Here is a 72,089-nt window from a genome sequence, read left to right as displayed (position 1 = left end):
ATATTACTGACCTTTTTATTACTATATATTAGGGTACCTTTGACGCGAACTACAAGTTCCAGATGTTATGTGTATATAACACATATTTACTTATCAGACATATTTAGAGCCTTGTCTGGTACGTTCTGTGATGTTTACTGTTGCTTCTTTACAGCACGAACTACAGACTTTAGACAATAATAAAGATCAACTTTCAAAGCACGTGCTTTTTATGAGTTTTAATCCTTTCTCAAGAATGTGAACTTCAAAAAATGTAACTCATCCAAGAAGTGTCTCACTATATTAAGATTTAAACTTTTGTAAAGTTATTATGCATTAAATGAATCATTTGTAACGAGCTTCGTAAGGATCCTAACACGGTGATAAAAATTGAAATAAATCTAACTTTTTCAAAGTACATACACAGTGGACCGTTTCTAAACGTTTCTTTATATCACAATTGCTTTTCGAAGGTGAAAATAGATTTGGAGATATATTTTTTTGAATTACGTGCAGTTTATTTCAATCACAAACATATTGCTGTTGTCAAAAATATACACAAATTACAATTAAATGACATTTCACAGTATAATAACAATATGGAACATCATCAGTTCCTTGTGAAACTATTCTATTTCCTAATGTCATACACTTCAAGAGGGCGCTGATTGATCTTGAGGTAGAGCTATGTATTTCTGAATTGACGAATCAAATTCTAATCAGTGCAATACTACATAATATGGTTAGCATTTTAAGCTGAGGGTGCGTTATAAGAGTAATAGTCCATTCTTAGCTTAGGTAGTTGGTGGTAGGATTTCACTGACTGATTGTCTTCCCTCTTCCCTCTTGTCAATAGGTAAAAATTAGGGACAGCTGCAGATGGCGTTAGTAGCTTTGCTATAAATACATAATACACAGACACGCCAAATTCCGGGCTCTTTATTGATAAAATAAAGCGTAAAATTTAGATTACGAACTTTAATCATTATGCTCAAAATTTAAAATTGTAGCAGTTTAGTTTGCTTGAAGAACGTTGCACTGAACTCTATAGTTCTTCTAATTACTGCTGTGCTCAGTAATAAATAATAAAGTACAGAGAAAGATGTTAATTCTTACTTAGTTATAACTTGGAAATTTAATTACCAAATTAATTTAACTCTATATGCATTTCATTCAACCACGTTAGTGTGAGCTGTAATTCAGAATTAAAATGTCCTAGTTCTGAAAATAGTACAATAGTTATACTACAAAATACCTATATGGTTAGATTCTGTTGTTTTTGAATTATACTAAACAATATCGTGTCTTCTGTAACAAGGATTCAAAATATTTTCCAGCATAAGGATCCCTAGAATATTTCACATTTTGAATGAGCCCACCCCCCAGTGAATCTCTATATACTGAGTATCTTAACAGTTTGGTAACCCCCTCTTCTATATATACTTTGTTCAAGCTTAAATCAACTCTCACGAGACCTCCTCTTTCTGAACTTGTGAGCTGGGTGTAACAAGAGGTAAGGCGTTGTTTTATAGAAACAAATATCTACCCCCCAGTAAAAGAGAGTTGCTTAACTATTTAACTATAACCGTACGACATTTTAGTGTCTGGTCGCTAAATAATTCTCTAACTTAAAAAGTTAAAGAAGATAAAAAGCAGATAAGTAAAATTTATAATCGAAAGTATACTTGTAGAGGTAAAATTAGAAACAACAGCTGGCTCAAAAATCAAACAATACAAATTTTTACTTTAAAAAAGTTTCCTTTAAATTTATTACAGTAGTGGGAATATTTCAGTACCTGTTACATGATCTAGCCTGACGTTTTGATGTTGATTCAATTCAAAGAGAAAGAAAGAATAGTCATTACGGAAAGGTTTGTGTTCTTTCAATTTGACAGATAGATTTTCGAGATCTAGGTTGTTGGACCAGATCTGTAATCTGACCCGATACCATGAGAGCCAACATGAAGAAGTTATTTTGTAAGGTAAAACGATGTAACAATGAAACGTGGTTGAAGCATTCTAGATGTGGTTGTGAATGTGACGGTTTAGGTGTAACGATTAAACTAAACCAAAAATTTAGGTCGGACGAGAGAAGAACTTTTCCGAAGATATTAATTGGACACACCAGTTGAATCTGAAATTAGTCAGTTGATTGCTGTATTGTCAACAAAACATAAAACAAAAACGGGCTCAACAGTATCGCTATTTTCAAAAAGGGGATTGGAACTCATTACCTTCAATATTGTGTCAAACTAACGTCAGTGTGAAGTCAAAGATGCAGTGTTGAAGCATATATATGTTGCATTACAAGACGGTTTCCTTAGCGATTCTCATATTTAAAATGCCATTTCTGCAGTGAAGTGTAAATATAAGAAAGATGGTATAATACTCAGTATGGTATCAACATAATGATTCATATAGGTTTCATCATGCCATATTTTCATTAATAGTTAGTTGTGTTTTCCTTCGTTTTAGAAATTGTGCCGAGTTTCATCCATTGTGATCTATCTAAATAATTCTAAATAACCAGTGTCCGAGATGACTTCCCTCTCCAGTTGACCATCCCAAGTTCAATACTAATAGATGCTACTAGGCTGGCCCATGTGGCAGGTATTAATATACAACATTTATTTTTAACCATTCAGAATGCTCAACAGAATAATTCCATATAATAGAAATGTTAGATGATAATTGTTTATCGTTCTTCTATAAATTTATGTGTAAATCGTTTCTTACTGTTACTCTTATTTTTATTCAATACTAAGAGGTATAGCATAAGCAAACAACAATGAAGGAAACATTTTACTTGGATCACAACTCATACTTTCATATCTACATCACTGTTTCTGCCAAAAGAAAAAAACAAAATAAAATGCCAGAGGCCTAACACCTTCCATGACAAGGTAAACACAACGAATCAGCTAGTAAAGAGTTGGGTTTACGCACAAAACATGTAATGGAATGTTTGCCCGGAGGTTAGACAAGCGTTCTCAGATGATGTAAAACGTAGTAATTTTGAAACCTCACGTGGAACTCTTTTTTTCATCCCTATGATAAGAATAATATTAGTGTCCTGAAAAAGTTTTGTAGCAAATACAGTGCAGGAAACACAGAAATGTACGTTTATACTTTTTATGTTCGGTATGGATATGTGTACATATCTGAAATACTTGTATATATATATACACAATATGTATAACTTGCGTGCATGTTTTAATTATATGTGACCCTTTTTAACTTGTTGCATTTTTCATCATTTACAATTTAATAATGTTTTTGATTTTGTCCAGATGACAAACTTCGTTAATGTGTTTGAATATAATTTCTATCATTCCACTTTAAACACTCATCTGATACTACAGGGCTTGGAACCTCGTGTTTACTTTTATCTAATAGAAACAGATGTAAGGAAATTAATATTGAGTATTTAGACGATTTCTTACTACATTGTATATAAACTCGCTGAGATATAAACATCATTTAAGCTATAAGATTCTCACGTGATGCCGTATTGTCGGTAGTTTGTTTTTTTAACAATTCGAAATTTTAGGATGGTAACATGCACTAATAACAGTGTGCGTTTATTTGAGAAGTAGCCGACGTTGTTATTACGCTACTTCATACTTTTTGAGTGTCAATAAGAAGTAACCAACGTTTTTATTCCGAATGCCTGATACTATTTGAGTGTCATTAGTACGGAGTAATTGGAACTTTATGACATCTCATCGCAGTGACTGAGAGTGTTCGTCTCAGCGTACTAAACATGTAAAGTGCATGATTATTTCACTTTTCGTAAAGTTTTCCCCGACTCTGAGTTTTATAAACCAATACAGAGTTATCTTAAAACTACGTTTTCCAAACTATTAAACGTGGTTGGCGCAAAAAAATATTTTGTACCAGATTAATACAGAATCCAACAAGATAAACCTTTAGCGTGTTCTGTATGCTAAGGAACCACACATCTTAACAACCTCCGCAATAGATTGATCGAAATTAATAATTTGTTTTGTTGTTTTCTTAGAAGTTGTTTATAGAAGGCATTGTTTCTTTACCTTATGCATATTAAAGCTTACCGAACGAATGTTGATGTTATACAATGTAAGTAAATTAAGTGTGTTTTTTATACGAGATCACATTGAAGGTGTAGTAATTTATAAATGGTTAGTTTAAAATACTGCTCTGAGATCTTTGTGGATAACAATTAAAGAAGCAAGGAAAATTGGGAAAGTGAACAAATTTCTTAGTAGAACTTACTTTATAAAGTTGTATAAATATAATAGTACTATTTGTTGTATGTTGTATGTCCATGTATAAATACTTTGCAGGGTGTAAATAGATCTTCACCAAAATAGGTGTGGAGATTAATGGGTCCATGTGGAGATACATATAAAATATCAGCTTTGGTTTTATGTTTTACGGTTTTTATAGTCGTTGCTGCGTATTTTTACCATTACTTCGTCTCCTTTTGATGGGTCTTCACCAAATTTGGCTTGACGGTTTATTGGGTCGATGAGAAGATACATATAAACTTGCGATTTCACATTTTGTGTTTTGCAGTTTTTATTGGTAATTTTGCTTTATTTTTTAAAACAATTACATATAAGGGAAGCAAGTTTTCATGTCCTGAGATAACTTTTCAATAATCACGAATTTACATAACTCCCATCCAGGAGACGAGCACTTTAGCCAGTTAAAGATATAAAACAAATTAATGATCCAGCAACAAATAATAATAACCAGATATTCACGTATATTTATTATCAATCTGACTTACCAGACTCTACTTACCTGTCTATAATATTATATTAATTAAGGACACTTAATTACATAGTTGACACTGCTATGAATAGAATATTTTGACATAGACAGAAAAACTAAGGAAGGCTATTTTGTTAAACATTCAGCATGAAAAACGTAGCGGATTTCCAATATTTGAAGCTGCTAGAAATATAGTCAGGTAGATAGTGAAACCTTTTCACAGGTGTTCTCAACACGTGTCGCTGTAATGATGTCTTGTTTTCATTCTAGCGATATATTTCATAGATGATAATTTTATCAAGAATACAGTGTGTAATGTACCTCTCCTATCGGATTCTGATGGCGAAATGCCTACGTCTTAATTGTAAGTATCAAAATTCTAAATAGAGAAAGAAATATTTAAAAAATAAAAATGAGTGTTAAAGGGAAACATTTGATAAAGGAAACAAAGAAAAGCACTGAGAATAAATAGGAATTAAATTACAAACATACAGTTTTTGTGTCAGAGTTTATCTGAAAAGACGTAGAAGATGTGTAAGTAACATAAAGTCAGAACACTATTTAGAAACCTCAACACAATCGAAATTAATTTACAACAAACCACCTGAACAACCAATGAAGATGAAAAACACAATTCTATGTGAATGTTGCTTCTATTCGTTAGGCAAACAAAAATACGAACAACATTTAGAATACAGAAACATAACATATATACAAAACTAAAATACTCGATTGAGGATTCATCAAGACGATTTGTCCGACTTCAACACAGAAACAATGTTTGTCAGGAAGTTCGCTAATTAGCAACTCAAAGAAAATAATAAAACTGGTTAATAAGGATTATCTTGTGTCACAGTCTTAAACGCTGACGTCACAGGTACAGTTTGAGTAAACCACTTGTAATAAATAGCATTCTTGTGAGTTCAGTTACTCTAGGTCAACAACAAATAAAGGTGTCCATAGTGACACAAGATAACTATCACATACGACCCTAGTGCCATCCGTATTGTAAAGAGTTCGTTCATCACTTCTAAACACGTCTTACTGCTAAATATACACATAAATGTCACAACATTCAGAATATCAGAATTAGAGCCCTTATTTGTCCTATACGTATTATTTATCAATTAAACAATGTAAAGATAGGACCATCTTATATCGCAATAGCTACAGCGGTCTGAATCTACTTATGATTTGGTTTACCAATTGTTGTATAGACTTCTTTCTTCTTGGTGACGAGAAACTCACTTGCATTTCATCTGGAGAAAAACTAACATAAAACTTTATTTATTAAAGGAAAATAACCTATTAATAATTACTTATATTACAGAATTATATATTGTTTCTTGCGAATCTTATGTTCAAAACTACACAAGGTCTATCTCCAAATAACTATTTCTAATTTTGAACTGACAGACTAATGAAAAGATAGATGCTTGGCAGCATCCATTGTCATCAATAGAGCTACGTTTGTGTGATCAAATAGTGGAATTTAATGTCACTTTTAGCACAACTCTAAAGTGTGTAGTATGTTTTTGCTTGTTGGTTTTCAACAACGGGACGCAACGGTGGATCTTCGGAATAGCAATACTATCATGTAAACTGTCGCACAGTGATATTCCTCTTCAAATAAACGCATTTAAATAAATATTTGGGAAAAAAGATAAAAATTATTATAAATAAGCAAATCTTAAAATAATTAAGTAAGGAACAAAATATCTTAATCTTATTAAGTAGTTTGACAAAAAAAATCCAGTAGATTGAAATTTAATGTGAAAATGGATCTAATTAATATTTGTTCTTAATTTTACTGAAGCAGTTGATCATAGATATTTAGATTTGATTTCTTCTAAGGCTTAATAAGTCTTTAACTTTAATAATTTTTAAGCTAAAAGGTATTACGTACCGGTAAGTAAAAGGATGGTTGACTAAGCTGGGAAAGAAGGAGGTTGATATAGCTTTAAACTGTTCCTGAAATTTAGAAAACTGAGAGTCAACTGATATTATATCCGAAACAAAATATTAATATATCTAGAAAAAGAACTGATGAAAGAAACTGAGAGAAAATGGCAGATCGAAAACAGTTCTGTTGAAACAGTTTTAAAATTGGCGTGGCATTGCCAGGTGGGTTAAGCGTTCGACTCGTAATCCGAAGGTCGCGGGTTCGAATCCCGGTCGCACCGAACAAGTTCGCCCTTTCAGCCGTGGGGACGTTATAATGTGACGGTCAATCCCACTATTCGTTGGTAAAAGAGTAGCTCAAGAGTTGGCGGTGGGTGATGATGACTAGCTGCCTTTCCTCTAGTCTTACACTGCAAAATTAGGGACAGCTAGCGCAGATAGTTCTCGAGTAGTTTTGCGCTAAATTAAAAAAAAAACAAACAGTTTTAAGATTATTGTTGATGAAATAATACATCGAAACGGTCAACCAAGAGTGACTTCCAGAACAATTAAATTTGAAAATGTATGCAATAAAAAAACCACCAAAACTGCTGTTTGAAACATTTATAGAATACTCAATGAACTCGTCTGAAAATACCCGTTTGTTAGCATGTTAGTAACATTTACAGCGTGAGTTATATCTTAAAAGTGCATAGGGAACAGATATTAGAAGAGTGTTTTCCTTTGCTTGTATTCTACTCTTTATAAAAAAGAATAAGTTACCAACATCACGCTGAAAGCCAATATATAAGCTCATTGACTTTGTAGTAGTTACAGCGAAGCGATTTCCAGGAATTCAATCATTTAATGATTACAGGTTTTGTATGTGAACAAGAATGGTTTCCATAGCAACACCAGACCCGCCTCTTTCGGGAGTGTACACTGATCAATATGAAATGTAAGAATCCAATCCCAAAGCCAGAGTCTCATTCTTTAATGAGAGGCGGGATTTAGTTTGGTTTGTTATCGGAAAATAAATGACGGCATAAATTTATATGGGTATTATAGAAAATATGACCTTATATGATGTTTCTAAATGTTAATCTCAGATATATGCATAGTGTTTATTGCGTGATTTCTATATACATAGTTGAGTGGAATAATGGAAAGACTGGTGCACAGTAAACGGAAAGAAGAGAGTTTTTATTGCAAGAACGTTGAAAATATTGAATATATATATTTTATTTGTATATTTCAGGAAAATATGGTTTATGATTGGAATACGAACGATTTAAATAGTTTCTCGAAATATATGTGGAGAGAGAGGAATCAAAACAGGTAATGATAATTCAGAATCAACTTAGTTTTGAAGGTTTGATTGGATAACAGATTTTAAGGAGATTTCTTGTGGTTTTAGCTATAATAAACGGTTAAGGCTTAATTTAAATTTGTAAGAAAGATGTTCCATATCCTATATTCCCCTAGAACTATTGCTTTCATTGTTGGTGGTGCTCATCTGCTAACCATGGCTATGCATTATTATCCGATATAACTATTGTTCATTGTAACAAGGTTCTGGAAAGGACAACGGAGTACGCATTAAAACACGCACAAATTTATACACTTTACATGTATATATTGGCTTCAAAGTGAGACCAAAGGCAAAAAAAGCTCATTGGAATTGAATCGGGAAATCTAAAAATGTTTTCGATCATGGAATTTTTGTGATCTCAGTTTCTTCGCGATCCATTTTTATACAGATGCTTGATAGTTGATAAACTTTTTCGAGCTTCAAATTATTGCTTGTTTTCCTTGTAATGGTACCAAGAAATATCCCAGCTATATTATAATGACTTGTGGGATTAGAAGAGTTCTTTCCTAACCATAGTTTTTACTTGATGAGGGTGTTGGTCCAGACTGACTTGAAATGTGGTTTTGAATCTTGTTGCTGACTTAGTCCCATGTTGTGTAAGTTTTCTAGTTATTTTTAGAGCAATGTAACTTCTATCATTCGAACGTTTGTGTTTGTTGGCTTTATGCCATTTAACAGTCTCGCTATTAAAATACCTTTTCTAGAAAAAGGCTGTGGCGTGAGCCTTCAGTCATAAGCTTCATGATGACAGAATTGGACTGTCGAATGGTTGGACATTTACTGTGTACTAAATATGTGAAAAATATACAATTTGTGACACTGTGGATACAGGCTACTACGTTAGGCTCATTATTCTTATGACCTGCAAGTAACCTTCTATAACCAACTGAAAATTCTTCTTTAACATTTTTACTGAAAAAGTATAGTTAAAAAAGTATCTTCTCCAAGTTTCTAAAATTTTTGTTCGTTTAAATATTGCTATGAATTCATTTGCAGATTTATAAGGCTTGTCACTATCATTGTTGGAGTAAACTTTAACTGTTTTCTTATAGTGACTAAAATTTCCTAGTTACGTGTTTTTTAGATAATCTGGTGCTCATAAAGGAAATGACTCTTGGTTTAGGTGTAACAGTATTGCAGCTTTCTAACAGGTAATGTTATTTTCTCCCATATGCTTGTCAAAGTTGGCAATGAAAATGCTTGGTCTTCTCGGAGCATCTATCGGCTAGAAAGGTTTAAAGAATATAAGTTCATACCAATTTATCATAAGTGTCGTTCTATTCTTCTGTAAAAAGCAAAGTGTATCATTTAATTAGTCAAGTGAATTTGTAAGCTAATAAGGTAGTAAACTGACAAACAATGTTCTATAAGCGTAATGACTGGGTTTGTGTTTGGGTGATATACTAAATATTTTAACAGAACATGGACAGACAAACACGTATGTCCTCACAAATGAGCTCCATCATGCGTACGAATCGTTGTTTGTCACTTTACTATTATATTATAGCAATGTACTTACACACACAAGGTAATAAATTATGATTATAAAGATATATATATATATTATCTTAAAATCTGAATTAGATTAGGAAATGGAAAATTTGAAAAACCACGGGAGCATGCGTTCTATTTTTTGATGTAATACATTCTAATATTTTTGTGACTAGCTTGAAAGCGACACATCTCACAACATATCTCTTATTATAAGAAAGCACGAGAAATAAAACTACATGCTCTTAACAATTTCGCCTATACTCGCTGCTGGGTGTATTCTGTAAGGTTTAAGTAGACAAGACTCACACGTGGTTAATATTCATATGACTTAACATGCTTCATTATAAATACTTCTTTTTTGTAAATCTTTACTGATTATTTGATGATTAATTATTTAAACTGACAACTTGACGTGATGAACGTAACTGAAATGCAAACCTGACTTAAAACGTAATTTCGGAGACCAAATGTCTGTATTTGTTTTCTAAGTATAGATGAATTAAACAAATTAAACGATAGACAAGAAAATGCGCTTTATGTATGGCATTCTATTATAGAACAATGAAATTTATGAACGGTAAGAAATTTGTCTAATGTAAAATGACGTATTTTGGTTTGAGTTAAATAACGATTTTGGCATGCTTATTTATCGTATACTTATAGAAGGTAATTGAAACTGTAATTGGATACAATATTATTTAAATTCCTAACATTATTATGATAAATGAATTGTTTTCTAATCTGTATAGATCAAGTGTGCAGTTGACAAAGTCTCGTATTTTATGGATACTGTGATGTGGTATCTTAAAACTAATAGTTGTTAGTTAATATTAATAAGCAATTTCAAATGAGAGATGTATTACTTTATTATGAAAACAAATCGTACAATTTATTCGATTCCTTCTTTGTGATTAAAGTAACTAATTTTTCGTTACTATTAATAAATTGTTTATTCGTTGTCAGGCGCAAGGTTACACAATAGGCTGTCCACACTGTTTCTAATGTGGATAATCGAACCCTGGATTTTAATGTTATAAAACCTTAAGCTTAATGTTGAGTTAGCGGGAACACTAACAATAGAAACATATAGAGACTGTTGTTTCTAGTCTTTTGTAGAACTGATGTCTGCATACATAAAAAGTCAATAAAAAGTTGCTTGATTAATGTTTCATCTTAATCGTTTCAAATATAAAAAACATTTAAGTGTTGTAACTATTTTTTTTAGTTGAAACTTTTTCTGTTTTAAATAATACTGTAATGACATTTTCTGAGGTCCTGCATGGCCAGGTGGATGAAGGCTCTCGACTCATAATCTGAGGATCTCAGGTTCGAATCCTTATCACACCAAATATGCTTGCTTTTTTAGTTGTGGGGTTTTTGATGTTACTCCCAATCCCACTACTCGTTAGTAAAAGAGTCACCCAAAAGTTGGCAGTGGGTGATGATGACTAGCTGCCTTTTCTCTAGTCTTACACTGCTAAATTAGGAACAGCTAGAGCAGATAGCCCATGGGTAGCTCTGTGCGAAATTTAGAATAGACAAACTTTATCTTCTTCATGAGCTAAAATTCTTCCCGAATTTTCAAAATCTTAAAATTATTCCCGTGTCTTTCTGACACACTCAACAAAGTTTATGATGTATCTAAATGCTTATTTTTATTTTATTTTGATGTTCCGTTTTCTTTCTTTAATGTGGTCAGTACAAATGTTGAGAAAAAATGTCCTTTAATGTCTTTATGAAAAAATATATTTAATAGATATAGTTTCGGATGGCAACAAGGAGTTTATTTTTATCACTAACCATTTGGGTTAACTTTGTTTCGCTATTGGTTGATATGATACAAAATGGTTTACTACTTCTGATGAGAAAGTTTCTACAGAGTATAGTAACCAAAATACGTTCTAAAAAAATTAATGACTGTATAATTTCAAAAAGAAAATGAAACATTACTTTCTCTCCCTGACGAGAGGCGTCGCAATCCTTGCTATTTGATTGGTTGAGTTTTAGTGCATAGTTATCTAAATAATATGTCATTTGCGCTTGATTCATCACAGCGAATCGAATTTTGAATTTTAGTGTTGTAAGTTTGGTGAACATAATTGACTTTAAATGTAAAAATTTTATAATCTATAGTGAGCTCATCTGTATAATTTTGAAAGCAATGGCTTAACCTGTGACAGTTGCCTCAGCTTTCAGTAAAGACTACAGATTCGTTGTTGTTTGGTTGTACTGCTGTCAGTCTAGAAAACAAACAGATTATCGAACACCATTTATGTCACACTTAATATCATAAATTCCATGATCATTAGGTTTGTTAACAAACTTGTATAGTATACGATTTAAAAGGCATAAAGTTAGTGTTTGATGTGTGTGTGTATATATATATATATATATACACATATACAATTTTTAATTTCGTATATCTACTTTATTTTGATGTTAATTAATGTATCTCTCTCTGATAAACAAGTGCTGTCCATCATTGGCTTTTGATTGTACGTGGGTCATTTCACTTTGTGTATATAAATAGTCACTAGTGCACACACAAAACAAGTCGCTCACGTTCCAACATTTCATGGATTTGACCTGAGGGAAGGTGCGAGGGATGAGGTGATTAGCTTTTTCCCCATAAGTTTTATTATGTCGTGTTTTTGTATCAAGTTTATCGTGCGCAACAAGGAACGTATCGTTTCCCAAAACTGATAAAGAAGCCTACGCGCTCTTTTTTTTTAATGTGCATGCGTGAAACAGTCAGTCCTGCATTAAAATCTTACAAGGGAAACATAGAATTTGACTCTAATAATGTATTTGTATCATGCTTACGTGTTGGAGTTTAATTTTTACATTACTTTCGTGAATTTTGATTGCAAAATGTTTTTCTAAGATGTGTGTAACAGGCTTGACTAAATCTGACTGAATTTTATGAAGATCATGCATGTTACATTTAGGAATGGCCAATAAAAGTGAGACACCTCTTACCAAACAAGCTCCTAGTGCTAAGCTACCATACACTCTGTAGTGTTAATCTACCCACGTACCCACAATCTTCAGCTAAATTGCACTCGTTCTTCGCATTGGAACCTGTTACTCTAGAAATATAATTTATAATTTAAAAAAATAACAATGGCGTATTTATATCCTCATAAAATTTAACTAACGATATGAGATAAAATTTTGTCGACTTTAGTAGCCTGTTAACAGCGTTAATAATCAGGTCAAAATGTTTAAATAAATAAATTCTTGTATATTATAAGCAGAACTAATGTCTGGAAATGTATGTATAACCCAAGCACTAAGACATCCTACCTTCTGATGGCTGAGCGGTAAGTATAAAGGCTTATAATGATAAAAATGGGGTTTCGATATCCGTGATGAGCAGAGCACAGATAGATTATTTTACAGTTTTGTGCTTAACAAGACAAACTTACGAGAAACTGCTGAACCAGTGGTAACATCAAGGAAAGAATTACTAACATCTAGAAATGACTGGGCTAATTCTGGCAACAAAGAAAGGTTGGATTAATGCTAACACCTAGGAATAGTTGTACCAGCCCTAAGATTAGAAAGTGACGAATAGTGGTTAAACTAACGCTACATCAATAAAACAATTAATTAATGGTAGCGCCAGTTAATTGTTTGATTAAAACAAAACTATGAAAGATATATATTAATGTGAATACTTTACGACATTTGATCACTTTCCTTTACGATTTGTATTTATGGCAAAATGATCCTTAATTGTGAACTACTGACAAGAATGAAGATGGCTAGTCAGCAAAACTCTTTAACCCACTCACCATCTACGCTAAGGAATTGACTGTCACAGTTTTATAACCCATCCGCAGTCTAAAGTGTGAGGAGTATTTTGTAGTATCACACAGGTTAGAGCTCGACTGGCCTGTTCCGGAATCCAAAACCTACCATAGAGCGAATCCCCGCCCTATTCTAATAGAAAACCAAGTGCATTGTTAACTTATTTATATTCATAACTGTATTATTACACTTTTCAAGGACACAAAAATATTGTTTGTTCATATTAAGTAAGGAAAAGTAAATCAATCTGCAGATTTTATACTATCTGTTTTAACTTGTAACTAATTTCCATGAGCGTATTAATCTGTGAGAATCAAAATCAAGCCTTTAAAAAACTGTAAAATAAAACCGGAATAAATTATATGATTATAAATGTCAAACTGAGTACATAATACAGTTTTTATCATCTTGTTACTGGGACTTGTTAAAAGGAAGGTTTAGATTGCTTGTTTCTTATATCAAATTACCTTAAAGCAGAATGATAAGTACAAATAAAGTTTCCAGCATATTATTTACATATTAATATTAGTAGTTCAAATATTACATGTTTAAATTCAAGGACAGTTCATAACCTAACAGCAATTTATTTGGAAATAACTGAAGTCAAAAAATCACTTAACTTTTTCAAGGACTGTATATAACTTAATAATAGTTTGCTTGTAAATAACCGAAAACAGAATAACACTTAACTTTTACTCTCACACCTTAACTGGCGACAGAAAAGAAACAGTAACATAATATGGGGTTTTCAAAATAAAGATCTTTCTAAGCTACTTTGCTTTTCGAAAATTTTCTCTTAAATACAGTGTCAGTAATAGTCCCTTCGAAACAAAATAATAACATTTTTTAATATCGTTGTATAAACCTAGAAATTATATAACTGGTAAAGCTGTTTCTACATTTGAAACTCAAGAATTTTAGGCGTTCTTTTACCTGTGTTTCCTACGTTCAGAAGTTCAAAAAATATTAACGAATGGTGGTAGTTACGTCTATTAAACCACAATTTTGTGTCTTCCTTCAGTTTTGTTGTATTTTGTAGTTCACACTTACCAAACATACTGGCGTGATCTCATTCTATGTTGTAGATAAATTTAAAAAGATGGGCAAACAAATTACATTTGGATATATGTTTATAACACATATATTCTTCTACATATTTAATTACATCGCTAATGCTCAGAAGTTAAATCTCACAAAGTGTTACATGAAGTATCACAACGTCGCTACCTGTTTCTGTATCTTCAGTACTATATGTACTGCTGCGAAAATTATCACAACAGTTTCACTTCATATCATGCATTGCTGATTAAGATCTAGACGTGTTCCATGGAGTTATGAAAAGTTAAAAATTTCTCCCTTTAAAAGTTTTAACCAAACGTTTATTTGCTGTCATTTATATTATTGTATGTTTCAAATGGGATTTATTATGCGATGGTGTAATTTCGTGAATATAACAGCATGTGTCATGATGTCAAAGGCTTATCTCATTTTTAAAATATTTTTTTCGCTTCTTTCCCGCTGCGAGGGAGACAAGATATATATGTATGCAACTGGGTCTGCCTCTGAAATTGAAATGAAGACATATGATGACATCATCTCATAACTGCCTTTCTTGGCATAAAGTTCAGGTGGACGATGAGGCTATATATGTTATTTTTATTATGTATAAGTAAAAGCTCTAATGTCCTGCATAAAGATTTATGTTACTGATTCTTAGACATCTGAATCTTATAGTCTTTTTTATTGCTTTTCTTTCCAAGATAGTAATGACACTGGCTTTTTACTTTTCGCGCTTCACGAAGTATTTTTCTCTGATTTTTAATATTTTATTCTTTGTGAATTTGTAATGATCAACCTTATTAAGTTGTAGATTGAAATAATATTTTAAATAACTTTCTATCTCTCTGTTCATAAAAGGTAGAATATTTTATGTTGTAAATCGTTTGAAATTTATTACCTGCGTTACTTTATTTATTTTCTACGTGTTACTAAAATAAAAGATAAAACATCAATATTATCACCAAAATTGTGCAGTAAATAACATTATTCCAGTTTAAGTGCAATGAAATTTAGTTGCGCTGTAAATCTTGCAATATTAGAATGAATTTAGAAAAGGCAAAAAACTTCACAAAACGACTGGTCAGACCCTTTAAGATGTTATACATATACCCGAAGGTAAATTAACTGCTGTAATGAATGATACAAATTGGTAAACTTGCTGGTAAAATAACTAATCAAAGGACTAAACTGGAGACATTTAAGATCACGAAGGAAAACTATTTCCATGTTTTTTAATGACCTCATACTAAAAGAATGCTAGATAAAAATTAGCTTGTCTCTTGTAACATTGGAAATCATGGTATACATGTAAGAATATCAGTCCATCTGTTTATACCTCCTAGATAAAAACTCATTCAAAATACGTTTAACCTGGAAAACTGAATAACATATTAAGAACACCTTCTTCGTACAAAATGTTTGATTTGAACATTTGTGATGCTTTTCCGTCCTTAGGCTTGGTGTATATATAGTGATTAGCATGACCAGACTGTGGATCGAAAGATTCATAGTACGCGATTCATTGCCACAAAGATGTGCCCTGCACTTTGAGATTGTGGAAAAGCTATAAAATGAATGGCCAAATTCTACTGTTCGATAACCAAGTATTAGCCTAAAAGTGACCGTTAATAAGATATTTTTCTCTTAACGTATCAGTTCAAAATTAGAAACGGACATGCTCAGATAATCTTTATCCAACCTTGAGCGAAATTATTATAAAAACCTGCAAAGTCTCAATTAATTTGTTTCATTTTGATATATAGCCCTTTACTCACCAATAATAAATAACCTTAGAGACTGTGGTGTTTGAATAACATGTAACATACCGTTATATTGTTAATTGTAGTTGTTATTCAACAGACTTACTGGTTACTTATTTATTTATTACTTTTCCTCAACAAAACGTGAATTTCAGCGAAGAAAAGGTTTTAGAAGTCTAATCTACTCCCTGTTTTGCCACTAAAAGAACTCTACGTCAAAACCAAACATTCCTTTACTGCACGAGGCATAATTTGCTTCTTTCTTCCATGCATTTATTGATGAACTTTGAATCCCGCAAAACTAATCTAATGAAGTGAAAGTAGCGAATCTGAACACAGATTAGCCCTTTATTTTATCTTTTCTTCACTAGAATTCACATTTTGTCGAGTAAAAGGAATTCGTACATAAAACTCCACATCATTTATGTTTGTAAGATAATTTTACGGTGGAAGTCCATCTCTTTTTAACTTAAACTATGTTTAAAACATAGATATGATTTATTTTAGAAGGATAATCCTTCCATAGGTGTGAAAAATCTACGGTTCCTTTCCCAGAAAGTAAAATCTGATATAAATCGCTTTGTGATAATCAAATCAAAACTAGTTTATTGTGTTTTGTTCTTAGATCCGAAGCGAAATTTATTTGATTTCAAGGCAATTATCTGTACATATCCTCCATTAAGTTGCAACTGACAAACAAGAGCGAAGTTAATTAATTAACAATACCCATTCCAGTAATATTGAAATTGTTTTCTTCTGACGAAACAAATGTTGCGTTTTTAACCACGAATCTTATAGAGCAGCCATGACCCAAAAGTGCAGTGTGTGTGTTTTTACAGCAACGAGTCGCCAAACTTTGAATTCACGGATTTACAGTTCAGACAGGTTAATTACCAAGCCACGCATAGCCAAACTTACGATAACTGTGTTTCGGTTTAAATATCAGCATATTCACATTTACTGTACAGATGCTTGACAGAGAGCGTCGCTATATATATTTTTTGGTTTCCTAAAGTCTACACAGAAGAGATGGCAAAGTATTTTAGTGGAGAAAGAAACCGATAAAACTTGCGTTAGACACTTGCAGGAAGAGGTAGAAACAAAACATCTGATAGTTATAAGTTTCCACGTCACCACAAATAAACGTAGCTGTTTATATCACACGAAATATTGAGACAGCGCTATAAGGACGATATATATATATGGCATTTTAAACATACAGTCATACAGAAAGCAAATGTCATGTGTATTTTATGAATTATTAAAACTGAAAGCTCCTAAAGTTTGGTAAAATTCGATTACTATATCATACCAATTAAAATAGAATTCTCAAATCATTCTAAGTGTTATTGGTAAAAATATTCTTCATTTTCAGTGATAGTGCATGGTATGTTTCCTGCTGATAATTTTTATGATTAGATTGTCCTTGGTGAGGAAGAGATACCTAATTTTTAATTTGTGTTGTTATTTAAAATACGACTCTGATTTCTTCACTATTCTTCAGGAGAAACTCATAATAGAATTTATTTAACTTAGGTATGATGACTAAGTAGTAAATGTAAGTATGTTGGATTCAAAACGAAAAGTTGAGTCTTGATTATCTATAATATTAACATTAATTATTCTTATATATGTAAAAACGGCTGATGTGGATAGAGAAAAACTCTATGTAGAGGAGCGAACAATGTTTCGACCTTCTTCGGTCATCGTCAGGTTCACAAAGAAAGAAAGAGGTAACTGACCGATAGCTGACGACATGTTTGATGGCGGTTGTATAATTGAGTGTAGGAATGTAGAGGGCGTGCTTAGATTTTGATTATATTTATTAATATAAGTTTAAAGGTGTTCCTTTGTACTGGTTTATTTTGGGCTTGAGTTGTATAAGTAAGGCTTCTTTAATTTTGCGTTTGTTTATGTTTGTTTCTTAATTTAGTATTTGAGTGTTTTGTATGGTTATGTTGCATTTATTTAATTTGCAGTGTTCGAAAATGTGTGAAGGTGATATTTTGTGTTCTTTGAATCTGGTTTCCATTTTTCTACTTGTTTCTTCAATATAGAAGTCGTGGCAGTTATTACATTGTATTTTATAAATAATGTTTGTGTGGTGTTTGCCTATACATAGTCCGAAAATATGAGGTCACTAAATTGATCTTACACTAAACATGCCAAAGTCCAGGATGTTTTTAAAGCAGGTAACGACCTAACGAAGTGTAACTTTCTCAGTGGATGTTATATAACACTGAGGTACTGAGTTCAAAGTGAAACAAAATTGTAAAAATGGAGCTGACGTACTGTAGAAACATACAGAGTTTGAGAACGTGTAATTCACCTCATTTACGTACTTCCTGTATCTAGAGATGTATAAATACTCCCGCTTAAGTTAGTGGTTTGTAAACTCGGGATTAAAGGTAAAGAAATAAGAAACATTAGGTATTATGGAAGCTCTTCTCGTTCATAGATTAAACATCGAATTTAACCAGTGTTAAAATTATTTGCTGATTTAATTTGAATTAATCTATACTATTGTTCATTTATTTTTTGTTTCAGTCTACTCCTTATATAATATATATATATATATACATACACACACACACACACAACATTTTGTAAAGGGATCAGTCATGGCATAATGATTAGCGTGCCCACTCAGTGAATAAAATAATTCTTGGTTTGCGACTTATTACTGAGGAACGTGTTTTGTGACTGTTACCCTGCCAGTTGATCAAAAAAGACTAACCATAGTGTCGATAGTGGCTATTATTGAATATATGCTTTATCTCTGGTCTATCATTTGAAAATTTGGTACGGTCAAGTGCAGATGAATATTTGAACCAAACACTACTGTAAAATACATCCATGCCACATATTCATCACATGTTCGATGAAGCCAATAAGTACAATTTGAGTCATTATAACCATCAGTTTGTAATAAACTGTGTTGTATTAACGTACCTTATAATGTTATCTTTAGACAAAACTCACAAGTAGCACGGCTGCAGACTTAAAACGCTATAAACCAGGTTTTGATACCCGTGGTGGACAGAACCTAGATAGCCCTTTGTATAGCTTTGTGCTAATTAGAAGCAAACAACCTTTAGAAATAAAAAATATTTATTTTTAAATTATTATTTATAAGTACCCATCAAGGGTAAGCACAATACATATATCACGAATAATAAATGACTTATAAGTTAATACTGCTGCTTTTTATTGCAAAATTACACAATAGGCTATCTGCAGTCTGCCCACTCCGGAAACTCGAGCCCAGAGTTTAACCATTGTAAGTTCGTAAATGTACCGCTGACCTACGTTCAACAATATATAATCAAATTATATAGAACGTACCGACTCAAAGTGTAAAAGGTCATAGGTCAATACATAAGAAAATTAATTTATATAATGACTAAAAGCAACTGAGAGGAACGACATTTTTACCACTCTTTAAATTCAATAATATATAATTCGATTGAGCCAGTTCAAGATATTTATGTTAGACCTAAATTCAAATACAAAGCTAAAAATATTAGATTACATTCATAAATGTGAAGATTATACATTCAAAGTGTACTCAAATCTCTATACAATCTTTATGGCAGATTTTGCGATATGTGGTGTTCTTTCGATGCGATAAATGATAGTTAACACGTCGACTTCTTTCGCGGCAATTTTATTTTTCTATCTTATGTGGCTTTCGACGCGTAATCTGTGGGTCGCGGGATTGAAATCTACCTGCCGCCTAATATGCTTGACTTTTAGCGATAATAACGTTGTGATGTGACGGTCAGTCAAATTATTCGTTGTTAAAGAGTAGTCAATGAGTTGGTCGAGGGTTGTGTTTGATAGCTGCCTTTCCTTTAATCTATTACTTGAAAATTAGGAACAGCTACTAGAGGTAGACTTTGAGAAGTTTTGCGCAAAATGCAACAAAATAAACTGTTTCATCGTAATTTTAAGCCTTTTTAAAAATATATCTTCTTATATATTTTCATTTTAAAAGCGCGTTCCACAAAATTCTCTATGCTTTATTTCTTTAGGCCAAGTTATCTCTCTTCCTTAAACAATATGCAGAATTTGAAACGGCATGGGTTTGTTTAAGCGCAAAGCTGCGTAATGGGATAGATGCACTGTGTCTACTGCATGGATTAGCGTTGTAAGTTTTTATGTTAACAACGTTAAGTCACCAGCAGCTCTACTCGATTCAGATTCTGTTCACATACACGTTGTTTTGTACTCATCAATAATAACAAAAAGATTTTGAGAATATCTACCTTTTTCAGCTAAAGTTAGTGTCCTGCGGTGGTGTAGTTTGAACACTTGTTTCATAGGTAATGTGAATTCCAGGACATGAAAAATTTTAAAGAATTTCATTTGATGGAGTTGGTGTGAAACAACGTTACAGTTATGATGATTGTAACAGTAAAACAGTTAAGTGTGTTTGAAAAAAAAATATATATGTATAAAGATTGATTTATGGAGTATGCTAAAATCGAAATCAGTCACCATGACAACAAACTTCAACGTGAAATTTAGCACATTAAAAGAAATTCTGATAATATCCCTGATTCAAGAATAAGTACTTACGGTAAGGTTTTTGGTTCGAATCCCAAAAACGCTCTTTATTATGACTACGCATCTGTATAACAGCAACGCCTTGTGTAAGAGCTAGTTTATAAAAAGATTAGGTTATTTTGAAGATTATTAAATATAAAAAAAAAGGTTAACCAACGAAACTAGGCGATTAGCCATAACATGATTTTACGACACTTTTGAAATGTCTCGTATATGATTCTGTGTGTTGAGAATAATAGTAGAAACAATATTTACTGCACTATTTTCTGGTAACAACAGGTTAATATGTTAACATTAAGGCAACGCAAAACAGTAAAGAATTTTCCTATTTTTAAACCTCGTAGAATAAAACTCGTAGATGAATAAAGACCAACCAAATATATGAATTAACAGTCTTCAGTCTTAACACTATTCTGACTATACATATATATATTGAATATTGATAACATTTTAGCGGGATATAATAATCGTAATAACATTTCTCTAACACTTTTTCCTCTTATGTTTCGTGCTGTTTGTGGAAGGCAAGATGTCTCTAAGGAAAGAAGACAACACCAATAAAAAAACGTCTTTAAAAGGAAATTTATGAGCTGTGGGACCCTCTGGTGGCATAGCAATATTCTTGAAGTCGTATAAGGTTAATATTCTTTACTTAGGGGCCCGGCATGGTCATGTGGTTAAAGCACTCGACTCGTAATCTGAGGGTCTCGTGTTTGAATACCGGTCGCACTAAAATGCTGGCCCTTTCAGTCGTGATGACGTTGTAATATGATGGTCAATCTCACTATTCGTTTGTTTATAGAGTAGCCCAAGAGTTGGCGGTGAGTGGTGATAACTATCTGCCATCCCTCTAGCCTTACACTGAAAATTAGGAAAAGCTAGCGCAGATAGCCCTCGTGTAGCTTTGTGCGAAATTCAAAACAAACTAAACCTTACTTGGGCTTATACATTTAAAAAAAGTGAAATTCTTGAAAAATCTGAAAACACGAATGATATTCCTTAAGTAAAACAACTAACTGTACAAATTGTTGAGTATATAAGTACCTCTTTTACTGTGGTGTGTTTTACAGCTACCAGAACAAGCTAAGGATTATACAATTCGATTGAACCAATCATGTTTATTTCTGTCAATTAATATAAATTACCACAGCGGCAAATTTTTCGTCAATACTCTGGGGTAACGAGGCTACTGATAAATTGTCGTTATACCTATGTAAAAGGAATCTGGTGCTAGAAGTTGAGAAACCTTGCAAGAAGATGTGTATTTTAATACGACATCTTAGTCTCTTTGAAGTAACAACCGTACCAACAACTCCTGTAGTGCTTCTCCAAACATGAAATATGTTGAATTATCAGCTTTATTCAGCTAATTGTTCGATTCCGGCATGAACACGATCGTTTTTTGTTTTCGTTACCTTACTGATAAGAATGATTATATAATAACAAGAATATGGTTTATAGTATATATCTGATACCATACTCGTGAAACAACTGATGTCTTTGGTGTTTCAACACATTCTTTTTTGTTGCAGGTATCTAGGTAATGTGTATACGCACACACGCACACACACACTTTAGATAAACTCTTGGAAGAGTGTTGTCAGTTGTAGTTTCATGCACAATTTAGTTAGTTTTTCAATAGGTAACGATGCATTAACACGAAGGAGCGAAACAAAAACTTCGATCAATGATATCACCCAGAGGAGTTGATATGTTCATTAACTGCCAGGAAGCGATTGGCTATTGTAAGCTGAACGTCCCACTTATATTACTCACGCCAAAGGCAGATGTTTGCCAGCGGAAGTTCGCTTTCGTTGAGTGAGTTCGTTATAAGTGCTTTGAACGACTGGAACAACGTTCTTGGGCACATATTTGGATTCTGTTGTGTAACAATAACTTCACGGTTCATTAACACATTTTCATCTTGTTAAAAACGCAAAAAACACTTTAAAGGTGGATGAGAAATGGATTGGTAAGTGTTTGATGCAGTTTGATATAGTTAGTTACAGAGTAGCTATTTATCGAAAAAAAACAGTTTCTTAAAAGATCTGGTTTCCGATAAATAAAGAGTTGTTATCGGTATTTTCACGGGTAAGATTGCAGAAAAAATATATTCTTGCGTGAAATTTATTTAAACAACGTTGTTCATGCAAGTTAGCTTTCCCTTCTTTCGCGAAGTTATGATTTATAGCGCTTGTTATTTTTTCTTTTTATTGAACCGAAGGAAGCTCTCTTGATAAGAGAAAATCCACAGATGAATATCAAATAAAATCATGTATTAGGAACACAAACGATTGTGGAATAATGAACAAATAAATAATACTGATATAAATATCTAACTAAGTATTTTAAATAGATATGGTGTTGACACAGCATTTTTTCCGAAAAATATTTCGACTCGCATATTTTAATAAAACAATGTTAATACATGATAAACTATGTTTGAATATTCAAAGTTCTAAGGTGATTACTGAAAACTTTGTGAAGTAAGGTACGTAGAAATGTTCCATTTCTGTCAACTGTAACTTTATGGACTTACAATGCTAAAATCCTTGATTCGAATCCCCACGGCAGACACAGCACATATCCTACTGTTGTTTTGCTCTTAAACAAACACACAGTTGTTTTTAATTCATCTCAAAAATGTAATTTATAATTTTTCTATTGCATACTAAAACGAGGAGAAATCAGACTCATGACCTTTCTAGTTAAGCAGATTCTCTGTTTAATTATTCTATCAAATGTGGAATACTTCATCCTCCCAATTTCATTTTGTGGGTAATGTAGTTTATAGTAGTTTTAAAGCTAACCCATTACAAATGTCCTTCAAGCTCATATTTCACTGTTGTTAGTTCGTGGATTAAGCTACAGTTTAATTCAGAAAGTAGTGCGTGGCATATCATATATTTGATTTTCTAAACTTATCTGATTAAAGTAAAATTGAGATCGAGTAAAATTACAATCCGCACACCTACTTGCAGGAACTTCAAGAACATGCATTGTTGCTTTGAATGATGTGCTATTCCCAAATAGCTATAATCTGATTAACATCAATAATAAATAAGTGACAACTTTCGAGATTTTAAATATACAAATAAATATGAATATCCACAAAACGAGTTTCTATAACCTTTTTTTGTCTATAACCAAAATTATTTTATTTTAAAACGCCGTAGGAAGCGAAAAGTACAGTTAGGCCATGGCCTGGACACTTTTCCTGTCATGTATAGTACAACTTGTACATTAGAACTTCTTTTACTTCGGTACATTACGGTGTGTGTATGCAGTATTTGTAGGTAAAATGGCTCAAGATTCAATCTGATAGTATTTAATTTTCAAAACTTTTCAGAGGGGCATGCCACCATACCTCCCTAGAAATGGCATGCTTTACACACACACATCATGTGTCACATTATTGAACTGTGGTACTAGCCTGACTCTTCCAAAACTTCTTCCTATGGCAATGATTTTGGAATATTAATACCTGCAGGTCTTTCATTGCCAACATGGCGCAGCGAAGGTTGGTAACAAATGATGTAATTTCAGAGAATATAGACAAAGGTAAATGGCAAAATAACACAACGTTAATACACACACACATTAGCATGATACCAACTTGACAGATAGACTTATAGAACAAGTAAGATAATTACAACTAACATACAACCAAAGATGGGTTCTACTTCTATTCTGATATTGTTTCCTTTAGGTTAAAAATTCCATAACCGAAATGCAACAATCCGAATCGTGCAAGACGAAGTTGCGATAAGGCTGAGAAAGTATAGCAAGTACCACAGTTACCAAGAGCAACCTTTCTTCGCTAAAAAACCGTAGAAGCCGTTAGTTAGTTGCAGAGATCGCCATATAATTTATTTGATGCTATCAAGTCGAACACTGCCATCTCTCCCACTATCTCAGCTTTAATTCTAACATATTTTATAAACGTCTATTATCCGTCCTAGCTGAAGATTCGAAAGCTCGGTGGGAACTTCAGGGCACGCGCTTCAAACTGCAAGCTACTATTTCGTGATAATTATACTCGTCAAAATCCTTTCCTTTGAATGTTCTTCAAATATTCTTTCAACTCTTTCTTTTCTTTTCACAGTCCACACGAAATAGTAACTGACCCTCTCATGTTTACTCATCACCCACCAAACATTTTTTTTAGTCTTCGTAAGACTTAGATTTGGGTAGGTAAACCTTCATTAGAATTTAAATCAAAGAAAAACAGGTAGCACCGAGCCGAAAGGAATAGGTGAAGTTATGTAATTACACCTACCCGTAGCGTATAGCAACGAATGTCTAGACGAAAACAGAATTTAAGGTCATTAAAAACGGTCATTTTAAACGCGTTAAACCTTCAGCCTTGGTAAAACTTGAAGGCATTTTTACTAATATATGCTTAGGTTACACAGTTTATTGTGAGAATTAACTGGATATTTTCTCACATGTCACTTAAACTTTCAATATTTTGGATTTGTTCATTCAGTTGTACACGTACATTAGACTAGTTCTTCTCAAAGTGTTGCTTGTAATAGTCCTATGGGCTAGTCAAAAATGCAAGTCACTGACGAGTAACTCTGTGGCCGGAGTCATACGACAGAAAAGGACAAGTAGGGGTAAGCTGGGTAAGTGGTCTGCATGGTCTTTTACCAAAGTGGTTCGAAGATGAAAAGGCTTGACTAACACTACTTCAGACGATTTGTTCTTTACTTGACACACAATACAGAACACGATGTTGTTCACTTGACAAAACAGGACACGATGTTGTTCACTTGACTGTATAGGACACGGTGTTGTTAACTTAAGAATAGAGGACACTTTGTTTTTCACTTGACAACACAGTACTTGGTGTTCTTAGCTTTACAGGACACTTGTTGTTCACTTGACAATATAGGACTTATTGTTGTTCACCTGACGATGACCGAAGGAGGTCGAAATGTTGTTCACTCTTCTATGTAAAATATTTTCTCAACCCAAACGAGCCGTTTTTACATATATATTTCTCTACAAGTAGGTTTTCTCGACATCACTGGATATTGCTGTTCACTTCCCAGTACAATACACGATGTTGTTCACTTGATGATACAGGACACGATGTTGTTCACTTGATAATACAGGACACGATGTTGTTCACTTCCCAGTACAATACACGATGTTGTTCACTTGATAATACAGGACACGATGTTGTTCACTTCACAATACAGTACACGGAGTTTTACTTGACATTAAAATATACGGTGTTGTTCATGTGACGGTACAGGAAACGGTGTTATTCACTTAATAATACAGGATACGGTGTTGATCTAATTTCTGTAAAAGATCTTTTTTTTTAACATTTTCAAGATTTGAAAATTAAACTTAAATTAAACTTCCTCAACTGAAAATTGTTTGTTTTGTTTTTCTCCGAATGAGTCTGCTCTTCGATAATGTGTTTGTGTTTTTTGGTAAACCCCTAGTAGCGACTGAAAAGGCGCGTGTCTGAAAAAGTCATGCAGGTGCAGTTTGTACAGAATATTCAACCTCTTTATAACTGACCCTAGCATTAAGGCGTCTATAATAAGAGGAAACTTATAGTCCTCAGTAATTTCTTTACTTCATATATTTTTAAGTTCGGCCCTAGCGTAGTGGTTAACGAACTCAAATTGTATGGTCGTGGTTTGCATCCTCCTACTTCAAAATTCATTTTCACCATCTTATACATGCACCTCCGTATGAAACACCCTGTTATCAAAATATTCAATTCAGAGACGTGTTTTTTTTTGTATTTGTAGTGTTTAAAATTATAATTTTGTCAATCTTTATATTTTATATTTAAGTTTAATATTAAACACATGTATTCATGTTCATATTACCATAATAATGACACATTTAATGCCTTACAAATGTTTTAGGCCCGGCATGGCCAAGCGTGTTAAGGCGTGCGACTCGTAATCTTAGGGTCGCGGGTTCGCATCCCTGTCGCGCCAAACATGCTCGCCATTTCAGCCGTGGGCGCGTTATAATGTGACGGTCAATCCCACTATTCGTTGGTAAAAGAGTAGCCCAAGAGTTGGCGGTGGGTGGTGATGACTAGCTGCCTTCCCTCTTGTCTTACACTGCTAAATTAGGGATGGCTAGCACAGATAGCCCTCGAGTAGTTTTGTGCGAAATTCAAAAACAAACAATACAAATGTTTTAACCAAAATGTCGATTATATATTTGATATGTCTATCGTGGATTATTTTTAATTGTTCTTTGTTTTGAATTTTGCGCAAAGCCACTCGAGGGCTGTCTGCGCTAGCCGTTCTTAATTGAGCAATGATAGACGAGAGAGAAAAGAACTAGTCAACGCCTACCACCATCAACTCTTGGGCTAGTCTTTTAACAATGGATAGTGGAATTGAACGTCACATAATAACGACCCACGGTTGAAAGGGCGAACATGATTGCTGACGGTAATTGGAACCCCCCTCGACTCGCTCATTTTTTGACTACCGTTTACACACATACACACACAGAAAACACATACATCTGAGTTAAAGTGTGATTCATTTCTATCTATTGAAAATATGAAATGAAAAACCACCCATAATAAAAATTTCTTGATTTCATTCCAATAGTTTGGGAGTGAAACTAGAACGAAAGTAATCTCAGTTATAATTACATGAAGAACATGTAGTCCACCAAAGAACCCGCTAAATGAGACAACAACAAAAACAATTATAACTCCTGACTTTAATAAGAATCAGTCTTGTTATTTTATAGCACTTATTATGCTTCCTTTGTTTGTTTTTTCTAATGGTGACTTGACATCATAAAGTCTTCCTTTCATTGTGACCACTTCGTCTTATTCTTGTTTCGCGACTTCTATACGAACACTTTACCTTAAGTGGTTTTCAATGATTATAGTGATTAGTTTAAAATAGCGGTACGTAAACAGATAAGCACAAACGCAACTGATGTTGTGTACATGTGGTAAACTTTATTCCTTCTTGTATGTCCTATAATGCAGGCACAAAAACAAAAGGTCTGATACTAGTTGTTTGTATACTAAAATCACGTGACGTGAAATTATTAGCACATAGTTTTACAAGTCCTTTCTCTCTGTTATAGAGATAAATAAGCGATGATGCCAGAGTAAGCATTTGATGATAGGCATGACAAGACACAAATGTTTAATCGTCACTTCATCTTCTTGGAAATCCGTTCGACTGCAGAACATTTGTTAAATGCTGCAAATGAGTAGGTATACAAACTGTTATGTTGGAGGTGCGAAACTGATTTTTTTAAAGTTAGTAAGATATTATTCAATAATAAAAGCTCTCAAACTAATGCACTTTCCTTATATTAATTTCCATCATAATTATCCCTTTCAATTGCTTAGAGGTAAGTCTGAAGGTTTATAACGCTAGAAACCGGGTTTCGACACTCATGGTGAGCACAGCGCAGATAGCCTATTGACTCTAACAACTAAATGAAGAAACAAACATATTTATCCTACTAAAATATACGTTTTGATAAAAAATAATAATATCTGAATAGGTAAGTGCAAGGTATAAATATGTTAACCCGTTTTTAAAAACACAACACGTTTTATTAAGATTTATTATTTTAATTATATAAATGAATAAACTAATTCTATACAACCATATTTTGTTGTCAGTGTGCCTACGAAACACCTGTTTACCTTTTCGAATAGACATTTAAGGCCTGGCATGACCTGGTGATTAGGGCTGTCGACTAGCAAGCAACATGGCGGTTGTAAAACTGAATCTTGTCACTGAACATACCCACCTTTCAGCCTTGTGTCTGTGGACTTACAACGCTATAAATCTGATTTCGATACCCGTGGTGGGCAGAACACAAATAGCCCATTGTGTAGCTTTGTGGTTCATTCCACATAAGAAAACTTTCAGTCTTGGAAGTGTAACATAATGTGACAGTCAGTTCTACAATTCGTTAGTAAAGAGTAGCCCAACAGTTTGGGCGAGTAGTGCTAACTAGCTGTCTACATTTCTATCAGGTTCAAAATTAGTGACAGCGAGCGCAGAACCTCTCAGGTAGTTATGCACAAAATTCAAAACAAACAAACAAACGAATTTACATAATTATTCGCTGCAAAGCCTAGGGTTCGTTTTCGTATGCTTGTAGCAATTAATTATTGGGTAAATCTGCGTCAGTTTCTTTTCGAGAAATACAGAATGTCAAATCACTGAGGTACAATATTGCGTATTTTCTAAAACAATAATTTATATTTCGAGACAGCATAAGAAATCATATATACATTTTCAGTTTAAGAATATAAACATAGAATTATTTTCCCACGTAAGCTTAAAATTAACATATAATTTATAAGTTAGATCCATCTGTATTTAAGTTTTAAATATAGATAATAAAGAACCATAAGTACAAAAGCTTCTATAGTTTCCAAATATAAAATAAATTACCACAAAATGTGTAATTTTAATAAAGATATAACTTCCTAAATATAACGCATAGTATTTATACCTTGAACTGAAATGTGTCTTTTGTAAATTACAAAATCAAATCTTAATATTAAAAAAAAAAACCGTTTGTAACGAAAGTAAATTGAAGGCGTTTTGTGTACACATTTATCAAATTCAAATTGACATGTCAGATGCTTGATAAAGTTTTTGATGTAACGCATAAAATATCCAAAGCAATATCTTTACATAAAAATGTGAGAGATTCTTCTGGTCATTTAATGCAGTTGATAGAAAAGGAATAAAGGCACGGTCGCGATCTGCCGATACACACTGCCAGACCACAATCAGTTCAACCGGAAACGACGGCTCCACCATGATGTCGTGTTCAGTGGTGCGTGATATTTCTTTTTGTTTGCTTTTTTTATTGCTTAGCTTCCTGAGTTGAACTTAAGTGAAGAAGTTGTTTTTAATAGCAATAAAAAAACAGCGTTACTGGCGAGGAATGGGTAGTTTTGGCTATTTTGGCACAAGATCCTAAACCCTTGCTTACCAATGTTTCTCAGTGAAACAGTGCAGTATGTGAAACGCTAATTTGCCTTCTGCAGGTAAAAACAAAATATACGTTTAATAATCAAAAATATATGATAAAAAACATGGCATTCGGTAGTTATTAACTTTAATCAAAACTCTTTTATCAAAAGCACGACATTCAATAGTTTATAACTTCAGATGAAATTTTTTAAGCATTAAAAGCATTATCCACTATTTTAGCAAAGTTTGTGCGGTGCATTTGAACGTTTTAGTCACATGACGAGCGAGTTTATTGACGAATAGATAATTGAAATTGTGTTACATGCTGATGCTAATTCTGCGAGAAAGTACTTAAGATAAAAATAATTGTATATTAATAAAGAAGACATGCTTCGCCCAGGTTGAGAACAACAATGAAATTGCGATGAACGATGTGAAATATTTATCTGCTAAAAGAAGAATGGTACAGGCCAACTAATGAACTGGTTGGTACACAACTCTATCGAGTTATATTCTGTGAGTTACAATAAAGAAGAATGGTACTGGTCAACTAATGAGCTGATTGGTAAACAACTCTGTCGAGTTGCATTTTGTGATTTACATTGAAAGATAGCCCGGCATAGCCAGGTGGTTAAGGCACCCAACTCATAATCCGAGAGTCGCGAGTTCGAATTTCCCGTCACGTCAAAAATGCTCGCCCGTTCAGTCGTAGGGGCGTTATAACGTCACGGTCAATCCCACTATTCGTTGGTAAAGAGTAACCCTCCAAGAAATGGCGATTGGTGGTGATGACGACCTGCCTTCCCTCTAGTCTTACAATGCAAAATTAGGGACGCCTAGCGCAGATAGTCCTCGTGTAGCTTTGAGCGAAATTTAAAACACACACACAAACAAACAATACAGTGAAAGATAATTAACATTGTTGAAGATGCGTAACACTTTCATTATACTTGAAATAACAACGAAAAACCAACTTATATCTTCTTAGAATGATACTGTTAGAAAAAAAGTCTAAACTGCTTTGGTGTTCACATGTTATATTAGTTCCACTTTATAAACTTCATGTTGTTTACTTCAAGTAAATCTCCAGAACTATTCTAAACTTTGGAATAACCTTACAGAATTTCTTTCAGAATAACTGGATGTAAACTACGTCTTTGTCTTTTAAGATACAGGAAGCTTTTACACGACAGTCAAGACCTGATGCAAGATATTCTTTAGAGTTTTGTACTGTAACGCTTACGCTACATGGTATTTTACAAATCTTTATTACTTTTTCACTGATCATTTTCGAACGTCGAGTCACAAAGAAAATAGAACTCGTGTTCGTCCTGTTAGCGCTGCGTCATATAATTGATTTTTTGTAATCCAGTCAGAAGCCATTAAAGGCGTGTACCGACACGATGCCTTGTTAGGCTAACCTGCAATGCACGCACAGAGACTAAGGACTTTAGTTAGTTATAGTTGAAGAATTATTAGAAGCACTGTTGTGAATCCTATAACGTCTTACCAGTTTTTATATTGGTTTATAAAACAACAAGAATTATTAATAGAAAACCATTTTTTCAGTAATCAACATCCAGAGCATAAATCGAAGATTTCAGCACTGAATGTAGTTAAGAAAATACACAGAACTATTACCGACAGATATTGTCTCTATTAATAATACTTTCGCAAATCTATTGAATTTTAAGAATACACATAACAGCTATGAAAACGTATTTAATGTTTACGTGTACATATATACGTATATTAATTTATCCTTACTATGAAGATTTATGTCATATAAAACAGTATCCGTCAAACTTCAAGAGAAATTTAAATTAAAAACCTCGATGAGGTAAACACCATCAACAAAAACAAATGCTAAAAGTCTGAGGGAGGTGTAGATTTGCAGTTAAATGCTAAAATCGCGACAGATTTCAATAATACAGTCATAACAGGTTTCGTAATCACTTATAAAGTTTACTGTACGAAAGAAACCAATTCAAAGTTTTCCATGAGCGATGAAACCCGTCTATTATTGCTCTTGAAATACGTCTTTTCCATTATTCAACGTACTAACAACTGTGGCAGGAAATATGCTTTTCTCTTTCTAGAACATTTAATCTGAATTTCAGGAATCGTGTGGCTAAAATTTTTATTTTACATTAATGTGTGAGAGTGTCTTGTTGTGTAGTCAAGTGGTACTGTATTGTTGACAACAAAGACTTCCGAAATCAGGATATATAGTTCTGTTAGTTTTATAAGAGTAAAAAAAAGTGTGGTTTTACAATAAAAAACAGAAGAATGTGTGTGTGTACAGTTGCTAGTTTCTTATGTGTCTGACCTACTAGGTTAATAAATACTTTTTCTTCAAAAAACGTATACTGTTACTACATCGTATATCAAATTTCTATGCGTTTATGTCATACGTGAAGTACTTTTTTACTTTTACATGGAAGTCAAACACGTTCATCAGGTGGGAATCCTGGGCCAGAAAATAACACGTCCTGACTCAGGTGAGTGTCGTGTCGTCAGGTAAGCTAGCGGCTCCTCGAGGTTTAGTCTGAATGGCGTATCAGGTGCATGCTGGGACTTAATCGGTGGGTGGGCACTTTGAATAACAGCAGGGTCTTGCACTAGTGTGCACAGAAAACCTGCAACAGAAAAAAAAAATTAGTTGAATCATGCAGTTGACCACATCTCTCCATGCATCTTGTCTTTAGAATAATGATCGTTTCTGTAACTTTGTTGTACTAACCGAGGGAGTTGAACTCGCCCGAAAACCAGTTACGGTCCAGAAATGTTTGGCTTTTGTGACCACAAGTACACACACGTTGATGGTCTCTTGCCTAAATGCTGACTCTACAAAATGTCTTACTGAGACTTAGGAGGAAGGATTTTAACAAGCGTATCGACGATATTTGTAGAGGTTCATGTGTGTAGTAAATTATTATAGTCTATCAGCAAGGGGAACAGTGGTTTGTTTTCTTCGATAGTTCCTCTGCAGTTACTTGTGATTACTATAGCAATAAAACATCTTTCTCAACGTCTCTGTTTACTTCTTCAGGTAGTATTACTTCTTTTGTAGCGTTGGCAGTCTTTATTATAAATCCAAAATAATGAAATAAATGGATCTTGTGTTCCTGTAGACTAACAGCCATTATTGTTTGCCCCTAATTAATAGAGATACATCTGTTAAAATTGCTGAGAGTTAATATAATCTGTTGATATTCTATTTTTTATCTTACATGATTTTATTATTTTTACTAAAGCCATTGCTCGTGGATATACGTTTATAAAACAGTGCACTTTTCTATTGTCTAATATTCAAATAATTCAAATTAATTTACCTAAGTAAATTAAATATTTCTTTTTTCCTTTACTGGTAATGGAAAGAAAGTTTACTTTTTTGGCATTTTGTGCTTTTTGAGATTGAAGTAACAAATATTACGCTAGCTATTTTAGTCAATAACCATTACAGAGAAATGTGATAACCAATTGTCATCGCTGATAGACTATATGCTTGTTAGTTGTTAAGCGAAAAGCTACACAATTACATGTCATAGAAATTTCAACTTTACTTGAAGTAACATGTACACTGTAAGTACTTTTTATTTGATAAATTATATTTATTTTTAAGTACGTAAGTATCTGTCATTATATAAATTATTGTTTTTTGAAAATTGTTTTATTAAAATGATTATTGACTATTGAAGGATTTATATCTAGACTAAACATAGAATAATTAATGTTTATTAATATTATTAATGTTTGTGATATGAAAAAAATCGATGTACCTGTTAAATTAATGTTTTTTCTGCTTTAAAGAAAAATCTTTATTTTCTATATCATAAAACAATAGTTACAAATATTAGCCTTACTGATATTAAGATTATTTTTAAACCAGTGAGCCATTCTTCTTTGAATTTACCTGACATTTAGTTGTCTTTCTATTTATTATCATATATAGAGGGTTAAGTACAATGTGGTACAAAAGATTGTTTAGTTTATGTATTATTAATTAATTAGCTTGTGAGTTAATTTTTTTATGATTGTATAGTTGTTGTTGTTGTTTTTCTAGTAAGAAAGTCAAAAGCAGGTGATTATTGGAAGTTGTGTTTATAATTCATTGATGCTTAGGCTGTCGAACGTCGCGTGAAATTTATTGATGTCGATGATATAAAGATTCCTAGAAGGCGAGTAGACGATTAACTAATAAATATATAAATAGTGTGAGACAAACAGGAATAGCAGACAGACAGAGCAGGCGAAAAAGTATAGTCACTAGAAGTAGAAATTCGGCCAAGGAAAGTTAAACGTAAAGTTTAACTAATATGTTAGTAAAAAACCAACAATTTTGAGAAAGAAAAATATAAAAAGTATAGTTTATTTTATCAAAGCGAGTTCTAAAATAAGTGAACCAGCCAGAGTGTACTCTGACAACAAAACACAGGCGATTACTGTGAGAGCGGTATACGACTGTGGTAACTCACTCTATAATTGTAAGTGAGCTATACATGGTATATTAGTGCAATAGTTACAGCGAAAAGTAGCTAAATTTGTCAACTGAAATTCTAAAACATGCCTAAGTGAAATTTTTACAAGAAGATGAGAAATATATAGTATTTATGATATGTCTATCACTTCTATATTGTAAAGAATTTGTTGTACATATGTTTAACTTCTTTCGAATATATTACTTTGAAAAAAAAGTGGAGTGCGTGTTGTTTGTTTATTTTTGAATTTATTGCCAACAAGTCACAGTCACTTACTGCAGAAGAATCCATAGCCCAACATTATTGAACCTATTTACTAAATACTACTACTATGTATAATATTAAGAAGAACAAGTCCTTTCTTTTGACATAGATTCTTCCAAAACAATTTTGAACATACAACTCACCAAGTCACGTGACAACCACAGCCAATGTGAAGCCGCGGTGAAACGATATGTATGAGAACTATATTTTCATATTATTTATTGTTCATTTATAGAAAATATATCACTTTAGAAAGAATATATGGTAGTCTTTTATAAAAATTTATGCTCAGATTGAAAGCATTTGTTGGCATTAGAAATTTAGAATTTCCAAGACAAGAATACCCTTGTACTTAATAATTCTAGAATACAGAGAATAATGGATCAATTTGGAGCCAGAATGAGACCTGCAACAAGTCGTACCTTAGCCATGATAACAAAGTGCGGTGTCTTTAAACAGGCGAGAATTCTTGTGTCACAGCCAACACTAGTCAAGAGAAGGACACAAGTCACGTGCACACAAATTGTTTCGACATATATTTGCTCAACCATTGCATAATTCAAGTAGCTGGAGAATGAAACAGCCTCAGGATTTGTAATCAAATTTTTAAAATGGGGACCAGTAAATTTCTCGTCCTTGCACACTAGATGGATTATGGAAATTCCACGAGGAGGAGTGGTGCACTTTAGACATAACAACCTTACGCCGCAGACTATCACAATGAAACTACGCTTCTGGATTATTGTAAAGATGCAGGCCCATCGGATAAAGTATAAACGGAAGTGGCGACATGGACTTGATAAGGCTTCAAAATCCTTTCGATGTTTCATACTTAATCTCTCTGTAGAACTACGAATTACAGTAACTCTTTACATTTCATATTCTTTCCTTATTAAAGGCCCCCTTTCACTTATCATTCTATAGTGATGTGATATTCAATTTATTATGAAAAACTGTAACGCTTTTAAATTTATTTGTTAGTTGCTTTGTTTGTTTTGAATTTGGCGCAAAACTATACAAGGGCTATGTGCGCTAACAGTCTTTAACATAATAGTGAAATACTAGAGGGAAGACAGCTAGTTATCACCACCCCACCGCGAACTCTTGGGCTACTCTTTTATCAACGAATAGTGAGATTGACCGTAACATTATAACACCCTCACGGATGAAATGGTGAGCATATGTGTTGTGATAGGTATTCAAACTCGGGACCCTCAGATTATGAGTCACGTGGCCTAACTACTTGGCCATGCCGGGCCTTATTTATTAGTAAAACGTGTAATTTTTTTTTTGTCTTACTAAATTAAATCATGCAAGAAAAAAATCAAAACTTTCACCATATCAAAGTTATGCAATGTTGTTAATCTAGACTTAAGACCAATATCATTGGCTTAACCTCTAATTTTGTTATATTTAATTGCTTTTGAAACTTTTTAAATTACTGTTATTATTTTGAAATGACGAGTTTGTTCCTTAAAACATTACTTATATCAATAATTAGCGTGAAGCTGTTGAAGGAATAAATTGAAATGTTAACTGATTCAGTGTGATATTAGCTTATGAATGAGTGTTAGATTAATTTTCAAAACTATTTTTTCAATTAAAATCACATTTCCGTATTTAGTTTCTTCAACTAAATTGACAACTCAACTCATCCAATATACTGGCTATTTCGTTAGTTTATATACCTTTTTTGTTATTCTAAGACACAATATTTGAACCGTATTTGTCTCTGCATCCTTTTATATTTTCCTACTTTTATTTACCCTCTTCTCTCACAGTAGCTCAGCAGAAATTCTAAAGGTTTATAACACTAAAAACTGGATTATCATACACGTTGTGTGAACAGTACAAATGGAGTATTCTGTAGCTTTGTGATAAAAATCAAAGAGACAAAAATAAATAAACCACAAAAACATTTGTAGACAGTGTTTGGAAAACTACTAAATAAGTAACTAGAAATGTAAAATTACAGGCTAATTGAGAACCATCCATATTTTAATGTCTTAAGTTAACTTCTTTTCATTCGTTAAAATAATCTGAGAACAAACAAATATAACAAGTTAAAGTGAACTAGAATGGGAAAACTGGTAAGTTATTTTACAGATTTCACAAACAAACTTTTTGACAATCGAAAAAGAACTGACGGTCTAACACGATAAAAATAATTTTAGGTGGAATTAGATTGGCAAAATTCTCAGCGGTTATTCAAACTGCTACTTGTGTGCAATTGCTATTATATCTCTAAGTTTTGTAACATTTTGCTACTGGCGTATCCTATATCATATTTAAGTCCTTCGTCGACCAATTATTTTATTGGGATTTTTAGGTAGGGAAAATGCTACGCTAAAAATAGACTATTTATTTTAAGCTACTAAATTCTATATAAAGATTTATTTCTAACTGAGAACCAGAGATGAAATGGTCAGCTGTGATTCATTGAGATGCCTAACTGAGAAACCTTAATGGACAGTATTAGTGTTATATCAGAATATTCTTTTGATAGCACCTTGTATCAATAAATATCTTTTCATTTTTTTGTACAGTTAGACAATAATACTTTTTAAGACGTACAGTTAGTATGAAAAAAAATTCAATCATTTGAGTTTCTAGAGAGTTTTCGACGATATTCAGATATTAAAATAATAAGCTTCAATAATAAAAGACTGAAATATAGTAAGCTGCCTTAGACACACCTTTATGTATTTGTTATATGTGAAACAAAGAGACCGAGTGGCCACAATTTAAAATTACTATTTTAAATAATATTTGAGCTTCATAAGTTTGCGCTCAGATAACTTGATAGTTTATGATAAGGACACTTATAATTCATTTCTTAAAAATTAACTTATTTATGTTGATATTATCTTCAATATACCATACTATCAGTAATCATGTACTCTTAAAGGCAGCTAAAAGAAGTTGGGACGACCACTGCTAGCTTACTGATGTTGATTACTGCCTTAGGCAGCCATAATTCATTTGATTTCAGAAATATTTCTAACCTGTTATATAAACTAAAAAGAGATTTCATTCAATTTACGTTAAAGTGTTATTATTTATATATTTTTATTACAAATGATTATTGAACACTAAATAATACTGAAATTAATCAACTTTCGATAACCTCAGCCTGTACTTACACCCAAAGAAAATATATTTGGAGATCATTGATACATAGCCTAACCCTTTTATTAAGAAAATATGTATACTCTTTAAAAAATGAATTTTTTTCCTGAAGTTTCTACCATTTTGTGAAAACTTTTGTCATATATAGAAACCTTCGTGTTTCACTTGCAGTTTGTACTGTACGAACTTCGCAAGCTGTATATGGTTTCTGATTCTTCCTATGAGGCTGTAGACAGTAACGGTAAAGAATGAGCAGGTAACCTTACCTTCAGTTGTTTACTAAATACAATATGATTTACCGCAAGGTAGCTTTATGTATAAGTAAAGGATTACAACCGTACTTTTCTATTTGTTTCTTATCAAGCATGTAGCTACACATTTTGTTATTTTAACTGTTTTCATGACGTGTATCGAAACTAGATTTTTAGTGTTAAACCCCTCATATGTACCTAAACTATTATTAAATACATGTGATATGTCTTCGAAATTGCTTAGTTTCTTTGATATACGTCAAGTTCATTTGAATTTATATATATTTGTTATACTTATTTCAATAGTCAACTTGCTCCTAAACATAGGTTGATTGTGCAGAAAAGTAAATAATAGGTTAAACAGTCGCCATGTTTTTTTTTTATATTTTTTTCTGAAGAAAGATGACGTTTCGAGCTAAAGATCTTCGTCATATCGTACATCTTACAGCCAATCTGTACGATCTGACAAAGATCTCTAACTCGAAACGTTAAAAGATTGTTAAACCTGTTATTTAATTTCGATATCTTTGTCGTCTGCGTTGTTTTAACAATAAATTTCGTTTTGTGTAGAAAAGTAAAACAGTTAAAAACCTGCTGTGGTATCGAAAACAAAATTTTATAACAAAATACGTATGGTAGGACAAATGGCTAACTTCACCTTTAATTAGTTAATTAATATTTTATTTATTTATTTTTAGTCCTCGGAGTACTAGCTATATTTCGAACTTAAAAACCTGACACTGTTGCTGAGCAACAACACAAAACGCCTAATTTTTCGTGGTGTACGTTTCTTTTTTAGTTTTGGTGCAGAAAGTATACTGATTTCTATTAAATTTTAACAATATATATGCTTTATTTCGACTGTTTTATATTGAAAAACCAGTTCTACAAGTTGGACCATTTTTTGAGCGTTTCGGCTATCGTTATTATAGTTCATTAAAGAACCATATTATTTTCGTTGATCTTGTTTAAACATAAGAACGTAAAGTAAGTACACGTTTTCCATTACCTCTCTTTTCTCGTTAACAGTATACTCATTTATAATATCAATAATATATACTGATTTTTTAATGCTAAAAGGAACATTTTATACTTTGAGAAAATTTTTCCTTTGGAATTCATCAAAGACTATTTCGATAACACTTAACAGGATTATTTTATTTACTCTTCGTACGTAATTAAAAATTTAAGAAGATATATTTTGATTGTTTTTTAGACAACAATCTCTGTAAGTTAAAAAATGCATTTTATTATTTTTTCTTTACAAGTCGAGCCACGATGATCTAGGAGTTAGTGTGACTTGACTGTGAATCCAAGAATTGAAGTTGGAGTCCCACTGGAGCAAAATGTCTCTCCGTACTCCAGAGCCGTGGTTACATTATAAGAATGTTGGTCAAGTAATTCGATCAGAAAAAGTAGTGCAAATATTGGTGATGAATGCTGTAGACAAGCTACTCTTCTTGTATTCTAACATTTCAAGCTCACAGACGGGTACATGTAGGTAAAGTTTTAAGTAGCTTTTGTGAAAATGCTAAAACAAACAAACCTTACGAGTTACACGAATGTACATTATTATATGTAGGTATTTTTACTCACGCGTGAATATCCCTATCAATGTATGAAATATTGCTCAATCTTAAGGGCGGAAGGAAAGTAAAAAAAAACAACTAATGCGAATATACATCCAACAATTATATTCCGATCTCTTAAAATATTAAGGTTTCCTATTATTTTCCACAGGATCGTGATAATTAGTAACTTCACATAGAATTTTTACTTCTAGTGTCCTCCACTATTTAAAACGTTTATTTAGCTTGTTATGAGATACAGTAACTCTGTAATAGAAGGTGAATTTGTCACGCCCAAGATACTGACCAAATGGAATTTTGTGTAATTAGTGTATATAATTAAGTATTTAAATGAAACAAATGGGTTGCTATCTTAGAACGGCTAGTATGAGTATTAACACTTTTACTGATAAGGAGAGAACAACGTTTCGACCTTCCTAGATTATCTTCAGATTAAGAAAGTGTGGGTTTCTCGTCATCAAGAAATGGTTTGCTAATTAGCATCGTTTCTTTTTTTTTTCCATCCCCCGGGTACATTTGAGAAAACTATTATTTATTTTACTATATTGTGCTAACTTGTTAAATTCATTTGGGTGATCTCAAAGTTTTCATAACATACTTAGAATACACGTATGTATGTGTGTTTGTGTGTGTGTGTGTGTTTATAGGGGGAGCGAGACAGGATTGTTTTAAATTTGTTTTATGCTGACATTTTGAGTACGGAGGTCTTACTGAAGAATGTCAGTTGAGAACATTTAGAAGTGTCTCATTCACATTAATTTCCATGCATATATATTTCATATATATAATTGTAGGATCTATGAAAGAAGTAACGAGCCAGTGGAAAATTAATAGTCTCCCATATGTTCAATTTCTATTTACTTAAACTTAGTTAGAAAGCCAAGGAAATAGACTTTGAACATACTGTAAGATCAAATAGAAAAATAAAAATAAAATACTTTAGATACATTAAAACGTGCAGAGGACAGCCATGTCATAGCCTTGTTTTTGTTCTTTATGTATAAAAGAGTCTAAACTAATTCCTTTGTTTTTTTTTAGAAAATTCTTTAACGATTTATTGAAATTTCTTTCAAAGTTCTTGTATCCTTACTGACGTAGGAATATTTTTAATGGTTAAGGTAACATAGTAAATGTTTTCCGTATGATATAGTGATTACTATCGATTTATCATCAACACTTATAAAATAGTGTGAATATTCTGTCTGATTTTACTTCAGCAATATTACAAACTAAAAAAATTTATTCTAGGTTGGAATAGAATCTCTGCTTTCCAGAATTACAATAACCAGTAACAGACATAAGTGATTTATCACGTAATCTCTCCAACAAATTTGATTGAAGTTCGTGATAATAGCACCGGAACACTTTCTTGAAATGATTGACGTTTATAAATTTAAAGTGGGAACATTTTACAAAGTACCAAAGGCTTGGTATTGCAGGTTAGTTTGCTGGTTAATAAACAATGAGCTAGTAGTTTGGGAGAGGTGGAGTTAGAGGCTCTTTGCGTTTCACACGATAGTACAACTTTTGTGATGATGAGAAAGATCTCCTAAATTGTTTTAAGTACCTATAAAACTGGTTGAACGCGTGAATTTGATTTAATTATAGAGATACGGGGAGATGGGACACTAAATCCGTGTGAATCATTCACGACAACCTACTTAAGACAGCGCCAGATCTTAAAGACATTAATCGGTGTATTACGACAGATGATGGCATCTTTAGTGACAAAGCTGTAAACCATTTGTAATGTTATTTCTTTTTTGTACGTGTTGGTGTCTTACGCTTGAAATGAAAATATTTAATTTTGCCAATCGAGAAACAAGTGAACATGTTAAGACCATCTTCTATAACATAGTTCTTCTACCACATTTAAAAAACTGAGTTTTTTACTTTTTTTTTATCAAACTTAGCCGTGTTTAGTATAATAAAATGTGGTATCAAGAAATTTCAGTATTAAAGAGAGAAAGAAGGTGAACTGCCTAGTTCTTTGACGAGGGATACTTAAATTTAGGACGTCTCAAAAAGTTAAGTTTGAATATTTACTAAATGGCTTAATCCATAATCCAAATTTATCATAACAGTATTCTGAATATGCCTTCACTATATAACTAATGAATGGTAGTTACTTTATTTCATTTAACATATGGAGTAAATCATACATGAGATTTGCTTATTGATATATACCTCCGCACAACATAGAAGGATAAAAGAAAACGTTTCGTTTAGAGAACAAAGTTTAGCATTGGTATGTTTCGGCCATTTACACAAAGGTACATAGGGACTATCTGCGCTAACCATTGCTAATTTTTAGTCGATAGACTACTGGTAAAACAGCTAGTTAATACCACCCACAAACAATTTTTGTACTACACTGATCAAATAATAGAATATCCCCACGGCCCCAAATTGCGAAGTGCGATTTTATGTGATAACAGGACACGTAGTATGAGCCCGTCAGTCCACAATCCAACATCGGATCACTTGGCCACGTTCGAACAAAAAAAATTAAACGTTAATATAACGTGTGTAATGTATTAACGTTACTTTGAAATTAATGTCGTGGTCAACAACAATAAAATCATTTATTAGAGGCAAGTTAGTGACCCACAAGTGAAATATTGATTTAAGATATAGAATATAGAGAAGGATTGTTTTGGTTAGGTTTGGAAGAAATTTGTATTTAATGCGTGGAAGTTGTTTGGTAATTTAGATATATAATTAAGTCCTAAATCTGATCGTATTTGACACTCGTTTGGAACAGGGGGTAACTTTCAGTGAAACAAGTCTATTTTAATACATTTGACAAAATACGTTGATATTTGAATATTAAAATTAAATATTTAATATTAACATTAAAATATTGAAACTCGTACGTAAAGTGTATATTCTGTGTCATTTGAGATTGTTTTAATGTCTGATGATTCAGTTCTGTGTTATACAGGATATTTTTTGTGTAAATGGATGGCGTTGTAACTCTGTAGATAAAATACTTAAGTTTGCTTGAATTTTTAATATTTTATGTAATAATTGACATTGTTCGTTTGAATGTTTGATGATGTAATTATATACATGTAATTGTTCTTTGAATGTTTAATGATGTAGCTTTCTTTATAGATGCAATACTTGAAATTGTTTGAATGTTTGACTATGTATCTATATAGATGTTATATGTGAGATTGTTTTACGATATATCTGTATAGGTGTTATATGTGAGATTGCTTGATGATGTAGCTATGTAGATGTAGTACTTTTTGTTTGGACGTTTGTTGATGTGGCTTTACAGACGTTATATGTGAGATTGAATGTTTGCTTATGTAGCTTTATAAATATAAGACTTGGAACTACTCAAATATTTGATGATGTAGTTTTATAGACGTTATGTGTTTGAACGTTTGGCAAGACACCTCAATATGTTATGACATTAAGCTTTGTATCACAGATAGCTCTGCTAATATTTACTTCGAGTCAGGAAGATAGAATTCAGATAAAGAATTATTATAACAATATTATAGTTATTTGAAAACTAAACGTCAACTACATATTTAAATGTGCAAAGAATTCTAGAAAGAGACTGCTTAGATAAGCTGGTTCTTTTGTTCCCACAACTGACCTGCGAGAAACCGGTCGGGAGGAGCTCGTGAAAGATACGCTCAGACTGGACTCGGCCTGATTAGAAGCCACTAGTGGCAGTATTTCTTCGATAGCTAGTACCGACCATCTAATCTGCCAGTTAATAACAGTCTTTGTTGTTAGCAATGCCATACCCTCTTCTCTGCACCCCTAGAAATGTCTTTTGGAGAGTCAAATGTCCACATGAGCAAATATACTTTTGTTTTTCCAGTTATACTTAAATTTACAAAAGGGAATCGATGACGAAAGTTTGACCTGCTGCCATTGTCAGTAATTTAGAACTTGCATTTCTTTTAAGGTGTTCACTGAGTACAATTCTATATTATGCTATCAAAAGCCTTGGTGAATTTAAAGACAAGCTTGAAGAATTTAATTTCAACAATCGTTGAATAAACAAACAAGAGGTAAGTTGTAAATGGACACAATATGAATACGATAACGCTTTTCTCACTGTAATAGAAAATATCTAGAAAACAGCCATTCTGACTACCTAAAACCACAGTCGTCTATTTTATATATACTGTAACAAACGCCCTAAAGTCACGACTAGTGACAACAGTATAATCTGCTAGGATACGTATAAATGGGATAATCATAATATAATAATGTAACATATAGTAGGATAATCTGTTAAGATACGTATAAATAGGGTAATTATAACATAATAATGCAACATATAGTAGGATAATCTGTTCAGATACGTATAAGCAGGGTAATTATAATATATTAGGGTAACACACAGTTGAATAATTTGTTAAGATACGTATAAATGGAATAATCTAATAAGTTGAAGCATAAGTAGGATAATCGGTTTCGATAATATCAGTAAATAATATGTTAATGAAATAATCATTGTGATCGAATACAAAAAATCCATGCATCAAAGATCGAATAAACTTTACAGGGATGTATTACTTAGATGATACTTCTAGTGAAACTAAAAAAAATATGAAGGCCACGTTATACTAAAACAATAGCAAAAAATCACTTATTAGTATATTCTGTTTTATTTTATTACACTCACTTTTGAAAGCCTTAAAATGCTTTTGTCCGTAAATATCTTCTAGGAGATAGCTTATTTGTTACCAATAACATACAAGGTAAGTTCGTACTAATACACACTAACTTACTGGTTCACAATAATAAGTAAAATGTTTTTAAGGGTACTAGATGCCAGATGAAATTTGAGAATTTCAAGCACTTGTTAATTGGTTCAAGAAAGTCCTCTCCCCAGTTGCCCATTGGAATGTCTGCGGACTTAGAACGCTAGAAACCAGGTTTCGGTACCTGTGATGGGCAGAGCATAGATAGCCCTTTGTGTATCTTTGTGCTTAATTACGAACTAATAACAACAAACAAAGGTTCACGAAAGCATCAAAAGTGTTCATAAATATCTGTCCAGTAACGTTTGTTTTTATTCATCATTTCAATATTACATTTTAAATATATTTTTCTAACAATATATGTTCAAAACTTTTATTCTGGGTACAATTCGTAAATGCAATTTTCCCAAGAACTGTTTCATAAACAGTATTATAAAATCAGGTGCACTTCTGTAGCAATGACAGCAAAAAAATACCATGATACATTTAATGACTTTCTGTATATGTACAAAATATATAGTTTTTGATTAGAAATTTAATTAAAGATATCCCTTTTTCGGCCCTCGTGTTCAGTAAAGGGCTTCATATCTGTTATACATATTTGCAAATGGATTTCCAGACGATAACAGAAATGCTCCGAAACATAAAACAGCTTACAGGTTGCCCTTGGATACCTACTCTAGTTATACGTTTCAGTCTCCATGTGTATAATATTTAAAGGTTCAAGACAGCTGATTTTTAATGTTATCAGATACCGTTTATCTGCCAAATCTCATACTTAAATACGTGGTTTATTCGAGAAGTTGAACCAAAATTAGGGAGAAAGATTGCTAGTTGCAATTTGTTAAAAATCTTCTTAGGAAAATAAGAAAATAAACTGTTATGAAATATGTGTTCTCTCTCCAAACTGATTGAGTATCAAACCCAATTTTTAACATTACCCTCCCTCTGACCACCAGGGGGATTGTGTGTGTGTTTTCTTACATCGAACACCTGATTTTAGCTGTGTAGGTCCGTAGGCTTGCCACTGCCCCACTGAGAGACCGTTGGGGACGTAACGAATAGGAAAAGTACTTCTTTCTTTTAACATTATTGAACATTTATTATTTGTATATAAGTTAACGTATAATTAACTGAGTTGTAGCGTACGTTTCAATAATATAAAAGGATACCAGTTTATATATATACTGCAAACACAGTTTTATAAACATGATGCTGAAAAATAATACAATAATGCACCTATATTAAACGTTGTTTACGATGAGGTAAATTATGTTCCTGAGACTCACCGAAGAGCCTCATTATAAGATAAGTCTTTCAGTGGCACAGCAGCATGTCTGCGAAGTTGCAACGCTAGAAAACAGGTTTCGATACCCTTGGTCGGCAGAGCAGATAGCTTATTGTATAACTTTGTGCTTAACTTCAAACAAACAGTTACACACCATTAAGAATATTTTTATTCAAACACCTTATGAGAAAATAGTATTTAAACAAATCATGTCATACTCAGTCAGAAATATGCCTTTTCTGATTATTTTTATACCATAAAAATATTTTTTAGGAAATTAAAATATAAAAACAACTACAATGGCTTCTGTAGACAAATGTACTATACCAGATTTGAAAATCACGTAGTTCGAATGTAAAACTTTGTATGTTTCAAACGTTTTTAGTTTCCACAAAGATACACAAGCGTCATCTACGAATAAGCTTTTCAACTTGATAACCGATAAGTCAGTTACTCAATAATACCAATACTAATAATGTGCTACTTCTTTCTGGTATAATAGTGATAGACCCGTTACTCTTATAGTGTCTTCACGACTATAAAGTGCAGAGCATGCTTCTGAAGAAACGGGACGCAAACCAAAAATCCTTGTAATTGAGCACTCCATTAAAGAACCACGAATTTTGGGTTCACTTTGTAGAAGCACTTCAACCAAACTGTAACTTATTTTGGTTTAGTTTGCCATCTCCCCTTTTCATACTTAGATTTTAACATTTGGAGTTTGTTTTTATGTAGTTAAAAATAAATGTTAATTAATTTGAGCTATGCAAATAAATTTTGTAAGCAAAAACAATAAAATAATTATTGCAAATGTGCAACAAGTTTCGATAATTACGTAAAACAAAGTAGAACGTCAGAAATGGATAAAAAGAAACAAAATGCTTACGATAAAAAATGTTACATGATTTATCTTTGCAGTTGGTTCAGTATCTGGGGTTGATAAAAGAGATTTCAAAATATTTTAATTTACGTTTATCAGTTCCTTACAGAGAATTTGAAAATTCAGTAAAATGGTTCCCTTTGGCGCCTTTTTTTTTGCGTATTTCGGTTTCCATTTTCCTATTTTTTTTCTCGTGGCTTATCATTCGTTAATGACTTTGGTTACTGAAGCTTGGGATTTATATATTTATACATCAAAATCGGCTCTTTGATGCACCTTAAATATTAAATGAGAATGAATATTTCTCATACGCACGAAGCTGAACATACGTTTACAAACTCATTTGGGCTTATACGTTTATTTTCCACGTACCAACGCCATTTTAGATTAATATAAGTGTTAATCGGAGCTAGTCAACATTCCACTGACTGTTAACTAATTTAAGCACTTAGTTTTATTTTCTGCTTGTAATTTTAAAATTGAAACATTATCTTACGTATATGATTAGTGTTCAGTAGTTGTTATAACGAGATATAACATGATTGGCTTATTAATAACAACGCCAGCACAAGTAATCACCTACATGAGTAGAGTGCAATAGTTTATGCATGACGTGAAATGCTAGTAATGAGTTAAGTGTACCGAATCTTTTAATGTTTCTTTAGAATTTTCGCGCAAAGCTATACAAGGGATATCTGCACATAGCCATCGCTAATTTGGATCTCGTAAATAAGGAGCTGTTATTACCTCTTGGGCTATTATTATCCGATCAAATAGTGGGATTTGATAGTCATTCTTATATGTCCCTCACAGTCCCAAAGAGCGAAGCGTGTTTTTGCAGGACTGGATAACCTCTCATATTTGCAGTACGAGCACGCGAAACACTGGACCATTTAACAGCTAGCGCGTAGGTCATATTTTCAATACACAGTTTTAGTGCTGTATCACGTTAAAGTGTGTTTCCCGGTGGGACAGAAGTAAGTTTTCGGCTTTACTAAAATTGGGGGGTTCGATTTCCCTCGGTGGACACAGTAGAGACTATATAGCTAGATTTAGTGTATTAAAAATTAATTATGAAATATGCATTTACCAGATTAAGAAGTTTTATATTTTCATTTTTTTCTTTATTGTAGGTAATAAAAAACAGATTAGAAGTGTCAATGGCAAGAACACCTGAAAATTTAAGAAAAAGCATCTGTCCTTACAGTGCAAGGTCTCAAAAAATTACTGATTATTAAAAGTATATGAAAAGTACTATAAACTCATTCATAGACTTAACACACACAAATAAAATCAGCAAGCCCCCCGCTAGTACCGCGGTATTTCTACAGATTTATAACGCTAAAATCAGGGGTTCGATTCCCTCGGTGGGCTCAGCAGATAGCCCGATGTGGCTTTGCAATAAGAAAACACACACAAAATAGGAAAAGCCTTGAAACAATCGTAGTAATGTTGCGATGATCGGACGTATTGTTTGTTTGTTTTCAATTTCGCGCAAAGCTACACGAAGTCTACCTGCACTAGCTGTCCCTAATGTAGCAGTGTAAGACTCTAGAGGGAAGGCAGGTAGTCATCACCTTGGGCTACTCTTTTACCAACGAATAGTGGAATTGACCGTCACATTATAACGTTCCCACGGCTGAAAGGGCGAGCATGTTTGGTAGGACGAAGATTCGAATCCGCTACTCTCTAATTACGAGTCGAACGCCTTAACCCACCTGGCTATGCTGCCGGTCGGAAGTAAACGATTAATTCTTTCAATAAGAATTATCGAAGCTGCTTATCTGTGCTAGCGAGTCAATTACATTCCTTTCAAATATTTGACAATTCGATGTGAGTGGTAAGAATGGAACTGGAGAAATAGATTTTGATACATTTTTTTTGTGTGTGTGAAAGTATTGCTCTAAATTAATGACTTGTATCTACCAGAGTTGTTAGAAATCACCACTGCATATATTGGTAGGTCTAATTAACAAACTTGCCAAAGATTGTCTTCATTGTTTTCAATACACTTAGTTTTGAAACAAGTGCTCAACGAATGAAGAATGAGTGATTTTTAAACGTGAAATACAGAAACAATCAACTTATAACAACATTTTACCCCTAAATCTATTGCAGTGAAATCTGCAACTAGTAAAATGGTAGATTTTTTTGCAATTGCCGTTTCAAAGTGTAGAGAAAAGTAATTTATGAAAGTAAGATATTTTTATTCTGTTACGCCTAACATTCGAGTAAATGTTACCGTAAATCACTTAAATCTTTTAATTCTATAAAAAATGTTAGACACACGAAATGTTTGTGGGGTAAATCAAGTCACGTTTTGGTGACACATATATCAAACGTGACATCGATTATGTCAAGAAAAGGTCGTAGTGTAGAGACCACACATGGCACATGACGGGGTGACAACATTTTAAGCAGTATATGATAGTGAGTTGCGGCACTTGGACACAACTGTCAGAGAATATTTCTGTACTTCGTGAGTTACGTGCAGTGTCTAGTGACTTCCTTTGTCGTCACCGCCGTGAACTTTCCACGGAGGTTTTCAAGTGCAACACAAATAAATGAAACAATATAAAGGTACAACGTCTGGAAATGTGATTCTAGAACAAGTTCACATTTTCTTAAGGCCAAAGGTTTCTTGAAATGATAATAAGTGAAACTGAATATGAGAACCAAATCAAATACTCACAAGAAGACACTTGTTTCATAAATTACGTTGATTATTCTTTCGTTTGGAAACGATAATTTTGTTTGTTTATTGAATTATTTTTGTAATTTTGTTCTTCATGTTATTCCTCGAGTTCTCAAAATAATAACGTATAAGTAAACTAAGTAATTTTAATTTACGTATAATTCGTAGTTCCTATTAAAATTTTCCTTCGCGTTTTGTTCCTTATTTTATTAATATAATAATAACAAACGGTGCGGTCATACATTGAAATTTGTATATTTTAACTCCTTCGTCGCCCACTGGGACAGCGGTAAGTCTTCGGGTTTACAATGCTAAAATCAGAGGTAAAGTTCCCCTCAGTGGACACACCAAGTGGATATGGTTTTACTCTAAGAAAACACACATACACTCAACTCCTACACGATAAACATTCCATTCGAGCATAAATACACTTAATTGATTTTCTTTGGTACTGAGGATACAACAATTTTCTGGTCATATTTCTTCTAATGATCTTTGTTACGTGTGATTTTTTTTTTAATCGAAACGTTTGAGATAAGTTACTGAGAGACTGATGTCTCATAACTTGAAGAATATTTTGGAATCTAAAATTAATCGATAAATTATAGAAAAACGGATAATTTTTCTTTTTTTCACCCAAATTACTATTTGTAGACAATTCTTAAATTTCGAGAGTATTGTATTCGTTCAGTATTAAAAATTTAAGAAGAAATTTTGAAAAGTTACTATTGCGTAATATATATAATATTGAATAGCAAAGCCACATTTATAATAAGATATATAATTTATATCTTATGTTAAATATTTTGAATTAAATTTATTAGGAACATTTTCATAATATAAATAGACAGATTCAGCCATAATAACACGATTCTTCAGACCACCACCAATAACCAAAATGCTTTAGGTATTTGAATAATAAGCGTCGTATCATCATAATTAATTGTATGTTATTATTCAGCGGACTAACTGGTTAGTTCAAAGGTGGATTCAAATAACCAAAGTATTTTAGGTTATAACTGGGGAGTAAAATAAAACCAAACAAGTTGCAGACATCCTAACAAGCAGTACCGATGAGTTGTGAATACAGCAAAACTAGCAGTGGAAGTAGCCAATAGAAAATAAGTTAGTCCTCTACGTCATTTTTCTTCTATAAAACGTGAAGTTCAGCCACATATACTGAAAGTTTAGAGCACGATCTGGTTGCCTAATACATCTAATTTTTAACCACAATTTAAAAAAATATATATAAGCATACATACGTCTCTCCGACGTGATGCAAAATCAAAGAAAGCAGTACAAGAGTAATTTATTTTTCAAGTGAAACAGCTAAGAACATAATAACTTTAAATATGTTTTCATGACACAATTTGTTTAATAACTTGTTAAGTCTAGTTTTAGTGAGACAGAATATCAAGTTTTTTAGAATCATTTCGTAATCCGTTACTGGGATATTTTGTTCTGTTGTGATTTGGCTAAAATTTGATTATTTTTCTTTCATATTACACAGCGAAAGCAAAATTCGAATTGTTAAAGTATTGTCGATTTGTTTGTTTGTTTTGAATTTCGCACAAAGCTACTCGAGGGCTATCTGTGCTAGCCGTCCCTAATTTAGCAGTGTAAGACTAGAGGGAAGGCAGCTAGTCATCATCACCCACCACCAACTCGTGGGCTACTCTTTCACCAACGAATAGTGGGATTGACCGTCACATTATAACGCCCCCACGGCTGAAAGGGCGAGCATGTTTGGTACGACGAGGATGCGAACCTGCGACCCTCAGATTACGAGTCGCACGCCTTAACACGCTTAGCGATGTCGGGCCAGTATTGTCGAAACAATGACTTTTGTGAAATCTGTGAAAAATAACAAACTTGTCACCTCTTAAATTCTAAAACTGATGGCCCTAAAGCAAAAAACAAAACGTCCATATAAAAACCTGAAGATAAATCTCAGTTATTCTGTCTCTCGTTGCTACTTCCTTTGAACTATAAATAAATGTTGAGTGTCTCTACAACGTACCGCTGTTAGATGCGATTATCATGACACGAAAATCGATTTACATGAGCTCTCAAGTAATTATTTTATACATCAACTTCTTAAATAATATTTTGCTTGGCTTATGTCGTGGTTGTGTTGAAAATCAACAGGTAGGGGGTCCACCATATAATATACTCTTGACTCAGTTGTCTGTGAATGCAACGTAGCTTCTGGCATTGACTACGACAACATATCTGTGGCTATGGTTGTAGAAGGAGCTACCAACTGTGCAGTTTTTACCACTTGCAACACCCCGTGGAGATGTTATTGTGATCACAGATAGAAAACGTGAATGATTCGATAATTGTGTTTTTTAAACATGGAAATCTTTGATGTAAAACTAAAAAAATAATAAACAGGGAAAGTTATTCTTTTCATGTGAAGTGCAATCGGATGATTCTTTTAGCTAGTAGCATAAATGATCAAATGTAGCTTTTATATGATATATTTGTTCAAAAGACATTTTCATAGTTTCTTTTAAAGTCGACGTAGCAGTTATGTTTGTCTTCATATAATGCCAGGGCTGTTTTACATCAGAATGTCTTGGAGCTGTTTATAATCTCGTAAATATACAGGTAATTTTTAAACAGAAAATTCTTCCAAGAAATGATATCTAATGGGTTTGACAAGGGGATTGGTACGAACAAAAGTAGCAAGAACGAAACTCAGAACCTCGGAAAAAAAAGATACCTGTATTGAGGACGAAACTGAGAATTTATAAAGAGACATTTATCTTAAGGTATTTGTGTGTGTGTGTGTGTATTTCTACCAACGGAGAATCGAATTCCTGACTTTAGCATTGCAAATTCGAAGACTTATCGCTGCCCCACCGGGAGACTTATGTTAAGATTTTGTTGTTGTTGTTGTTTATGAATTCAGCGCAAAGCTACTTCAAGGTTTTTTGTGTTATCTATTTCTAGTTTAGCAGTGATATACCAGAGGGAAGGCAGCTAGTCAACACCACCAAGCGCCCTTTCAGCCGTGAGCACGATCTGTGACAGGGATTCTAACCCGCGACTGCCAGATACCCAGTCGATTGCCCTAACCACATAGCCATGTCAGGGCTGTATGTTAAGGACAGCCCTAAGAGTCTGAATAGAAACATGCGTGTAAGTAGCTAAATTATAAAATAAATCAAGAATCCAATATAGTGTTATTATTAGATAGAAATATAGACAACTGGAACCGAACAGTGTCTGTTGACAATTATACATTTTTATCCATCATCGTGTAACGTTTAGAAAACAAAAGGAAAATGAATATTAATTTGCACGTGACAAATTCTCAGAGTTACCAAAATCAATATCAGACATTAATTTGTGTGAATAAGTGTAGTCTTTTTTCTAAACGACGTTTATCAAAGAACTGTCATTCCAGAGCAGTAATTATTAATACAAAGGTCACATATTGCTATATTGCTGTCATTTAGTTCACAAAACCATAAGATTTTCGTTTAAGGAATTCTAACGCTTCTTTCAAAAATAATTTGTGTGATTTTTTACAAGGAAATATGTTGACCGTAATACGTGCTTCACAAACGTGTGATTTAATCCTTAGCGAGGAGATGGATTTTTAATGGGTTCACAAGAACCCTAAAATATCTCCTTCCCCTTTTCAAGATTTGTTTGATTGGAATTTCGTACAAAGCTACACGCGGGCTATCTGCGCTAGCCGTCCCTAATTTAGCAGTGTAAAACTAAAGGGAAGGCAACTAGTCATCACCATCTACCGCCAACTCTTGGGCTATTCTTTTACTAGCGAATGGTGGCATTGACTGTAACATAACCTACCCACGACCGAAAGGGTGAGCATGTTAGGTGTGATGGGTTTTGTTTTATAAGAAATGCGAAACGTTGTTGAAGATAGTATGTTAAATGAACACGTAACCTACGACTAAACACAGGAATTAAAAATAGTAGTGTTGCTTAAAAATATAAAATAAATAAATATAAAAAATGCTGAGGATCATTTACATCCAATCATAATACAGGAGTAAACAAGAGTTCTTGCCGAATACATCCTCGCTCCAAACAACATTGTCATCTGTCATTTTGTTGATAGATTGAAAACAGGTTGAAAGTAAAAATAATAAATTACTCTTGTAACTATTGTATTTGTTGGATATTTGGAATTAGTGATAAAATGCCACTAAGACTAAGTGATTGTTAATTTCATTGAAACTTATTAACGAAACTTATTTCTAGCGTGTTTGGCCGATTAACAGCCATCAAATGTTTTGTTCGTTTTTTCTTTATTTCTCGGCTAGCTTTCAATGACTGTTCTCTTAATAAAATAATCCTGCTAAGTGTTATCGGACCTGGCATGGCCAGGTGGTAGGGCGCTAGACTCGTAATCTGAGGGTCACGGGCTCGAATTTCCGTCACACCAAACATGCTCGCCCTTTCAGCCATGGGGGCGTTATAACGTGAGATCAATCCTAATATGCGTTGCGTTAAGAGTAGCCTAAGAGTTGGTGGTGGGTGGTGATGACTAGCTGCTTTCTATCTAGTCTTACATTGCTAAATTAGGGACGGCTCGCGCAGATAGCCTTGCTTGATATTCAAAAACAAACAAATCTTAAACGTGTATGTATGTGTTTCTGGAATATATAATTTCACGTTCACGTCCAGTACATTTCAAGACATTATGGATTGCAAGAATCTGAATATATATCTGTAAAACAAGACAAGCAAGTGTTATGCTCCTTCCATAAATTTACGATTTTTATTAAGCATGCGCGGAACATGATGTCTGTCATGACATGCACTTTTCCACTGCGTATCTATCCGAAACCTAAACCTGGTAACTTGGTTTCAGTGACTATTAGTTTCGTTTCTAACGTGACGCCGTACTTTGCAGTCAGGTTTTTCATCAAATGTTTAAATGTAATTACTTTTCATTTTGTAAATACTGATCTAAAAAAGAAACTACCAAACAACCAATACTAATTGCTGCACCATATTTTAGATATAAAATGGCAAAGAAACGAATTCACCATTATTTATTTGTAAATATTACTCAGACATTCAGGATTGTTGTCCGTCATATACGGGCCTAGTTTCATGTCATTGAATTCATCATAGTTTAAACCCATAAAAACATTTCAATTTGTTTGTTGTTACCTGAAGAATTTCGTTTTCAAAAAAAAGAGAAAAGTTTAATTAAAGTTATTATTTGCTTTATGGAATTTCCAAATAAAAAAAAGCTGTTAGGTTTCTTACTTTTCGTAAATCACTGAAATTCGATCGATTAGGAAATGAAATAATACGCTTCGTAAATTAATTGATATATTCATCACAGTTTTAAGATACGTAAAAAAAAAGAACACGCAATCCATCTGAACACTTTTTCTTACGAGTTTCCCAGTGTCTCAGCGGTTACATTTGAGGACTTATAAAACTAAAAATCGAATTTCGATACCAACGGAGGTAAGAGCTTAATAGGCGATTATTTACTTTTGTGTTTAAGAAGAAACAAACTTTCTAACAGTAACAAGAATATATAAACTACATACTCAGGCGTTTTTAATTTTAAATATATAAACTACATACTCAGGCGTTTTTAATTTTAAATATATAAACTACATACTCAGGCGTTTTTAATTTTAAATATATAAACTCCATACTCAGGCGTTTTTAATTTTAAATATATAAACTACATACTCAGGCGTTTTTAATTTTAAATATATAAACTACATACTCAGGCGTTTTTAATTTTAAATATATAAACTACATACTCAGGCGTTTTTAATTTTAAATATATAAACTTCATACTCAGGCGTTTTTAATTTTAAATATATAAACTACATACTCAGGCGTTTTTAATTTTAAATATATAAACTACATACTCAGGCGTTTTAATTTTAAATATATAAACTACATACTCAGGCGTTTTAATTTTAAATATATAAACTACATACTCAGGCGTTTTAATTTTAAATATATAAACTACATACTCAGGCGTTTTTAATTTTAAATATATAAACTACATACTCAGGCGTTTTTAATTTTAAATATATAAACTACATACTCAGGCGTTTTTAATTTTAAATATATAAACTACATACTCAGGCGTTTTTAATTTTAAATATATAAACTATATACTCAGGCGTTTATAATTTTAAATATGTAAACTACATACTCAGGCGTTTTTAATTTTAAATATATAAACTACATACTCAGGCGTTTTAATTTTAAATATATAAACTACATACTCAGGCGTTTTTAATTTTAAATATATAAACTACATACTCAGGCGTTTTTAATTTTAAATATATAAACTACATACTCAGGCGTTTTTAATTTTAAATATATAAACTACATACTCAGGCGTTTTTAATTTTAAATATATAAACTACATACTCAGGCGTTTTTAATTTTAAATATATAAACTATATACTCAGGCGTTTTTAATTTTAAATATATAAACTACATACTCAGGCGTTTTAATTTTAAATATATAAACTAATATATAAACTATATACTCAGGCGTTTTTAATTTTAAATATATAAACTAATACTCAGGCGTTTTTAATTTTAAATATATAAACTATATACTCAGGCGTTTTAATTTTAAATATATAAACTACATACTCAGGCGTTTTAATTTTAAATATATAAACTACATACTCAGGCGTTTTAATTTTAAATATATAAACTACATACTCAGGCGTTTTAATTTTAAATATATAAACTATATACTCAGGCGTTTTAATTTTAAATATATAAACTATATACTCAGGCGTTTTTAATTTTAAATATATAAACTATATACTCAGGCGTTTTTAATTTTAAATATATAAACTATATACTCAGGCGTTTTTAATTTTAAATTTTTCTAATTTTTCCTTACAGTTTTGAAAAGCTTTGTTCTGACTATCAGAAGTTAGTATATTTTACGGTAGCAACTACTACGCTCACATCAGTTAGTTATAATTAAAAAATATTTACTCAGCTTGATGTGCTTTTTTTTCATTCCAACAAACAATATATTCATATTACTCGAAGGTCAAATAATGTAGTTATAAATATATAAAACTTAATCCCACACATGATATTCCATTAAAGTAGGGCGCGGGTTGGCTCTACGATAAGCCACAAAATATTCCCCTAACTTTAAAAATCAAATGCATTATAAGAGTTACAGTAAATTATTTAATGTGGATGCTGCTGATTGGCTGCTTTCCCTTCAAAGGTATGGATGGCGATACATAGTCTTAGAAGCTTTGCCATATAAAGTACAAATACAATGTAATAATAATAATAATTGTACTTCAATTATTGGTAATGTGCATTCATTACTACTAGAGTAATCTTAGTTATCTCCAATCATCAAACAACAAAACGTTTGCTCTGAATGTAGATTTAAAGTTTGGCAACTTATTCCATTAAAATCGCACTTCTAACCTTGGGAACGTGTGTGCGTTATAAAAATGACGGTCACATCTCATTATTATTTTAAAGTAGCCACGAGTTGGCTGTTGGCGCTGTTGACTAGCTAGCTTCTCTCTTGTCTGTCAGGTTAAAAGTGAGGACGGTTAAGCGCAAATAACTTGTGTAGCTTTACACGAAATTCTGAAACAAACAAACAAAACAAAACGTAACTATAACGAAGGAACAATATTGAATGATTTGGAATAGTTCGGCATTGTATTTTTTTTATGGCTTAGGTACAATCATGCGAGTTTTATATTGGTGTAGGTACTTGTAATTATTTTTAACGTAAAGAGCATATCATCTTTTACTTTTGTAAGTCTTTTTTAAAAAAATTAGATAATACATGTAATTTGTGAAATAAACAAAACAAATTTAATGTTTAGAATACCCCACGCTCATGTAATACACAATGTTTACCTTTCCATTTGTAAACAAAAACACGCGTAAAAACAAATAAACAACAAAGCCTTCCGTCTAGGACCAACGTATTACACGAATTTCAAATATGGCGCGAAAGAATGTAAATCAGTTGTTGTTTTAAATGTAATAGTGAATTTATTTAATGAAAGTTGGTAATGTTTATAGATCTTCATGAATGAATTAAACCTTAATTGTGCCTTTAGACGTGTGGTTAATCTCGTAATAATCTTGGACTCCGTGTGAGATGTTAGGATGAAATCTTGACTGGCAGCAATCTCATCTGCCGTTTAAATATCTCTAGCAAAAATACATTACTAAACCTACCCTTGAACTAGTAATCACCATATTTAGTGCTTGGAATGGTCACGAATCGTTAGAAAGATGTGCTTAACGCCGTAACCAACGGCCATTAAGGTTCCTGACTGTCTACATAATATTTATTTAGAAAATGGAAGTTGTTGAACTTTCAATTGAAATGGCTTCGTCTCCAAACGATCTTTAGCTAACTGTTGGACTCTGTTCGCGAGAATAATGAAATATATTGTTAGAAGGTAAGAGCTATGTTATCTGTCTAATCAAGAAAACTCGCTTTTTATTTCTGGATTACTACAAGACTCGTTCAGGGGAAATATTTTAAATAATCTGTTTCGTTCGCTTAATCCCTATTATGGAAAACAGCTAGCCAGTTATCCAGCAATCGGAAGATAGAAGAATATTACACGTGCGACTTTAATAAATGCTCTGCACGTTAGTGTAATCAAATGAACTGGTGAATACAAGAGTGCTGCTACACACGTGCAACCTATAGTCAGTTTCTTTGTACTTAATACTGACGGGGGAGGATTACCAACTGCCTGTCTGTGAGATGGCTTGCTAAATCTAGAATTTTTTCCTGTTTTTTTCATGTTTTGTAGAATCATCAACGGAATTTTCCTGTATAGTTTTCGCTATAAATTCCCAACGACTTCTTTCTAGTTAGTTCCTGCATAGTGAGGTGATTAGGGCGCTAGATTCGTAATCTGAGGGTCGCAGGTTCGAATCCCCCTTATACTAAACATGCTTGCCCTTTCAACCGTGGAAGCGTTTTAAAATTACGGTCAATCCCCTTATTTGTTGATAAAAGAGTAGCTCAAGAGTTGACGGTGGATGGTGATGACTAGCTGTCTTTCCTCTAGTCTTATACTGCTAAATTAGGGACGGCTAGCGCAGATAGCCCTCGTGCACCTTTGCGCAAAAACAAACAAACAAATAAACTATAATAATCTGAAAATCACTCCGCCGCTTTATGTGAAATTACCTTAATGAAACGTATTGACGAGTTTTTCGTCATAGTAAAAATGTTTTAGTTAAGAAAATTCTACTTTAATTGTATGATTATTGATAAGTTAGCAATTTTTGTTTCGCTTTAAAAATGTCATCTATCTATTATCAAAACTAAAACCATCAGAATTCGAGCTTGAGAAAAACCATAATAAAACTCAAGTGTTTCTTTATTCTTTATTCGATGCGTAGATCAAAGCATGGAACACATAATAAAGATAAAAGGTGTGGGATAATGAACCTTATGTTCTGTTGCACACTTGAGATGACTTGTGCAGATGCAAACCCAAATACTCATGTTAATGACGTCATCGGGAATGTTATTCGTGGCCATATGTCAATACTCTTTGTTGTTGTTTTTTAAACACAGGCTAGAAAATTGAATTTATATTGTCTTTACTCATTTTATAATAATATTTTTTACAACACCGTGATAATGAGAAGTAAAATAGGGATTTTACATCTCTTTATGGGCCTCCAAACCTTCTGTATGCTTTACGGAGCAGTTGGCTCATTCTTCGAAATTTCAAAGAATAAAATATGTGTTAGTTGATTTCTTAGGATTGCAGGAATGACAGTTATTATTGTTTTATGAGCACTAATATTTGCAACCTGGTTTAAGACTGTTGTTCAAACGATTTAAAAGACATTTATCAAAATACGATATGTTTTATGTTTGATGTTTAAATGTTAGCTTTTTGTATACAACAAAAAATTTCAAATTTAAATTAAACAGTAAAAAAATAAGTAATTTTTCCCACCAGATAAATAAAAAACTCACTTGAAAAGGGGGTTTCCCCGAGAATCAGCTTGTACTGTATGATATTGAAATATGTATGACTTATATGAACCAAATTCTTGTGAGACAGTAAAAAATTAGTAAACCATATTTGATGATGTTGTTCTTTGTAATTAAGAACAAAGGTACACAGTGTGCTATCTGTGCTATGCCAACCAGGGATATCGAAACCCGAATTCTAGCGTTGTAAGTCCGCAGACATATCGCTGTACCACTGGAGGAGGGATTTGATGATAAAGAATCCACTTTGAGACAGTGAAGTTTGGAGACGGATTGAATAGGAAATGAAAAACCGTTATTAAGAGTTTAACGTAAAGTTACGACACGGCGACAAGGTTTTGTCATCAACCAAATTACTGTAATAAAAACTCTTACAGAAGAACAATGCAATTTTTGTGTTAAAAACAAACTAAAATTTCACACTATCAAATATATATATATATATTTTATGCATAATATTTTGATAGAATAATACTGTCACATTACGCTTGTGACAGTACCTTGTCATTATGTCTATGCATTTACTGGAGTCGAGTATTTCCATATTTATAACCATGGAGTTTTTATATATTTATAACCGTGGAGTATTTCTATATTTATAGCAATGGAGTACTTAAATATTTGTTACATGAAGTATTTATACATTTATAACCATGAATTTTTTATATATTTGTAAGCATGGAATATTTAAAGATTTATAGCCACGAAATATTTGTATATTTATAACCATGTAGTATTTATATGTTTATAATCATGAGGTATTTATATGTTTATAATAATTCATGTGTTTTAACTAATCTATTTGACATTTTCAAACTAAACCCATACCACAGATTGTATTAACAACTAGGTGAGAAACTCCTATTATTTAGGCATAACTCTTCCTAATTTAGAAATACTAACCATGGGGACGAAATCTCTCAATAGCACTCACTAACTACTATACTAGTAGTTTCAACGAAATAAAAAAAAATTATTGTGACAGTTATTTCGTGTCCCAAAACTTTTGATCCTCGACTCAACACTGCCTCATGCAATTTACAGTAATATGAATAACCTAGAGATTAAAACACAAAGCTATTAAAAACGAAACTGCTTTGCTAATATCCTTTCATACTCGTCAAGACTTTCAACTAAAAATCTTCATTGATAACGCATTATAATGTCCATGATGAAACATCTATTTTATGAATACTTATTGAAAACAACAATTTGATAATCGATGATTCACTCAAATCCCCTTTATATGGAAAACCAAACACTTAAAAAATGTCCTTTAAGATAATGAAAATGTTATTATATTGGTCCTTTTCAAAAACCTATTTTACAAAGTTAAACTATTTCCTTTATATTTTTGGTATTTGTTTTGTAAACATATATGTCCGATTTCAAAACATTCATTGGCGCTTATTAGTAAATTATCAGGTCATCCCTTAAGTAATGTCCGATTTAAAGTTCAGAAAAAGAGAAAGGATTTCAAACGCTTTTAATATTATTTAATCAATAATGTATGTTCCATTATTATTAATTACTTCCTGCCAATGTTTCAAAAGCTTCTGAATGCCACTTATATAAAATTCTTGGGGTTTGGAGGTAAAGAATGTAGAGAGGGTTGTTTTGATATCTCCATGTGTTCCAAGCTCTTTTCCATCACGATGGTTCTGCAAACTGTGGAATAGATTATAATCAGATGGGGAAATGTCTGGAGAATAAGGAGGATGTGGAAGTTTTTCCCAGTCTAACTCTTCAATGTTTGCAGATGTGATTCTTGCTGTATGGGGTCTTGCGTTTTCTTGGTGTAAAACAACACCTTTACGATTTTCTTTTCTTTCATTGCAACATTCAAACGCTCTAACTATTGACAACAGAATTCTGATATAATCGTTACATTAAGTGGCAAAGGCTCAAAGTGGATCACACTGACAATGTTCCACCAAACGCTTAACAAGACTTTCCTAGGGAGGAGGTCCATTTTGAGCTGTGCTTGAGCTTGTTTACCTGCACTGATCCATTGTCTGCGGCGCTTAACATTTTTATAAAATATCCATTTTTCATCTCCAGTCACTAACCTGTCAAGAACAGGAGAGTCACGTTCACGATAGTATAGAGAAGTGAAAATTTCCACTCTTGCTCTAAGGTTGGCTTCTGTCAAATCATGTGGGACCCATTTTCCGAGTTTTGACACCTTTCCAAGATGGTGCAGCTAACGGTGAACTGTTGTATGTTGCCAGTTGAAGAACTAGCACAGCACAATCTTCATCAAGTGCAGCCAGCAGCAAGTCATCATTAAACTTAACAGGACTACTTGACCTGGCGCATCACTTATGCTGTAGTCACCTGATCTGAACTTCTGAAACCACCTTCGACATTTTCTTTCATTGAGAGACTCCGCGCCATAAACACATTGAACGTTTCCTATAGTTTCTGCCTCACTATTGACTTTTTAAAACTCGTAAATCATTATATGTCTAATGTGCTGCTCAGACACATTCATTTTCATAAGGGTTTATTTGATTATTGATGTGATAAAGTGGAGTTGGGTTAGTTTCTTTTATTTGTCTGAACATTTTTATACACGTACTACTACATATTTTTGTTATTAAAGCCTTCTACAAAGACAGAAATGATGATGCACAATCTGTATTAAATTTTCGGACATTACTTATCGGATGACTTGATACAATGTGGCATTAAACTGTAATATATTATGCTTTAGAGTCTATGCTAACAATGTGAATCGTAAAGAACCGCATTTCTTGAACTCTTTCAGTAGATTGCGATTTTAATTTAGTTAAGTAAAACCAATTAAATATGTTTTTATATAATATGACAGTGACCTTTTTTCAGTGATTCCGGTCAAAAGCTCGACCAACAACCGTTGCAAATGGCTTAGATATTTTAAAAATGTAAGTGGACTAGAAAGTGGATTACTGATTGAAGTTAAGCACAAAGCTTCAGAATGAGCTATCTGTGCTCTGATCACCATTTTATACTGTTCACCGGTTTCTAGCAGTATGAGTCCGAAAACATGCTGCTGTACCATTGGGGCAGCAAGTGGATGCATATATATTTCCTGTGCTCCTAGGTACTAGAAAAAATACTGAATTTAAAGACTCAACTACGTACAAACTGAGAGGTGTAAACTAACATATATTCCACCATCATGAAAGGTCACGACACTATTTTTTTTACGAATTGTTTCGTTAATATACAGATAATTATTTCATTCAATGTTTGCTTTCGAAAAGAACCACATGATAGCGACATCTGTGTATAATTTAGAGAGTGCACTCAAGGTATAAAGAATGAAAGCTGAGAATCTCGCATAGGCTGCTCGTCTTCTACATTGAAAAGATTGAATTACAAGTTTGTATAAAGTTGTGATACACTTATAATAAATATTCTTGGGCATAAAATACATTATCGCCTTTCGAAAGATAACGCTTGAACAAATAAAAATTGAAACTATTCTAAAGAGCCTAGCACACAGTTTTGAAAAAATAAAATAATTTTCTTCACAATTTTAGTTTGTTTTAAAATGTGGTAATACTGCTTGTGATAGTATTTAATTGGCTTGTAATTTCTTTCATTTTCTTAGTATAGTATAACTATCGTTTTATTTAAAACATGAAACACAGAGCTCAAGATATATTTTTGTTGGGTTTTGCTCCTGATATGTAGACTCTATAACTTACGTCTATAATTACGTCTGAAAATGTATGGTAATGAAATTCAAAGTTGAAATCCACCTAATTTTCTATCGGACCAGTACTTGTTAATTGCAGCCGTAATTTCCTCAAATTATACACGTGTTCACAATGCATCCACTGACAAAGTATGAGTCCAGTTGATCATGAAATAGTTGTAGTGATAACCGAGAGATTCTCGCAAGACATGACTGTTCTTAATCAGATTGGTGATCATAATAATCCACGAATTACCGGTATCTGCTAGCACAGATAGTGTCGACAGCAAACGCATGATTGATTAATATGTAGAGCTCACAAAACCGTTCGTGTAAAAGAGTGGCATTTGAAACATGTTTTATTATAAGTCATTGTACTAAGCGATGTAGAACGTAACATGCGTAGCTTTTATCTTTCTCTGTGTATAACCATATTTGTTTTGCTTTCGGTTTGCATCACGTATAGTATAAAATGCTTTACTTCTCTTAAGGAACAACAAGCAACATAAAATGAATATAGATAAGTTACATAAAAGATAATAAAGGTTTTTCTCAGACAAAGGCAAAGATAATTAAAAACCGATCTTTTGCTGGGTTTTTTTCTACATGTGATTTTCTAAAACTGTACAAAAAGTTAACTATTTATGTTATAATAATCTTTTAAAAAATATATAAACTGTTAGTCAGCCCTCGGAAACAATTGCTGAGTAACTTTGAAGGATATTATCACATTGTAAAGAGGATAGACGTGACTGATTGTAGGTTAGATGTGGTACTCCTGTAGCTTCTTCCAGTATTGGTTATATGCACCTATTCTGTAAATGTGCTATAATTGTAACTTCTTGCAGTTTCAATAGTGACATCTACTCGCAGTGTTTATTATTGGCTGCTGCTCTGCCTACTGATATACGTGCACCTACTTGCTGTATTCATAAACCAGCTTTTCTGCCTACATGTAGCTTGTACCTGCTTGCTGTTTCTTACTTTGCAGCATTGACTGTTTTATCTTTTCCATTTTGTGGTATACATGTGTTACTTATGGAATTAGTTACTGGTTTATAAAAGTATTGAGTTGGTTTGATTAGGTAATGGAAAACTTTTATTATAAATATACGGCGTTTTGGCAATATATATAACAAAAAGTGGGTTCCTTGTTATCAAGTTTTAATTACTGGTCAATTCTATCTTGTGAAGGAAAGGCGCAGCCTTTAGGTTAGAGTGCTGGACTGTCACTCTATAATTCTGTCCTTCTCGAACCATTATCACACACAAAAAAAGAAAGAATAGCGTCATCACACTTTGGGGATATGAGTGTGTTATAAGAGTGACCGTAAGGCCACATTATTCGGTCAGGGAAGAGTAACTGAAAAGTTGGTGGTAGGTGTTGTTAACAAGCTGCGCTCCTGTTGTGTATCAATTCAGAAATGATGGAACATTTAGGCAGATAGCGCTGGAGTAGCTTTGCACAAATATTCGAAAACACACGAACAAATTATCGTGTGATACATTTTGTAGCTATTTGCTGTGTGGTTATTTGCACCTGTTATAGCTTCAAATATATCCATGGTTAATTGAAGTAATCTCTCTGTGGTTACTAATTAAACCAGATTATTCAAATTGAAAAAAAAAATAAATTGGTTGATAATTCTTTTGAGTTAAAACATTTACTAAAGGTAATTCGTATTCCATTATAATAATTCATCTTGATGCTCACATGCAATACCCTGCTGGAACAGCAATAAGTCTTCGGGTTTACAATGCTAAAATCAGGGGGCCAATTTCCCTGGGTGGACACAGCAGATAACCCGATGTAGCTTTACTATAAGAAAACACACGCGCGCTTTTCATGCTTCTCTACATCCATTCAAAATTGTAATAAGCTGCAAATAAAATATTTTTAAATTGTCAAAACTGTAAAATGATTTTCTGAAGGCGTTGCTACATGAAATCAAGAATATATTAAGAAATAGCTGTGTTAATCTAGTATGTAATGTAGTTTATTTAAGTCGTGAAATACTTTATTAGCGAACCTCTGCTAACAACAGCTAGTAGCTCGCGAAACTTTATCTATTTTAAAATGTTTTGAATTCACGTGCTTTTATTTTAATCTTTTGATTCTAGCATTTCAACTTTTATACAAAAATGTTGAGTTTAAGCATTATTAAGATCCGAAACGATAAATGTAATTTGGTAATTCTGTAAATTTCTATTAAGGCTAAAAGCTTTATTGTTATTGTTACTTCTTTAAAGGTAATTGTAAGAATTAAGTGAAAAATATATTGTTTCCAACTATTATTTACTTCAAGTTTGAAGGTAAAATACTTGTGTAGTAGCTGGAGTCGTAGGTTTGAAACCCCTCAAAACTCTAGTTATTACTTTCTTTTACAAAAGCATTTGAATATTACAGGTGAAATATCGCAGTAAAAGGTATTCGTATTCATAGACTGTATTGCTTTTACTTCAGTGTACGCAGATGATGCTATCCTTATTATAGCCCAACTTTATTCGCCTAGTACAATTATGATTGTATTTCTTACACTTCCTGAGGCATGAAATTTCTTCATCTGACAAAAAAAAAATCACAATCTTCCCTCCCCAATCATTTTATAACATTATATATTCTTTCCTGACCTTGAGAGTTTGGGACACCGTTCAGGCGAAACCACCCCCTACGTCTTCTGATTTGTCCAAGAAGTTCTCCTAAGAGTTCCATCAATTTGCAGTAGACGTCGTGATTTGACACAGTACGTATATACTTTGTCTCAAATTTTCATTCGTAACATTTTCAGAACAAACCTCACTCGAGTAATTTCTTTGTTTCTTTGATGTGGGAAGAATTAGGAATGTAATTTTGTTAAGCCTACAGCAGAATTGTTAAAGTTCAAAATTTCATTAGGATAGTAACATATATTTCTTTCAAATTATAGTTTCACCTTCAATATTTTATCAAAATATATATGTAAAAACGGCTGGTTTGGGTGGAGAATTTTTTTATGTAGAGGAGCGAACAACGTTTCGACCTTTTTCGATCATCGTCAGGTTCACAAAAAAAGAAAGAGGTAACTGACCGATAGCTTACCACACGTTTGGAATACCTTTATACCTATATTAATAAATATAATCAAACATCTAAGTACGCCCTCTACATTCCTACGCTCAGTTGCGCAACCCCCTTCAAACGTTGTTTGCTCCTCTACATAAAACTTTTCTCAACCCAAACCAGTTGTTTTTACATATATTTTTTTCTCTACAAGTGGGTTTTCTTGTCATCAGTGATTAATATCATCAAAACGTTATACTGACTATTGGTTCGTGTAATTATTCAAATTGGCACAAAAATGCTCATATTTAAACTTGAAGAGGGCTAGATTTTATTAATACATTAACAGGCGTAATTAAAAACTTAAGATAAAGCAGAAATAACTCACATTTTAGGCCATTATAGAAAGATGGATGAAAATCCAATACACTAGAAAGGTTTTCTTATCACTCTTAATGGCACTGGAAGAATTCACGGCTTATGTTTAAACCCGTGATTTCTCTAGTGCTGTGAACAGTGATTAGATATCTCTGCAAGATACCTTTTATTTACAAAAACTCCACACAATTAAGGATTATAATTTTGAAAAGGTTAGGCCAAAGTAAAAAAGATATGTAAGTCGATTGACAAAATTATATAGAGGTTGAGTGCGTTATTTTGAAACGAAATTTGGAGCTCTGCTAAGCCGTGTGGTCTGGCATGGCCAGTTGGTTAGGGCGCTGGACTCGTAATATTAGAGTCGCGGGTTCTAATTCCCACCTGCCAAACATGCTCGCCTTTTCAGCCGTGGAGGCGTTATAATGTTACGGTCAATCCAACTATTCGTTGGTGAAAGAGTAGTCCAAGAGTTAGCTGTTGGTGGAGAAGAGTAGCTGCCTTTCTTCTAGTCTTACACTGCTAAATTAGAGACAGTTTTGCGCGAAATCCAAAAAAACAAACAAACCGCTAAGTCGTTACAGCTCATGTCACCACGTCTGTTAATACGCTATCTGACGATTGTAATCTCGACAATAACCTTGTAGTGTAGTTTCCAATGCAAAAGCCATCTATAGTGTTGCGAGGAAACGGTTTCCCAGCAACCACATCAACAGTCTGATCACATTGAAATCCACAGGTCCTGGGTCTGGCGGCTTCAGCTGTATGACATTGTGTGGAAAAGCTTGAATAGCTGTTTCATTATCCGTCTACTTGACGTTTACGACGTTTAACAAATATGTCTTAGAAACATGAACACTGGGTCTGGTATGGTCTGGTGGGTTGGGCGCTCGGCTAGCAATATGCAGGTCACAGGTTCGAATCGCCTTTACCGAATATGCTCGCTCTTTCAGCTGTGAATGCATATTAATGTGACGTCCAATCCAACTATTCGCTGATGAAAGAGTAGCTCATGAGTTGGCGATGGGTGGTGTTAATTATCCGCCTTCCCTGTGACATGTCCCTGTTAAATTTGTATAGGTTTGCGCGTAATTCTAAATATGCAAAAACAAACACACATGTATACACTAACTTGTATTACTATTCCAAAAGGAGATATTTCTTGATTATGTTACATAATGTAGCCTCGGACACGTGGGCGGCTCTTAACACTAATTTTTGTGTTAATGAGCTTTCATCGTTTAAAAGCTGCTACGCTGCGGCACAAGTTGTTGCAATTATATTTCTGGATGGTTCTGGGTCCCCAGATTGATCCACATTCATTTGTTTTCCACACCATTAAGTACAAAGGTTATACTCATCTTGGAAATTCTAAATCCTTGATGTGAAGACATCTTATGACACTTAAGTATATAAATATTTTGTATCAATGAGGACTGTTATATACTTACCTATTAAGTGACATATTTTCGTTCGGTGTCATCACATTACCTGTGTAATGGCAAATAATGTCGAAATGTATTTATCATTCATTCCATTTTACCGCATCTTTATATTAGTTTATATCACATTTTATGCTGATTTTCTTATTCAAATTCGTTTTGATATAATAAACACAACCTTGTGTATCAGTCTTTTACAGTAAAGAATAAAATAAAGTTATACGGAAATGTGTTGTAGGAAAGAAAATATATAATATGTTTCAATAAAGCAAATATAATTCAAGAAGTCAGTAGTCCAAATGATTTTAAATTTGTGTAATCAACTGTTATAACTATTAGACGTCTTTCAGTGATCTTGATGACCATTAAAACATCAAGTTATAGTAACAACAACTTGTCATATAATACAACCAACAGGAATTCACCAAAGAAAGAGTATATTTTTATAGAAGTTGAATGAGATACAAATCCTATCAAGACACCATTAGACTGATATGTATATTTTCCTATGCGTGGTATCTTATTGATTATATAAATTATAAACCTATAAAAACTATATATATCGTGTAAATGTATAATTTTATTACAACTAAAACAGGCTATGAAACTTTAAGTATCTCTACAGAATAACGTTCCTGTTGTGATCAAGAGTATAGCATACATATATTGAAAGAAAGGTTCTTATATATCCAGTTCACATCATATTCAGATTGGATATACAAACAGATTCCCAAAACTGGAACAAGTCGAAATCTCTAATGAGCACTTTATTTTTGATAATTTCTAACAGTTGTTATTTTTTAATTTTCACTGAATGAATAATCTTAATTTTGTTCTCTACAGTGAAATGTATTGTTTACCACATAAAAAAAAAACTTTTGTTATATAATTTGATAAAATAGCTAAAGCCAAGTACACTCTGGAGATGCAGAAAACAAGAAATAGAGCCTAAAATGTACATTTATCTATACTAACTGAAAACATTACGGCTTTACGTGCTCTTACAACTCTGCTATCTAACCTCTGAAAGAATGGTACCGCGATTAGAGAGCGTATTTACAACGCTAAAATCAGGCGTTCGATTCTACTCGGTGAACAAAGCAGGTAGTCCGATGTGCCTTTGCTGTAAGAAACACACACACATTGAAAGAATGATACGAATCATTTTCTCGAATGAAAACTTTACAGAGTATCCCTTGTTTAATTTAACTATCGTAGCTATAGTTTTTCGGTTTGTATTATTAGTACATTAGAACAAGATTTATATACATATTTATTATACGCCTTAGTAGTGTTATTTCTAAACCTTCAGATGTTGGCACAGAATATGCTATGCGCTGCTTTCATGAAGCTACCATGATATTCCTGATGAAGAAAAATATTACCACGAAACCATTAAGAAAAGCTTCCAGTAGATATAAACTTTATTTTGCAGTGTCGCATATTGTGCGTGTATACCACGCCTCTTTTTTTCATCGACATTCGCACATTTTATTATGAGTCATTCGAACACGATGTTTGCCCACATTTCTTCGTGGAATCATGTACAATATGTTGTTCTGTTACTTCAGAAGCTGTTCATACACACCTTATCATTGAAATGACAGTGAGTCAAAACATAGGTAGTTGGGATTGATAAGTTAAAAGTGTTATTTGTTTAATGGGTTTTATGGACTTTATATATCGTATGCTACTCGCTGAAGTTTATTTCAGTCAATGTTTTCTATAATCAGTTGTGTTTAACAGGCAGGACATAAGAAAAGGAGAAGAACAAGAGAAGTTATTTCAGGTATATGTTATAACCCGCTGCATGTGTGCTAAATAACTACAATTTGTGAATCCTGTATGCCTGAGATTTTAATTCACCATAAAAATGTCAACGGTAAAATGTTTTTTATAAGTTTGTAAGTGACTTTTTGATTTACGATAATAAGTTAACATTATAAGGGTTATACTGTTTTAACGATTAAAAACAAAGATAGTAACCTAAGAAGCTATGGTTTAAAGCAGCGCTATTGTGAATAAAATATCAGAAGAAATGAACGAATTCATTTTAACTTACCATAAAGAAATAAAAAATAAATCAACAAAATGTTCTATTTAAATTCGTTGTTATAATATTATTATTGTTGTTGTGTTTCTTTGCAATAATAGATTTAAGTATTATGCAGTTATTCTGTCCTAAAGATCAAAACAATGACAAGTGACCTACCAAACTATGGGTTGAAGCGGTGTAAGTGTGAATGGTATTTTAGAAGAAAATAAAACAAGATTGTATATTTCAAATCATATATGTTTGTGATACTACTAACTACACCACATTTCACGGGAATAATTTCAACAGAACCGCTTGGTTAACAAATCTCGTAAATGTAGTTTTAATAAAAACTTTCTTTGTACCTCATGTTATTTTCTTTACAACGTATTTCTATTATTCTTACACTCATAACTGTGAATTAATGTGTTGCAGACGTCTCAGAAAACAAACAACAAACGAGGTTACAATAAGATTGTTCTTCAGTTCCTGAGACAGCACTGAGTGTCAACAACAACGAAGTTTGTGGAAAACCAAGAAAGCAAGCAAATCCATTGTCCTTGGCACTGAAGAATTCACAGATATGTTTAAGGGTCGTGGATTCTCGGGTGCCAGAGATAAAGGGTGTAACAACACTCAGTGTCCAGGGCGAAAGCGAGTCTTCAGAATAAAAGGTTCCAAAACCTCAACTTGTAGGATCGTAACGCACTGAAGAAAGTATGACATTACAGTAATGTTAAGCAAAAAAAGAATTGCAAAGTCAAATCAAAAACGCAAAAATAAAATACACTGTGGTGCATCAATATTTTTGGTAATGGTGATGTTTCTGTATTAATGAAATGATGTAAAAAATTATCTCTGAATGTTACGTGTATACGTTAAGTTAAAGGACATGTTAATATTTTTTAAAAAAATAGTTACTTTAAAATAGACAGCACACTGCCGTGTCAGCTGCTGAAATATGAATATACATCAAACGTTTGATATCATCTTGTTGTTGAATATATAATGCTATCTCATAGAAAAGAGAATGATGACAATTCAGCACAATATTAATTATGATATAAAGACATAGCGACTCGATAATTTTGAAAATAATGATGTCACGTTAAAAGAAAACAGTATGGCGTCTCAATAACCTTCAAAATAATGATGCCATGTTAAAAGAAAACGGCATGGCGACTCATTGACCTAGAAAATAACAGTGGCACGTTAAAAAAACAGCATAGCGACAAATAAGTGATGCAAATATTAACTCTCCTCCTTAACAAGGAAAACGTGACACTTAAAGCGCGAAATAAATATTTATACCCCATAACAAAGACCATATTAAGCATAAGAAAATAAGATATATAACATACACGATATCTTAACACGAAAAAGTACAAACGTAAAATATAAAGAACATGCTAAGCACGAACTAAACAAAAGAAAAGATATTTCATGCATGAACAAACAAATTACTAAGATAAATAACGAATTATTGTTAAGTTTTATCTTAATCTTTATGCGATAATAACGTTTTTATTTATTCTGTCATGATATTAATGTGTGAAAACGAAGAAAAAGCCTGTACTACTATATAAGTTCTTATTTTTTAAATTAAATTTTGTTGTTTTTACTCGAATAAACCATTGGAGAACAAAGCCATCGACTTCATTTAAATATTAGTAATTTAAAAAGTCTCATCTGTTGATAGAATATGTTGTAAAGATTCTGTATTCCTGAACTCTTCCATTTTTTGGCACTAGCACATTTTTGTGTTTTGTTTCTACAACAAAAATTGTATTAGTGTCAATCAATGTGACGAGACAAGCAACGTATCTATCCCTCGTGAAAGATGATCTATTTCATTGTTTTAAGATTTTCAACACTAAATCAATGTGATGAGACGAGCAACATATCTGTTCTTCATGAAAGATGTGCATTTTCATCGTTTTAATGTTTTTCAACACTATCTGAAGTTCTAGTAAAGCCTTTGCAATTATATAAGCACTAAAACTGTATTTAAAACCACGCAAAAGACAAAAAGACGTGGAGATGCAATTCAGCAGTTCATTCGTTTGTCCTTAGCTAGTGCTTTTGAAAATGTGAAACCTGTATTACAATTTGTCAAAAAACAAACAAAAGAACATATCTCATTGTATTTAGATTCCCCTAAATTAACAGTATGCTTTTCAGAAACTAATTTCCGGAAGTGATTGAAGTTGCAGTTTCAAGTGTCACGTTATACTAAATGAAAGGTTACAAATAAAAAATATATTCACTATTCACAACGCTGATTGTGACAGGTACCTGGTGGGTATGCACAAATATAGTTTTGGTTTTGCTTCATCACGTAGGAACTCTGAGAAATAGACAGTTAACTGTTTACCGGTAATAACGTATTTCATTGCGTTTATGTTTCTAATATGCTATTAAGTTCAACATAATTAAAATGTTTTGCTCCTGATTTTCATTTGTATTCAATGTCTGGTGCATCACGTTGCAGTGTCCAACAGTAGTCAGCAAGCATTGACGGATTCCAGTTGCCCTGATATCG

At 32.8% G+C, this 72,089-nt stretch overlaps 1 long non-coding RNA gene across 1 annotated transcript; it reads left to right on the top strand.

Moving 5' to 3' along the window:
- Positions 1–37,688: 37,688 nt before the first annotated feature.
- Positions 37,689–69,405, top strand: LOC143224088 (uncharacterized). Its single transcript, XR_013013200.1, has 4 exons — positions 37,689–37,775; positions 39,039–39,267; positions 51,917–52,105; positions 69,259–69,405. It is a non-coding gene; the product is annotated as an uncharacterized LOC143224088 (long non-coding RNA).
- The last annotated feature ends 2,684 nt before the right edge of the window (positions 69,406–72,089 follow it).

Source organism: Tachypleus tridentatus, chromosome 8 (genome assembly GCF_004210375.1).
Source record: "Tachypleus tridentatus isolate NWPU-2018 chromosome 8, ASM421037v1, whole genome shotgun sequence".
Lineage (NCBI taxonomy): Eukaryota > Metazoa > Arthropoda > Merostomata > Xiphosura > Limulidae > Tachypleus > Tachypleus tridentatus.
This window is presented reverse-complemented; position numbering and strand designations above follow the sequence as displayed.